Below are 72,089 nucleotides of genomic sequence, written 5' to 3' on the forward strand. Positions count from 1 at the left end.
TCATTTGATTCATTTACCAGCTCCATTGAAGGTCATAAAGTGGCGATGTTAAGTTTAGTTTCGAAATACGTATGAATCAGTGCATTGTTCGAGGATTTACCGCTCACATGCAGGTGGATATGTTCTATGTGATCGGATGAGTTATTACTGTAAGAAATCTATGGCCAAAGTAAGGCATGTGTATTATGAAAAGATGTTTCCTTAGTTGCACATATCATATCACTATTATTACACAAAGATATATCATATCATTATTGAATTCATATGCAACTCTCGATATACCAATGATTGTAGATTCAATCGGGATATATGAGTAAAAAAACATTCTACTGTACGCTAACAATAACTTATTGGTTCTTGCAGGCACTATTAGTGATACCTATTTGATCGTGGGTCGATGCTACTAGGTGCTTTTACCATGATCCGATGTGCGCAATAAGACTTGAGTTTTGACTTTTTTGATCAGAAGGTTGATAAAAAGAATGTGGCTAATTAAGGTAAGATCAAATAAGAATAAATATTGTTCTGAATAACATGATGTTGTGAATCCACGACTAACTGTATCCTTAAACCATTGAGAGTCACACAAGTATTTAATTATATATTCCTGCTAAGATAGTCGAATTCAAGTAGTTTAATTTGACTATTTTAATTTGATGGAGATCAAAAAAGTTGTTCATAAAGGAGTTTATAAGTATATTCTATTATTTAAAATTGTGGAAGTTAGCTTAACCACTAATTAAGTAAATAGAGTTGTTCACAAAACTAGCAGCTGCAAAAAATAATCAGTAGAAAATTTTGGTCTTCGAATTTTTTTTCATTATATGAAAAAGATCTGTACCTTCGATATATATCGTTGTCTGATCGTCAATCAAGATTATAATAAGTTCGAAATTATTTATTTAGTGAATTTAGAATATGTTAATTAAATAATAAATTTGTTGTATTGACTACAAAGTATAAGATTCTTATGAAATATTCTAAAAGAGTCTGAACTATATANAATATAATATTCATCTCCAACTCATCTACTTCAAATCTTACTCTAAAAAAATATTATCTAAATATTAAAATAATATAATAAATATTATACTATTATTTAAATATATCTAATTATTAAATTAATATAATAATAATATCATATTATTATATAAATAATATTTACAATTATTAATATAAATATTTATAATAAAAAAAACAAAAAAAAAATTTTTTTTAAAAATTTAAACTCCTCTGCCCCTGCGCCTGCGCCAAATTGGCGCAGACGAAAATGGAGCTGCGCTATTTTGCAAATAGCGCAGCTCCATTGGAGATGCCCAAGCATCAAAATAGCGTGAAATGTTATTTTAATGATTGGGTTGGAGATTCTCTAATAATAGAAATATAGAATCCTAATATGAGAAGAATCCTGGTGGGATTGAAATATTGTATTCATTAAATATATGATCTCAAAATGTTAGAAAAAAGATACAATTAATACAACAAGAAAATCAATTCACTATTTTCTATCATATTCTCTTTCTTACCTACGATACTTGACCACCACCATATCCAAGGCTCACGACTGAGCAACACCACGACACCACTGTGGCGGCGTCGCTTCCTCATCGGAATTTTCAATTTCTGATGATTGATCAATTTATTCTCAACTTATAACTGAAAATTCAGACGATTGATCGATTTATTCCCAACACATAATTTCTTGTGGCTTTCTAAAGAAATCACACAAGAAACAAAGTTTCTGATCATGGATGTGATTAGAAGGGTGAAAAAGTTCTTAAGGATTTACAAGATCATGGTTTAATTCGATGGTGTTTAAAAAAGAGTTAGAGCGTAGGTATGAGATAAAGAACTCGATGGACAATCTTGGTCCTGTTGAAAATAACCAACTCTACCAATCTTGGACTAGTTTAGTGTCCATGGATTTTACAAACTTTTTTTTGAAGGTAAAACTCGTAAATTTATTGATTAAAATCAACCATTACAAGCTTAACCAACCAAAAAAGAAACTTACCATTCACCCAAACAGATGGTGAAAGGGAAGACAAAGCAAAACAAGCAATATTATGAGCAACTTTATTCGACGAGCGACAAACATAAATGCACTCGGAGATCACAGGTTTAATCAAACGCTCTTTAATATCAGATGCACAAAGTCCAATATACCCAATGTCATCCTGATTGTTAGTGACTGCTTGCACTGTCAATAGAGAATCAGATACTACTTGGACATCAGTAAATCCTTTTTCATAGAGTAGGGGAATTCCTTCCCGGATTGCCAGTAGTTTTCCGTGTGCAACTGAGAGGGGTTGATTGATCTGTTTATCAAATGCTAGCAACAAGCGGCCTTGGTTATCTCGTACTACACCACCGATGCTAAATTGTTGTCTCTCCTCATTCACAGATGCATCCACAGTAAGCTTTAGTGCACAAGAGCTAGGCGGCGTCCATATCCTCTCTGGATTTCCCCTTGATAATGCTTCAGCTATTTTCTCTTTAGCACGGGCTTTGCGGAAATCAGGTAGTATCACTGAGCTTCAAGAAACGTTCGCTGCTAGCGATTCCTTTTTATCATTATGGAGAAAATTTTGCTTCTCTCGCCAAACTACCCACGTGTGAAGTGCCAATCCTCAAAATATGACTTAAGTAAATGCCCTTTCAGCCAAAGACACATCTCCAAGGTGCAAAATTGATTGGCACCTCGTAGAACTGGAGCAAAGGAAGTGTTCTTCCACAAATGTTTGATTGCAGCACAGAAGAACAGAGCATGAAGAGTTGAATCCATATGGTAGTTGCACAAACTACAGGATTCATTAACCGGGGCATGATGTCGAGATAAATTCTGATTAGTCGGAATACAATCAAGTGAGATGCTCCACCAAAATATTCGGATTTTCGGTGGAACAGATAAGTTCCAGATAAACGACCACCACTCTTCGTTGGGATGTGCCGACTGATGTTCCAGGGTTGAGAATAACCCATGCTGAAGACGGAACCCATCTCTCACTGTATACTGGCCTTTAGCGTCATGTCTCCAGAATAGGGAGTCACTCACCCCAGCAACAAGAAGTGGGATCTTGAGGATACATATGAATTAAAGCTAGAATTTATTAGTTCAGCATCTCAATCCCCATTCCTGATAAGAGCACTTGTCGTATCCTCCCGTTCCCAAGGGACGAGAGCATCATGAATTTTGGTGTTCATGCATGGTATCCATTTGTACCCGAAGATTTTGATTGATTTACCATCACCAACTTTCCATAGCAAACCATTCACAAGGACTTCTCTGCTCCATAGAATCAATCTCTAGATATAAGAGAGATTACTACCCAAACTCGCTTGCAGCACTGTCCCATGTTTAAAGTACCTGCTTTTCAGCACTCGACCAGCTAAAGACTCAGGATTAAAGATGAGGCACCATAATTGTTTAGCTAGCAGAGCTCTGTTAAATTTAGTTAGTCTCCTGAAACCAAGTTTGCCCCTACCTTTAGGATGGCATAGAGAATCCCAGGTACGCCAATGCATTTTCCTTTTACCATTATCAATGCCCCACCAAAAATTCGCACATTCCCGTTCAATATCTTCACAGATCCTGGTGGGTATCTTGAAACAAGACATAGCAAATGTGGGAACAGCATGAAGAATCGATTTAATGAGAACCTCCTTCCCTCCTGTAGAAAAATACTTGTTAACCCACCCTTGAATTCGCTGGACTACTCTGACTGCCAGGTATTTAAATTGGAATCTCTTACTTCTCAGAGATACTATAGGTATACCCAGGTATAATTCATGCTGTTGCACAACATGAATAGTCAAGATATTCTTTATCGTATCCATAAGCATATGATGAGTATTGGGACTGAAGGATAAAGCCGACTTATCATAGTTGATGAGTTACTCCGATGCCTTTTCATAAAGGGACAAACATTCCTTTACCCTTGCTCCTTATTCCATTGTCGCTCTAAAGGATACTAGACTGTCATCTGCAAAGAATAGGTCAGATACTGACAGACTAGTAGGTGCAATCTTTACTCCTTTGAATAAATCTCTGGATTCAAATGCATTAAATAGAGAGGAGAGGTCATGGGCACACAATACAAAGAGATAAGGACAAATAAGGTTGGTCTCCTTGTCTCAGTCCGCGACTCGGGTTAATAGGACCAACCACTGCCTGGTTTATTCTGAAATAATATGAGACAGATTTGACATAATTCATCACTTTCTGAACCCAGCTATTCTCAAAGCTCAATCTTATCATCATTAGCTGCAGAAACTCACATTCCACGCGATCATAGGTTTTACTCATGTCAAGTTTAAGAGTTGCATATCCACCACGACCACTTTTCCTACTTCTCAGCCAATGTAGTTATATTTCAAGCATAGAAGAGTATGGACTACATAAATTACTTGATGCCAAATCCTTTCAAACCTCAAACCATATTTTTTTTGTCCAACATAACATATTTACATATACATAAGCGTGTAAGAAAATGCCATATTAGCCATCTCCAGGTTCTTATGAGGTTAGACACGTATCCAACATCTATTGGTGAACCGGATCCTAAATCAGTGCTACTACCTGGTCCGGTAACAGATGAGTCATATGAGTTTATAAACTCAATAAGTTGGGTTCAATATATATATATATATAACAATATGCATCATTTCAAAATATTCATAATAATCTGAAGAATGCAATATGAACCTTTAAGAACATTTTTCATATAACGATAAAACCTGATTCGTAGACATACCATCGTATAATCAATCATTCTTTGTTATGTGGCATTGATAAACAAGAATTCATGTTCGTTCACTCATTTCATGTTTATATTGGCCAATTTGTAGAGCATATACTACCGTAGTATTGTGACACAACTGTCACCGTGGTATATATANGGAGAGGCTAGAAGCAGTCACACAGCTCATTAGGGAGGAAACCCACTTGTTAGAGAAGTCACGCTCCACTAGAACACTGTGAAGGAAGTTACACCGGACAATCTCTTTCTTACTGAATTGAAAGCAAATGCCAATAAAAGAAAAGAGAGCGAGGAACTGACGAGAATAAGCTTAAGTAACATATATATATATTATAGCTTAAGTAACATATATATATATATATATATATATATAATATATATGTATATATATATATATATATATATATAATATATATGTATATATATATATATATATATATAACATATATATATTATATATATATATGTATGTATATATATATAATATATATATGTTACTTATATATAATTATATATAAGTAACATATATATATATATATATATATATATAGAATTCGAATATTCCCTCGATTAAGCCTTGACTTGAATTATTTGTGGATGATTTATTTAAGAAAAATGGGAACCCTCGTTCCTTTCTCGTGAATTTGGTATTTTCGGATGAAGAAATGAGTTTTAACTCAGAATCCCTTGATTTTTAAGCTGTTAAAACATGATACACAGGGTTTCGAGCCACTTTTATATCTCAGGGACTCTTGGCTTGATGTCATATAATGAAAAAGACAAAAATTTGTATGAGACGGTCTCGCATGTCGTATTTTGTGAGATAGATCTCTTATTTAGGTCATCCATGAAAAAGTATTACTTTTTATGATAAGAGTATTACTTTTTATTATGAATATCGGTAGGATTGACCCGTCTCACAAATAAATATTCGTGAGATCGTTTCACAAGTGACCTACTCAATGAAAAAAATAACCTAAGAGCGTGGGTGTGAGCCTTGTTTTGTCCCAAATTGGATAACATAAAAATTATAGATCTATGTTTTGGTTTTCATTTGATTTTGACCTTACCCAAATTGGACATAGGAAAAGAAAGTTATGTTCATCCTATCAAATTGTGCATATGTAGGAAAATACAACACACACAAACGATTTGGACAGAACTAAAAACATAAAAGTTGTAGCCCTAAAAATTAGATTTCTAATAAAATTGGTCTCATTTCATTTGAACGAAGACACAAATCATATCTCCAAAACCCGTCACTAATATCGCACTTTTCATTTTATTTCCTTCTCTCCATTTCTAAATCATCTCCATTCCCATATTATAAACTCGTAAATGAATTTCTTATTGTTAGAATTTTCATATTTTCATTCATACCATCAAATAAACACAATCCAACGATAAATTCAATATAGGCAGCGGTCGTGGGTAAGGTATTCCTTAAAGTCAAGCGATATCACACTACCCTTATTAAGGGAGAGTTTACAATCTCTAAAAAATAATTATATCATTAGATTTTCCTTTGCAAGTTTTTAAATGAAAATCTAATAATCAAACACACACTAAATATAACTAACGCCATGAGTAAATGGTATGTCAAATTCACTTCAAATATTTGATTTCAAATGAAACAAAATCAAACCAGATGTCAGAAGAAAATACAAGTTGTGCAAACAAATTAATTTATGTTCACAAATTTTGATGAAAAAAAAAAGTAAAAATTTTTTTTTTTTTAAAAAAACAATTTACTTTAGGTTGAGTCAAAGGCTACACTTGTAGCAGGCAACCACGAACCACCTTGAATGAAGGACTGCACGTTATATTTATTGGCCTCGGCTGGACTAAGACTGGGCTTATACCCGGCCCATTTGACCCGGTCTCTAGTGCTCGCTCCAGGTCCTGTATTTTGATACTCCGCGTAGAAGATAGTTTTCGGTGGGTCGGAGTTTTGAACCCATCTAGCCCAGCCCAATGGATTCAAGAACCCACCAATATTAGTCTGCATAACAACCGTAGTGGCGTAAGCTTTCCAAGGCCTGCCTAAGTAGGTCTGGGCGGTAAGTTTGTCGAATGGGCTCATTGTACACCGTTGGATCGAAATTCCGGTGTTCTGATTCGGGTCAACTTTGCCTTGTGCAGTAATCGTGACAAATTGGTTAGGATTGGGTTGTCTAGGAAAGATGCTGCAGTTCTGGAGCACCACCGCGGAGTTTCCGAATATGAAGTCCACTGTGCCTATTATGTCGCATTGGCGGTAGAATTGTCGGTTCGAGTGCGGGTAGAGGGTGTCTTGGAACGCGTCGAACTTGCATCTGTAGAATACAGATTGGTCGGAGCCGGAACGGAAGGCCACGGCCTGGTGTTTGCTGGGTCCGGCTGTGTTCTTGAAACCGATGTCTCGTGCGATGAATCCTTGTCCCGCGACACCTGTGAAACAATATAAAATCAATTGAATGGATCAAACATTATATGTTCAACTCTGCCTACGTTTGACAACTTCACATTGGTCTCTTTTTTATGGACAAATTGATCGATGTCTTTATTTGTCATTACTTAATATTTAAATGACATTACATAATGCCACATTAGATCTTTTAGTGTGACGGAAAACACAACACCTGATACTGTGTACGTTTTACACATTAACCACGGATTGGGATCTTTTAGTGTGACGGATATTTTAGTTTCATCTCGTTTTATTTAACAAATTTTTAATTTTATAATTAAAAAAAATTTGCTTATTTTAAAAATCGATTGAACATATGTGGACACGGGAGGGAGTAATTCAAAGTTTTAACTTACCAACAGTAGCCGTGGAAAATGTCGGAGTGCCGTCGACGAAATTCTTGCTGCCGGAAATAATGGAAACGTCCTTGCCGTCTCCGTACATCATCACATTCGTGTAAGATTTATCCAACACCACATTCTCCAAATATGTCCCCGCCTTCACATATATAACGAATCTCGTTTTGCTCTTCTTCGGTATTCTCGCCACCGCAGCATTCAGGGTGGTCACATCGCCGCTGCCGTCCTTCGCCACCGTCACATTCGGTTTCGGATTGCTCTGCTGTAACAGCCGCCTGTCACCAGCAGAAACCCACGCCGGAAAGATCGATTCCTCGGCTGCCCCCAGCAGACGCCTCCTGTGGAATGGGATCTTAAAAGTCCCGAGCAATGACTGCAGTTTCGAGATTATGGCCAAACTGTTGCTGGAATATTCCGTGGAATTCTTCATCAGAAGCTTGATGTCTTCCACAAAAGTGGCGTTGGACTCATACAGAGCGTCGAAACACGTTTCTTGGTCCGTGATCACGGTGCTCAGCCACGTTTTTAAATTGTCGATGCTCGAATCGTCGGCGATTAGCTTATTCCCGCCGTTCTGCGTTGAGGATATGCAGTCGTCGAGCGTATCAGCAGCGTCGTCTAACACCGTCGCGCATATATTCAACGCCTCTTTTACCAACTGTTTATCCGTCCTGTTCGCGTACTCATCTGTAAAAGTTGACACTTTCCTCAGAGAATTCTTGATCACCGTTAACGAAAACAGAAAAATCCTCTCCGGGTCGGTCGAGTCTGAGGAACCCAAGCTCGAGTAACAAGAATCTGGGTACTGAGTCACACTGCACACAGCTACAATCGCCGCAGCCGGAGAAGTCGGAACATCGTCGGAACCACTCTTGTTTTTGCTATGAATCACAGTTCCGGCAACAACTCCGATGATCAAACCGATCAACAGAACGGCTGAAATGGAGATAATAATCAATCGCTTGCGGGTCTTTTTCCTGAAAGCTTGTTGCTCTAGCTCATCCACTTTCCCATAGCCCTTGAATGAATTGATTGTGTCCATTAATGATGATCGATCAATGAACAAAATAAACTCTTTTCTACTCACAGAGTTTTGATTTCAGATGCCTTTGTCTTTTCCCTGTGGAATGCGAATCTTTTTGGTCTTTTGGGAGTAAGAATGTAGAATATATAGTGTTTTTAGACGTGTTTTTTGCGGTGTGATTTGGTGACATTCATATTCATGGANAATAATATACTATACAATGTTCACATTCAAGAAACGGTGATTTTACTTCTTCCACACTATTTAATAATCAAATAATAGTTGTAAGATGAATCTGACTTTACAAATTNAAAGTGTGGACTTAAAAACTTTCATTCCCTTAACTAGGTCAGATTAGTAATGATTTCCCTTCCTCGCCAAGTTTTTTCCCAGCAATATTTACTACTTTTTATTAGACATTTATTACCTTCTATTAATTAATTTATTTTATGTGTATATATTTTTTTCAAAAAAATATTAATATGATACCAAAATGAAATAATTAATTCAAGATTTGACTTTCTACCACATCATAGTTATGCCAAGCCTAGCTACTCCACTGATCCTAAAATATATTTAATGGGTTTTTTTTAAAAAAAATTAATACAAACAATTATGTTTTAAAAATTGATAATTTAAAATTTTTTTTTCACAAAAATAAGAATATGTTTGAGGTAATGCCACAAATCATGCCGAGTTTAATGTGAAGTCTCCAGTGTGAAATGCAATTTGGCTTCAATTGTTTAATTCTTTTGACCAATTCATTCTCTAATTTACGTACAACTTTTGTATTATTATTTTATTATTACAACTATGTTAGCACGAACAATATGTATTGTCCAAATCAAAATCTGTGGTACTTCATGCATCGTAATTTGTACGCACATCACTTTAGTGGGGCGCACACAGCGTTGAAACTCGAAAAGGATCCAGTAATATGACACCAATTCTACGCGTACAGGAACAGCCAGCCGTTTGTCAACTTCAAGATCCTTTAACCATCGTCTTTTCCCAAATAATATTTGATACTCCGGAAGTCATGGATGATCCGAGACAGTAAATGAATAGCTCGAATCATGGTAAGTTTGCAAAAGGAGCTGATAAATAGCCGGATATGTGAGTGCTCGAGACGTCATTTACCCGAACAACCAGAAGCCCGAGCTCTCGGGTGATAGCTCTAGTTTATTTTCGTTACTCATTTTCAGTTTATTTAATTTTAGTTTTCCTTAACTTTTATCATATGTTTCATCTTTTATTTTCAATTTCTAGTAATAAAAATTTCAATTCATAAAAGCGTAATTGTTTTTTTTACATTTTAATATATATGGTTCTTATTTGTAATAAGTTCTTACTTATAATCATTATAATCGATGATCAAATAAAAATGTTCTCTCAACTTCTATTAAGTGTCAACTGCTATTTTTTTCCCGTTACAATATTTCATATACTAATTCAACATGAAACTTAAATTTAAATTAGTCATTTAAACAAGACCCGAAATTAATGTTTTGGGTTGATTTGTTTTTAAAATTTTCATTGTTTAGTTTTGTTTGAAAGTTTATAAAACCGAAAATATGGTTTTGTTTGAATTTTTTTTTTTTTTTAAATTGAACCAAATCGTAGTTAAACACACTAATGTCACACACCAATCAATACCTGAATATATTTATCCAAGTTATATTTTATGTCTCGCGTTTAAGTAGTCAATAAATTTAACTTATTTTGGAATCCCAAAAAAATAATGACATGAATGCCAATAATTTCAATATATGACGATAGTTATTAGCAAATATGGATTATATATTCGTTTTTACATACCGGCTTGCATGTTAGAAACTAGGTGTGAAAAAGTGGCAAGTGGCAACAATCATCAAATATCAATACATTTCGGTGGGATATTATATATTGGCAAAAACTTGTGTGAGACGGTCTCACGGGTCATATTTTGTGAGACGGATCTCTTATTTGGATCATTCATGAAAAAGTATTACTTTTTATGCTAAGAGTATTACTTTTTATTGTGAATATCGGTAAGTTTAACACGTCCCACAAATAAAGATTCGTGAGACTGTCTCACAAAAGACCTACTCTTATATATATTACATTGGGATCATATAAATTTTTAAGTTTTATATAATAAATATGTATATAATATGAAAAAATGTTTTTAGAGAAAATTAATTTTTTTTGTCCCGTAACTTGTACATTTTCCAGTTTTGATCGTTCTCTTATCAGCTTATTTGAAGTTTTAATACACCAACTCATATTTTTTTTCAATTTCAATCAATTTTTGTTGGAGCCTAGTCGACCATGACCAGAAAATGCTCATTTAGGAACCCATGCGTTGACATGAGCTAATAAATTGGGTATTTTAGGTGTTAGAGGAACAATCGCATATGTGGCATAATATTAACTTGCACCTAGAGATAAAAAAAATTAGTGTATATTTCAATTCATTATTATTATTTATTTAATTATATCGAGAGATATAAAGAAAATTAGTGTCTTTGAACTAATATAATTGTCTATGTTAGATAGATTAATTGAAACGTTACATTTGGATTGTGGTACAATTTACAAATTTTGAATTATACTGTTATCATTGGTTATAATTTTTAGTAAAATGATAAAAATTTCGATCTAAAGTTAAATTTAAGTATATTGAATGTAAAATTCACTATTATTTTATATAGGAAAGGACAATTCTTTCCACTAGGCATAAATCGAATCTAGGGATGTCAAAATCAAACACGACCTACCAACCTGACACGGTTCAACCCGAAAAAAATCAAGTTAGGGTTTTTGGTTTTTGGTTTCGGGCCTGATTGGGTTGGGTTCGGGTCAACCTGGATTAATAAATATTGTCTACATTTTTATATATTATATGTCTAAAAAAATATTTATTGTATATTTAGATCATAAATTTTCATAATTTAATATTTATTTTGAACATTTTTAATTTTTTAAACAATTGTTTATTTGATTTAGTAAATATACTTTATATTTCTACGATTAGACTTTCAAATTTAAATCATATATATGAAGAAGATTTTGTTATTATGTGTTTAAATTAAAATATTTTTTTTGAATTTTATTTAATTTTCTTTAAAAAAAAGTTAAAAAAAATTAAAAATCGGGTTGATCGGTTCGAGTTGAGAGTTTTCGAATTGAGCAATTTTTTAATAGTACTATTGCTTAACCCGACCCAACTCACCCGAATTGACGTCCCTGACCGAATCCATGCCCATTGGACCTTGTCTTTATGTTCATGTTTTCACGTTATTTATTTATTTTAAAAATAGCTTTTCTATTTATTTAAGTTATTTTTTGATTGATTGTTTCGTTCCGATGAATCGGTCTTCTAGTTCTCGGACATGGGGACCATAATAATAATAATAATAATAATAAGGATTTAAAAGTGGCAATATTTATTGACACTTTAATTAGGGTCAATAAATATCTTTCTTTTTTCCTTGTTTCAAATAAATAAATAAATCAGAGTCAATGACGACTTATTCAGATTATTCATAAAATACCTAATTTAATTGCTTTGATCTTTCGGTATAATTATTTTTTTATTTCTCAAACAACATCCATATTATATCCCATGGATGAGCTCACTACCCCTGGTCCATCCCTAACCCAAATGGAAGACAGGTCCATCAAAGACCCAGTTATTCTTATATAAATATCAGGTTTGAGCGTATGATTTTTCATTCACTATATTGTTCTCAGCAGCATATATCCCAGTCTCTGACTTGAGCGTCGGAGGGGCTAAGCCGAGACACTCTCCCGGCCCCCTTCTAACGATCTTATTCGTGATTTCAGGCTCAGTGCAATTTCGAAACCTGCGTCTGGATTAGTGACACGTGCTGGAAGCGGATCCTAAATTTTCCGTGAGTATCACATATTATTACATGTATAATCACCTTAAACATATTGACATGGTAATTACAGTCATAAGTGTACGTCATCAATAATATAAACATTAGACACAAAAATAATGGTAGAAATTTAATTGTCCCTCCATAATTTTTCATTTTCTTTTTAACATAATATTCTTCCTTTTCTTAACGTCTTCGAGGTAGCTAGTAATTTTTTTATATGTCTCTAATCTTTCAACTATAATAGACAGTGTGTCATTATGTTGTTCTACACTATTGTCTAGTTTAAACAAGAATTTGTGTTTGACATTATTTTGCTCTTCAAATTCTTGGAGATATTGTTCAGGTATTTCATCCAAGTATTGAAAAATGTTATTTTTAATTTATGTGAAAATCGAAGAGGAGCTGTTGAAGTTGATGCAATGGATGTAATTGTCTCCTTCAGCTGTTTTTGTTATCGCTCTCAAACAATTGTGTCATGCGTCATACCATGGGGTCGATTTGTTTTCAATTTTAGAAATAACAATAGTACTCGATAAGTTTTCTGAACTCGATAGAATTGGGCTTTCTAGATACAAAACGATGTCACACCATAGATTACTCTCTCTTTACAATTCCTGCATCATCTTTCAAGACAGAAAATTTGATCAACAAATATTACTTCGATAAGAATCTAAAAATGTATAAAAAAACGATTACCAAAAGAAGGAACAAATTATACTGACAATGATCCAGCCATAACTTGTTCTCTGACAAATTAAATAAAGATCGAGTTACATACATGTGCTTAGTTCTTGAGTGTAAAACCTAATATTATCACACCATAACACTGGAGTAGCAACATGAGGAATTCAAAGTTCAGAGAGAAGAGCTTGAATCTATATCATTTCTGTAGTGGCATTGGCTGAGATTCGAAATTCATCTTCGGTGCTATATCGAGAGAACGCAGTTTGTTTTTTTGAACTCCAAGAGATTGGAGCATCTCCAATGAACCAACAAACCAGATGTAGAACGACGGCCATCTGGATCACTACCCCAATGTGCATCATAATAACCATGAAGACTAAGCGAGAAGACCCAGACAAGTGTATGCCAATTGCCAAATGAAGCGGATTTTGGGCAAACTTTATTCACACTATAGGAGATATCCGATCTTGTGATTGTTAACTACTGTAATGCTCCAACAGTGCTCCTATATAATGTAACAACTTCTTTATAAGATAAGCGCAAGCCAGAAGCCATCGGAGTAGGTAAAGGCTTTGTTTGAGTCGTCTTAGTTCTTGCAAGTGTTCTTTGCATATTTTGTTTGTGTAAGCATAAGGGATTGGGATGACAACCAAGATACTTCAATCCCAAGAAAATATGAAACAGTGCCAAATCACACAAGGAGAACTGATTTTTTAGATATTGAATTAATGCCTTAAGATGATGAACGAACATCATTCCCTGTTAACAAAATATCATCAACATCGATAAGAAGATAAATTACAGAAATATTTGTATGCTTAACAAATAAGGATGGGTCAGCTTTGGATGCCACAAATCCAATATGTTGAAGTGTATTTCAAAGATTCTCAGACCAAGAACGAGGAGCTTGTTTCAGTCCTTAGACCCCTTTATTGAGCTTACAGACCTACTGATTTCCACTCTTTGTAACCTCAAACCCTGGAGGTTGCTGCATCGAAATTGTTTCACGAAAATTGCCATTAAGGAATGCATTATTCATATCTAAGTGATGCACATTCCAGGCTTGATACTAGGTAACAGTGAGCACAACTCGAATAATAGTTGGCTTGACAAAAGGGCTAAATGTTTCATTGTAGTCTAGACCAGTAGCTTCAGAGCATCCCTTGGCTACTAATCGAGCTTTATGTCGTGCTGTATTGCTACTGACCCATCAGAATTTGTTTTGACCTTAAAGATTCATTTGCAAACAATAATGGTGTGTTGGGAGGAATATCAACCAGAAGCCAAGTGTCATTTTTTATCAGAGCATTGTATTCAGCTTCCATGACAACACACCATTCCTTTCGTTGTTTGGCTTCATTAAAAGGTTCCCAAACAGTAGAATTAATGGCTACAAAAAACCTTAGGCCCCCCTGCCTTTGAGCGAGTGACCATTGGATGGAGGTTCAAAATGGATGAAGAACATTTGTTCCCGAAACTGGAGTTGGAGAACTAGTGGGACTATGATTGAGATGGGGTGGATTTGAACTAGTAAGTGAAGGAGAGGCAGTAGCCTTGGATGATGAGGAGGAACTAGAAGCTATATCAAAAGGTGAAGCTGCGGTATTACGTGGTGAAATAGAAGCCTAAGCAAAATAAAAAAAAGTGATGAACTGGTCATATCAGGTTGAAAAGAGGTTGATTGGTTACACACAAAAGGGAAGAAAGTTTCATCAAACCTAACACGTTGTGAGATATAAAGACCTCCATCTTGGCTCAAACATTTATAACCTTTATCTTTCTCATTGTAGCTAAGAAAAGTACAAGGTGTGGAACAAAACTGAAGTTTAAATTGATTGTAGGGACGAAGACACCAAAAACACCGACAACCAAAAAGTCCTTTGAATGGTGAGTCATTGTAAAGAACAGGAGTAGGAAGATCAATATTAAAAAGATTGTTGTGACAAATGCAAATGCCCAAAATTTAGATGCTTGGGCCAGGAAGAAAATTCTTATTTCAATGATGTGTCTATGTTTTCTTTCAACGACACCATTTTGTTGGGATGTATATGTGCAGTATAAATGATGGATAATTCCATGAGTTTGTAGCAAGGATGAGAGAGATTTAAACTCCCCACCCCAATCAGTTTGAAGCACCTCGATCTTTTTATCAAATTAAACCTCTACTTGACGTTTAAACAACTGAAAAGCATGAACAAATTCAGATTTTTGTTTAAGAAAAAAGATTCAAGTGAATTTGATATATTCATCTACAAAGAGAACACAAAATCGATAGCCATTTGTAGATGTCATATGCACAGGTCCCCACACATCGGAGTAAATTATTTCAAGAGGCTTTGTGAATAATATTTGAGAAGATGGAAAAGGTAATTTATGATTCTTTCCTCACTCACAAACTGGACAAAAACTCAGATATCATTCTTGAAACAGAAACATTACAACCAAGCAATGCTTGCTTAGGAATTGAAGTTGATGGATGACCTATATGGGAAATCAACATACCTGTTCCATTACCCATGTAGACCTTACCACCACCACAGTACTCCGCTTCAAGGGAGAGATTTGAAAGCTCATTTGTGACATGGTTCGAGGCTCCAGAATCGAGAAACCACCACTCTTCATTCAATGTTTTTGGAGTTCCTCTGGCCATTGTTGCTAATGGTGGTTGAGGGAAATTTCTGTTTTGAAATAGGGAGATTCCATTTATCTTTGAAAAGGAACAAATTCTTTGTTAAATCGGTTATGGCTCTTGGCTGCTTCATGACCTTGACCTCCACAAATTTGACACACTAGATGATTGTTCCATCCTTTCCTTCCTCCTCCTTGAGTGTTACTACCTTGACCACGGCCACATTGTTATGAATGCTGATAAGCATTATCAGCTTCCAATTTCTTTGGATGAGAAAGTGCAACATTGCTATGGTAGAACTCGATTCTGTTTTCATCAGCAAGCAACAGAGCTTCAACCTTAAAAATGAACAGTTTATCAACTCTAGAAGTAACATGGACCACGACATAGTCATATTCAAGTCCAACACCACTTAAGATATTAAGAATCTGGTCACCTTCTGCCATAGAGTGACTGCATGCATGCATCTAGTATATCAACATATCCTTTCATGTTACTGAGGTATTATTTTATACACATACCGCCCTTCTTCAAGGTCTGAAATTGAAGCTTGTATTGCATTACTCGAGCCTTCGAGCGTAAGGTAAACAGAGGAGAGACTTGGAACCAAATTTGTGATAATTCATCTGGCTTTGAACACCTTTAGTCATGGAGGCTAAGAGGAATAAAAAAATAAGTTGATCTTGATGACACCAAGTAACATAACCCGGATTTATAGCTTCCATGGCATCCCCTGCGGATAGAGTTTGAGAAGGAACTGGTAAAAAATTTGTATCATTCTCAAAATAATTTCAGTGATTTACTCTCTTTTTTGCTTTATTTGAAACAATGGGACGTAAAAAAAAAATTTAAGCTTAACAATATCCTTTTGTATTTGACTTTGAATATTCTTTGAGAGCAATATACCAACATGCATTGTTGACAAGACCATTTGTTATAATAAAAACGTTAAATTTTTTTAACGTTTTTGTCGAAGGTTTGAAGTATTATTGTCAAGAGCATAGTAATGTAATTCTAATATTTAAAGGAGAATGGTCATATTTATTTTAATTTTATTTTATGATTAAAGAAATCATAATTATATAGTTTTTTTATGTCTTCTGTTGCTGAAAATGAGTGAACTAACCTTAGCATATTCCATCATTTGAAGCTAATGTAAAAGCCAATGAGGAGAAAAAGAAACGACTGCATGTTCTCGGAGAAGGCATCCTATTTTAAGATGGATCGTTAAAAAATGATTTTAAACATTACAAAATTGAAATTCTACTGAAGCAAAAGACCATTACTCAACTTGCTCTAATATTTTTTTATAGACCATATTTTTTGTTTGAGTATAATCTGTCTTACGAATATTATCAAGTTGAATCAACACCGTCATTGTTTCAATTGAAGTGTCTCTAGATAATTAATTATTTTTCCTATTCAGTCTATCAACATGATCATTCTTACATATAAAAATAGCTCAGAGTTGTCGTGAACATGGAATAGTGAAAATTCTTTTCAAGATCTGGGAAAAAAAATTATGAATCAAATTTTGTTATAAACATTTTTCATCATCAATATCATATCTTATGATCATATATATTCTCTGGAATGTTGACATTTTCAACAAAGTCGGTATGCTCAATGCCCTTTCCAATTCGAAGTAAGAATTCAAAAAATTCAAGATCTGTTTTCGCTCTCATGTTTTCATAGTTGTTGCATGTAGGTACTAAACTATCATTTATCGTTTCGTGCACAGTTGCTCTCGAGATCACTGGAAATACTTGCATAAAATCCGCGACGAACACTACTACTTTTTCCACCAAAATTTTTTTTGAATCGCTGTCGAGTCTTGGCTTTAATTGTTGTTATTTTTGTCATTGGTGTTTCATCCCATATAATGACATCGCATGCCTTAATAATCTGCAAGACCAGTCTGTTCTGAGATTGTACAATAGCTCTCTACGTGTAAATTAATTGGAATCTTGAGCCTTGAATAGGAGGTTCGACCTCCAGGTAAAAAGAATTTCTTTTATTCATTACTTATATAAATTTGAGATACAATCCGGACAATAAAATTTTTTTATTTGGCAATTAAATCAACACACCAGTACTCGCTAGCCATAATTTTATAGTAGCAAAGCTTAAAATCATCCATGGAGGAAAAAGGCCTATAATCCAAGGGCAAACGGGAATCCAGTAGAATTCAACCAAGCCCCACCGGCAATGAACCTCTCCGCCGTGTAACTTTCGGCCTCAGTCGCACTGGTGATAACTTTAAACCCTTTCCATTTCACCCTCCCACTCGTCCCCGCTCCAGCTCCCGTATTCTTATACTCGCCGTAAAACAATGTATCAAGCCCGAAATCGCCATCCCACTCATGCCACCCGGCCGCCTGGATCACATCAGATATCTGCGATTGCATGATCACAGTCCTCGAGTACATTTTCCATGGCCTTCCAAGAAATGTAGGGAACTTGTCTTGAACGGGCTGTAGGTCTGAGGTGGCACCAATCTTACAATTTTGAATGACGATCCCCGTGTTCTGGTTCGGGTCGGTTCGACCCTGAGCAGTGACCATGTTTTTTTGTCCGGAATCAGGGAGACGAGAGCGGATGTCGGAGTTCTGGATCACGACAGCAGCGTTGCCGAAGATGAAATCTACTGTGCCTGTTATTAGACACTGGACGAAGAATTGACGGTTGGAGTGGACGTAAAGGGTGTCTTGATAGGCTAGAATATCACAATTGTGAAAGGCTGAGAGATCTGAACCCACTCGGAGAGCTACTGCCTGGTGCTTCGACGGCCCGGCGGTGTTCTGAAAGGTTATATCTCGTGCCAAAAACTTTTCCCCCACCGCAGCTGCAATCAATCAACATCAGAAAAAGGCCACAAATTTCGCTCAAATTATTTCCAAATTCAAACTTCACGCGTACAAAGCTGAAATTTTATTCTTACGTTCTTATTGTCCAACTACGTTGATTATTTTTTCACAAAGTCAGAAGTAATAAGAGTATTATATTGTGACGATCTCACGTATCTTTATCTTTGAGACGGGTCAATCTTACCGATATTTATAATAAAAAGTAATACTCTTAGCATAAAAATTAATACTTCTTCGTGGATGACCCAAATAAGAGATCTGTCTCATAAACTACGACTCGTGAGATCGTCACACACAAATTTTTATAAGTATAAATTTTAGTTTACTTTACAAAGAAACAGCCCTCCTGGCCATGGAACCTGATGTAGCCGAAACGTATAATAACACAATGTCTTGTATAAAAAACAAAGAAAATCAAATCGGAATCAAATTTCGATAAAAAAAACTAAAATTTTTTTTTAGCAAAAACGAAATTTTAACCTCCTAAATAAAAATAATATTATTAGCATAAAAATAGATGACTCAAATAAGAGATCTGTCTCATAAAAAATGATTCGTGAGATCATCTCATACAAATTTTTACTTTGGTCACTTCATAAAAAAACCCAATTACCATCTAATTCTTTGACAAGAGCACATGGCTAACCATATAAAAGACAAGAGGTATATATCCTAATCTGGCACCAACCTAATATGAACAGAATAAATAGTGGCAGACATGAGTCGCACTCGACAGTTGGCTAATGAGTACGAATTACCGAGAACTGTGTCATTTCAATACTCTCTCCAATTTTGTGCTCAATCAACGCCACAAGGCATTATCTGGTCAAATATTAATTTTTTTTTGCAAAAAATAATTTAAGTGCACGGGTAATGTATGGTCACCAAACATATACATGTGAAAATGTTTTATGTTCATTTTATATGTGACATTTATATACGTACTTATTGGTGGTATAATTAAAGAGCAAATGATCAATATATCATCGTCTCAATAATTAAATGTTTGTTCAGTTCTCTCTTCCTAGCCAAAAAGAATGATTCTGCATTCACTATGCTCACGTTAGTTTTTTCGGATGAAATTCGATACAAAATATTGAAGATCTGGAACAAATATATGATTTTTCATTACTAAATGTTTTAGATCTGATACTAATATGTGATTTTTGAGTATCAAAAAATATGTAACAATTTTGTATTTTACGAATAAAAATTTTATACAAAAACTTCAAAATCGGTATTAATATATGATTTTTTTTAGTTTTGCAAATTTTGGAATTAATAACACATGTTTTCTCGGATGAAAATTGATACAAAAAAATTAAATATGCAGTATTAATATATGTATTTTAGTATAATATCTTTCAGATCGAATATTAATATATGATGTTTGAGCAAATGTTATACTCAAATTTTTATCTTTTGTATCAGATCTAAAACAAATTGTTCTGTAATATTATATATATATATATGTTTCATATTTTTAATGTTTTATATCAAATTTCATCTTAAAAATAATTGTAGGCTCAAGAAGTACATAATTCATAAACATATATATTTTTTTTAATCAAGAATTGTATGAAAATTTTCAGTCTATCAAAAAACTAAATGTAAATTTAACTAGGTTGTAATTAACGTAAGACATTTAGATAAATAATAATTTGCTTACCGACTGTAGCAGATTTGAAAGTGGTGCTTCCATCAACGACATTCCTGCTTCCGGTGATAATGGTGGAAGTCCTTCCATCTCCCATGAACATTATGTTTGTTTTCTTCTTCGGCACCTCCACATTTTCCCTGTACACTCCAGCTTTGATCCTAATCACGTACCTCTTGCTACTCTTCTCCGGCGCCGCGTCAACCGCCGCCGTAACGGTCTTGTAGTCTCCACTTCCATCCGCGGCCACCACCACGTTCGGCGTTACTGAAGAAGACTGCAGCAACCTCCTGTCACCGGCGGACAACCAATCCGGCCAAGAGTTGCTACGTCTCTCCGGGGTTGAAAGCTTCCTACCGCCGCTTAGTTTCCTCTCGTTCTGAATGTCCGTGTGGGTCATGTTTGTGATCATGGCGAGTAAATTGCTGCAGAGTTTCTCCACGCGCAGCACTTTACCACCGACCAGCACGTCCCTCTGGTGTCTCTCGTCCTTTCCGTGCGAGAAACCGTCCAGGCAGGTTTCCTAATGATCGGAAACCCAAGAGAAATTAGAAAACAAGAACTACTCGAATTGAGCTTGGTTTCCGTAGCTTCACTACAGGTAGTCGCATCAAAAGTTACCTGATTGGTCATGGCAGAAGAAAGCAGGGTTCGGAGATCATCCGCGTGTTTTTCAAGCGATTTCTTCCTAGGGTACTCCTCCAATTGCCTGAGAGCGGCCCGTAGCTCATCCACCGTTTCATCAATAGTAACCAAACAGTCATGCAACGCCGTTTTTTCCCGCTCCGTCAAGTTACTTGCCCCATGAGCAATAAATTTCTTTATAGCAGCGTAGTTTCGCCGCGCGTTATCGATGGTAATGTTCAATGACAAAAGAATGAAGTCTTTAGTGTTACTAATCGATATCTCGTTGCCGTTTAGAGAATCTGCCATGGAAGAGTAACACAGTTCAGGGTACAATGTGTTGCTGCAAGAAGATTTCGCTATGGCGTGAGCCGGAGAGAGGTCAATGCTTAGAAAATTTTGACCAGCAGAATCTTCTCTTCTTGATTTTTCTGCTCCGGCGACTTCTCCGATAACAAGGGAAACGATTAGGATTGAAGATAACAAAAAAACGACATATTTCTCACCGTAAAAAAATGGATTCCCGGTAAAGAATTGTTGGCTGCTCGAGGTCATTGTTTCGATTTAGTGAAGCATAAAGGCAGCAAGTATGGATTTCTTCCACTACTAGTTATATATACGTGCATATATATATATATATATATATATATATATATGCACACATATACATTGTATATATAGTAACAGGCTTGCGTAGTTGCGTACGTGAAATTATGTATGCCATGTGAAATAATGGAGACCATTTCTTTTTCTTTTTCTTTTTCCTCGACTTTAGGCCTTTTTTACCGTGTTATTTTTTATACGAAATTAATGTGGAAGGAGTGAAACAAACATTATGCAATTATTAATGACAAAAACTTGTGTGAGACGGTCTCATGGGCTGTATTTTGTGAGACGGATCTCTTATTTGAGTTATCAATGAAAAAGTATGACTTTTTATGCTAAGAGTATTATTTTTTATTGTGAATATTGGTAGAGTTGACTCGTCTCAAAAATAAAAATTCATAAAATCATCTCACAAAAAACCTATTCATTGTTAACAGATATTTCATTGAACTCGTTGAATATAGATTGCTTAAATTCAATGAAGTACAACTTTTGTGATATATACTTAGTGTCACCCTGTGAGCGGCACGTGGTGGGTAGGAGTATAATATATTTTTTTAATTATTTGATTTATATTCAATGATAATATCATAATATAATTTTTTTAAAATAATTTTTTTTTATATTTAAATAAAAATAATATCATATTTATAAAAATTAATGAAAAATCATACGATCAGTTGAATTGATCATATTTATTTGAGAATCATATTACAATCTCAAAATTTACCGAGTGACTAAAATGTAATTTGTATTGTTTACATTAAAAAAACAAAAGTGTAATATACATTATATGTAAGGACAATTTCGGAAGGAGATTATTTATATATATACAAATGAAATATACACAAGTGCAGCATGTAGTATTATTATTATCATTATTTTTAAATTGAATAATACTAAATAATTGACACAAAATTGTTTTTAATTTATAAAAACGGTTCGATTTAAAATGAAAATATATATATATCCTTGCTGATAACTATGTCTCACTTACTTTATATTTTCTACATGAAACCAGCTTCTGTCATATGATTAATTTATATCTTCCTGTGTCGCGTTACTTCCATGATACATTCTGTCGTACTCGGTGTCTTCCTTCACATGGTTCTTAATTAATGGATCTTCTAAAAATAGTATATATTCTAGATATTATTTAATAATTGTGATAATTGTATTTTTTGATGGTGCGATAATTGTATTTTGGTTATATATATTTACTTTTTTACGACTTTGGATATTTATATTTTCATATTTTAGTTTTAATTCGCTATCTTTAAATATTTTTTTTCAATTTCAGTATTTTTTCTGATGTTCACAATGGGACGATTACATATCAGTATCTCAAATGAAAAATTATTAAAATTATCAATATGTGAAATACATTACTAATATAGAAATTTGACAGCGTAGAAATGAAAAAATGAAATTGTTTCTTAATAATTTGTGGTCTCCCACCTAGATTTGCTTAATTTAACCATTTATTCTATGCTTATATTTTTATTTTTACCTATATTTTGTCTGGTAAAAGGTCCTCCTCAATCCTTATCAAGGTTTTCTTTCAAACAGGAATTCAAATTAGTCCAAGGAAGGATGAAATAGGAATTTTGAAAGTATGAAACTTAAATTTAAGGGGAAACAAACTTTGAATAAAAATTTAATTTGTAAGATCGGGAGAGATTGATTCTAGGCCGGTGCATGTTTTTTTCACCAAAAATATAATTTTTGATATTTATATAACTCAAATATATATTTTAAATCATATAATAATTAAATCATCATGTTTCGATTACTCTATCAATATAAATAATTTACAATAATTAAATCATTATGTTTCGATTATTCTACCGACATAATTAATTGATATCATACAAAATCTAACAACTAGAGTGAAAATTGATACCGTGAAAACTCTGGTTATATAACAATTGTAAGATTATCATTTGCAGGTAATTCAAATCTATTGAATCCGACAAGGACAGAAATTGTTCCCATATGTACACGTGAATAGATACAGATATTATTATCTTAAAAGAATATAAATATTTATTTATTATTTAAAATATCTTTTCAGATTTATTTTATTTTTGTTTAAAGTGTCTTTTCATTTCATCGATCGCGTTGCACACATTTAATAAGTTTTTTCCCATTAAACAATTTAAAAATTATGGGCCACACCAATTAATTCAATTCTTGAAGGAAAACAAAATCGTTTTTGGAATCATTCCAAAACGTGCACACAGAGGGAGGAAAAAGTCCATAGATAAAGAAATAAAATGGTAATAATTAAATTATGAAAGCTTATTTCATCACCGACGAATTAATGCCTCGGCTTACATGTTCTAATTTAGTTATTGATGATGCTTTGGTAAATTGGGTGACTGGAGTTGGTAATTTATCAGTTCGGATTATGTTATTTTCTAGTAAATGCGGGTGACCGAGCAAAAGAGCTCCCGAGATGGGTAATTTGTACATCGGAAGAGCAAAGAACGTTAGTGGGGTGCCTTACTTGTGGATCCTGCAAAGTCGATATCTGTCTCGAGATGTTAGGGTAGTGGTCATAATGTAAGGGCACAGAAAGTGTCCCTGATCTATCATCTGGGCCTTCTTACTCTGCCCAACTTGTATGAGTATATTTGGTTTAATCATCTTTCCTAGTTGTTACATACCCAAAGATGATTTATATAAGATTACTTTTTTTACCCAGGATGGTTCCCCCCGGTAGCCCCAAGCCCCCGATCTTTTACTATGCCCGAATCCGAGGATGATCGTGGCTCTTTCGGGACATCACCACTATCTCCTTAAATAGTCGGATCAGAGTTCTACTTGTTGTCCCGAATGGTCAGATTAGATCTGAGAGGGCGATCAATTATATTTTGAATTTAGGTGGGCTAGGGCTGATGGAAACATGACATAAGCCTTACCAGTTGAAAATACAGAAATCTGAAAGACATATCTTATCCGACCCAACTTTTCGTCTTCTCAGGTGACCGGTTCAACTTCCAAGGTAAATCCTGATCGTTCGCTCATTCTACGCTCAACGCCCGCGATTAACCCTCATGACCCTTTAAGTATTTGACCTCCCTCATCATTTCTCACTTTAGAAAAATGTGATCTTCCGTGCATATCGATATCCATCTCAGCTTCTCAGACGCACTGCTCTTGTTCGATGAGCTCTTTCTGTTTTCCGACTACCCCCACCATCTTTTCTCTACTCCTTGTAAGTTTTTCTCCTTGTTTTTTCCAAAATTTCTGACTCTACATGTTCAACATCCAGAGCAAATATGTGTGGCTCATCTGGGTATGAGTCCGCGACGGTGCTTTCTGACTCTGCCCTAGCTTCTCCTCCTCTCTGTTCTACTGCCACCTTCAAAAAAAACCCTCCCCGTCCCTTCTGTCACAATCTTAAGACAAAACTCCAAAAAATCCGAACAATCTAAAATCTCCCACCCGCCTACCGGACCTTCAAGTGGCTGGGGAAAGGGCAAGTGAAAACTCGAAATGGATCCTGAAATTGGGGTTGAGAATCTGGGTGCTTCCTAGTTTTCTACCATAGACAGCACCTCGTGACACGGCTCTGATGATGATCTCCGAGTTCTTGGAACCATCACTTCTACCTTCACTCTTATTATTCTCGGTCCCTTGGACCGTGCTGATCAGCCCCCCAATGGCTTCTATACTTTCTTCCGGGACCAAGTTAAAAGCGATCTCCGATTCCCCATCCCCCTTTCAATAACGAAGTGACCTGTTTTCTCAAATATATTTTAAATCATACAATAATTAAATCATCACGTTTCGATTATTCTATCAATATAAATAACTTACAACAATTAAATCATTATGATTCGATTATTCTACCGACATAATTAATTGATATCATACAAAATCTAACAACTCGAGTGAAAATTGATAACGTGACTCTGGTTATATAACAATTGTAAGATTATCATTTGCAGGTAATTCAAATCTATTGAATCCGACAAGGACAGAGATTGTTCCCATAGGTACACGTGAATAGATACATATATTATTATCTTAAAAGAATATCAAAATTTATTTATTATTTAAAATATCTTTTAGATTTATTTTATTTTTTTTAAAGTGTCTTTTCATTTCATCGATCGCGTTGCACTCATGAGTTTTTTCCCATTAAACAATTTAAAAATTATGGGCCACACCAGTTACTATTTTTTTAAAAAAGAAGAATATTAATTCAATTTTTGAAGGAAAACAAAATTGTTTTTGGAAATCAGTCCAAAACGTGCACAAAGAGAGGAAAAAGTCCATATAGATAAAGAAATAAAAGGGTAATAATTAAATTATGAAAGCTTATTTCATCACCGACGAATTAATGCCTCGGCTTACATGTTCTAATTTAGGTATTGATGATGCTTAGATAAATTGGATGACTGGTATTGGTAATTTATCAGGTCATATTACGTTATTTTCTAGCAAACACGTGTGACCGAGCAAACGAGTTCCTGAGATGGGTAATTTGTACGCGGAAGAGCAAAGAACATTAGTAGGGTGCCAGAATGGTTTTCAGCGTAGCCACTCCGACGTTCAAGTCAGTCGAGTATCCATACAAAGAAAAGTATTGTATAGAGAATATATAGCCAGTGCTTGTGAAAATGTTATGTGCATCTCCCCTTTTAATGATAGAGTAGACCTAAATATTAATAAGAAGAAAGTAATGATGACAATGTTTTCAGTGATCGGCCACGTCTCATGATCAGACAGCTAGTTGCCCACGCCACTGACACTATTACGACTAACAACCCACACTGCTCTTAGTCTTGTCAAATCATCCCTACGTACGTTGATTGATATACAAATGATTTCTCGGTATGGTGATCCATACTTGTAGACCCAGAGTCGATATCTGTCTCGAGATGGTCCCTGATCTATCATCTTGGTCGTCTTACTTTGCCCAACTTGTATGAATATATGTTGGTCTAATCCTCTTCCCTAGTTGTTGCATACCCAATGATGATCTATTTAAGATTACTTTCTTTACCCAGGCTGGTTCCCCCCTCCCCAGTAGCCCTAAGCCCCCGATCTCTTATTTTGCCTGAGTCCGATGATGATCGTGGCTCTTTCGGGCCATCACCACTCCCTCCTTAAATAGTCGGGTCAGAGTCCTATTTGTTGTCCCGAATGGTCAGATTGGATCTAAGAGGGCGATCAATTATATTTTGAATTTAGGTGGGCGAGGGCTGATGGAAACATGACATAAGCCTTACCAGTTGAAAATATAGAAATCTGAAAGACATCGCTTCTCCTATCTGACCCAACTTTTCGTCTTCTCAGGTGACCGGTTCAACTTCAAAGGTAAATCCTGATTGTTCGCTCATTCTACGCTCAACGCCCTCGATTAACCCTCGCGACCCTTTAAGTATTTGACCTCCCTCATCATTTCTCACTTTAGAAAACTGTGATCTTACGTGCATACCGATATCCATCTCAGCTTCTCAGATGCACTGCTCTTGTCCGACGAGCTCTTTATGTTTTTCCGATTACACCCACCATCTTTTCTCTATTCCTTGTAAGTTTTTTGCTCTTTGTTTTTTCCAAAATTTCTGACTCTACATGTTCTACTTCCAGAGCAAATATGTGTGGCTCATCTGGGTATGAGTCCACGACAGTGCTCTCTAACTCTGCCTTAGCTTCTCCTCCCTGTTCTACTGCCACCTCCAAAAAACCCCTCCCCGTCCCTTCTGTCACAATCTTGAGCCAAAACCCCAAAAAATCCGAACAATCTAAAATCTCCCACCTCGCCTACCGGACCTTCAAGTGCTCGAGGGAAGGGCAAGTGAAAACTCGAAATGGATCCTGAAATTGGGGCTGAGAATCTGGGTGCTTCCTAGTTTTCTACCATAGCCAGCACCTTGTGACACGGCTCTGATGATGATCTCCGAGTTCTTGGATCCATCACTTCTACCTTCTATTATTCTTTTTAATAATATGGAAAAAAATATTTTAAGTCTCCGGAAGTAACCGTGTCCTTCGTACCGACGAACCCGAGACACATGGTCCCTCACACGAAACTCACAGATCATAAAACTTTCTAAGCTTTGCGGGGTGGTCTGAACTTTTAGGCTAGACTGATATGGTCCGGACATTCAGAATAAAAAATGTCTTCAAAATTTGTAAAAACTTTCTAAAATAATTTAATTTTATTTTTGGATGGGTAATTGACCGACAACCTTTCGGAAATTAACATATGTTTTGTTTTGTGGTTAGGCCTACATCATATTTTATTTTGTATATCATCTCCGGCCATCGTTTTACTTCCCTCACTTTTTTTTAATCAATTCAATTTGTAGGCCTTTCAAAATTCCACCAATCACGCCACATTACCTTACATATTCAACTTAACTACATGTTGTAAACTAATATATTGTGTTGCCTCTAGCAAATATACATCACATGCCGTCAAAAATATGCGTCGCTTTTTTANAGTTTGTATCTTTATTTTACACAGCATAAAATTGCTTCCGTTGAACTTTGCTATCTCGTACATGTCCGTCATTATGTCTACGACAATTTATTAGACTGTACAAATTAATCCCACCTTAAATAAAAAATCTCAAAAAAATCTTTTCTGATTTGGAAGATCAGTCTAGGCTGCAACCACAGAGCATACTCAGAATTTTAATAAATTTTAAACCAAGGCTCTGATACCACTTGTTGGTCCCACTTGCGGTAATTTGAGATAATAAAATCCGAAAATAAAGAATAAACTGGACACCAAGATTTACGTGGAAAACTCCTAAAAATTATTAAAGTAAAAACCACTTGTAAGACGAAAAAAAATTTTTGGAATCATATATTATTCTTAAAAATATTGTGTTTACCAGAGAATAATTGAACATTCGGAAAATATGTTTAATATCATCTTAATATAAGGAGAAATTATTTCAAATTTACACGATATTTTAATTAAATTTTGGTGACCTAATTAAAAAATACAACATAAAGTTAAAAGCACATAGTTCGTATAATTTTAGGCATAAATGAAATGTAATGATAAAGACAACACAACGAAAGAAAACAAAAAAACAAAAAAGTGAGAATTAATTCAATTCGAGAATTCATTTGTCTACATTCTTTGCACTTGGAAGTCTTTCTTTATCTTTTTCTAAAGATTCTTTTTATGTGGTAAATGGGTGATTGCTAGTACTTACAGATTAGTACAAGCATGATGTTATGTCTCACATTTATTTGAATTGTTATTATTTTTATTTGTATATATAGACTTCAATAATATTTCGAGTTAGTTTTTGATATTTTAGATTGCTCACATTCATATATACAAAGTTTAAAAATGTAATCCAACCAATGTGAAAACGAAAACCGTCTCTAAAATACAACGACATCGAATAAGATATAGTGCATCACAATAATCTCTTGATATCACCGAACAGTAATATACAGAAGCTTTCAAGTATATATACGAACCAGAAAAAGGGAGCAAAATTAGCTAGTGCAGATGAATTCAGATAGAGGGATAATTTGTAGTGTATTCATCGGTTGCGGAGAAGGAACATAACCTTTTGTGATAAGTCAGAGGGCACAATATTTGGTCCAAATGCAGGACGCAAAGTTTGGTTCGAATAGGTGCAAACTTTCCGACATAATTTTCAAAAAATAATAAACAATAATAAATATAATTTTTAAAAATAAATTGTCCCAAAAAGACAATACGGTCAATAGACCTAACCTCTCCTTACCACACCTCTCCTTAACATCACCACATGTTGCAGGTCTTTTCTACTTGAATGTTTGTAGGCATGAGCCGGAGCATATTCCAAGTTCTCAAATTAATACTTATAATTTAGTTTTTCATTGGACCAATGTCTTGGGATCTTTAATTCACAAGGTTAGATTACGTTATAAACATTTTAATTTGTTGGTTTTAAACTCATTCCTTTTATTAATTTGTACATTTGAGCTGGATTTATTCTTTTAATAAACAGATCGGCCAAATTTTCCGTTGACTTTCACATATTCATTAGAAATAACATCATTTTAGATTAATTGTTTTATTGTATTATTGTCTTATTGTATTATGTCTTCGCCGAATATGTTGACACTTACCATTGTACATACTACTTTTTGTACTTCCTACTGATGATAGACTATCACAGTGAATAATAATCGAAGACACTGGTTTATTCCAACAAGGAATGCCTTTTAAGAAATTTCTTAGTCACTCGACTTCTTCTTAAGCTTTATCCAAAGAAATGACTCGGATTCCATCTTGGATCGAGCAAGCTATAAATGTTTGCCTAGAAGATTGTCACAACACCGCACATCTGCCTATCGTGAACACATATCCGCTAATGAACTTAGAGTCTTTTGTGTCAAATATCCCATTTGCGTCACAGTATCATTCCCAAACGACCAGATATTTTGTATATAACAATCCATAATTCAATTTGTATTTTAAATTTCAAAGCGCTCTCGTTAAGGCTTTTAAATGAATCCTACTTGGATTACTTGTGAACATACTTAACTCGTTTATTGTATATGCAATGTCTCGACGAGTTCAGTTAGTTAAATACATTATACTGCCTATTATCCTAGCATATTCCAGTAGTGAAACAGGTTCTCTTCGATTTTTGGCCAAATGAACGTCTAAATCTATATGTGTTCTAGCTGGAAGAGTGTTTATAGCATTAAATCTTTCAAGAACATTTTCAATATAATGAGTTTGTGATCATACAATTCCATCAGGTGTTATGAAAATTTTAATCCCTAATATAATATCACATAACTCCAAAATTTTCATGTCAAAAAGTTTTTTCAACATTTTCTTAGTATTCACGATCAACTCATAATTATTTACTATAATTAATATCTCATCTACATAAAGACATACAATTAGAAAGGCATTTGTAGTATCTTTAATGCAGACACACTAGTCACATTTGTTGATTTTAAAACCATTTGACATCATGTAGTGTCAAATTTTTCATGCCATTGTTTAAGTGCTTATTTGAGTCTGTACAATGGCTTGACAAGTTCACACATTTTTCTCTTGTCCGGGTACGACAAACCCCTTGAATTGTTTCATATATATTTCCTCTTCCAATTCTCCATTCAAGAAAGTTGTTTTTACATCCATTTGATGAATCTCAAGATTATACAATGCAATGTGATGACTATGAAACACCAATAGATGTAATCCTAGTAACTTGAGAGTATGTGTCAAAGAAATCATATCCTTCTTTTTTTTTGAACATTTATCTACCAATCGAATTTTGTATTTATCTACAGATCCATCTTCTTCGTATGTCCTTTTAAAAATTCACTTTTATCCTAAAAGTTTACAACCCAGAGGGAGATCAATCAACTCCTAAATATAATTATGTCTGATGTAATCTATTTCATTTTTCATTGTTTCTTTTCAGAAAGAGGCTTCTAGATTGGATAAGGCTTCTTAAATAGTTCTTAGTTCATTATGTAACATATACGTTAGAAATCAGGACCAAATGACTTATCAACTCTCACTAGTCTTACTACACCTTGTTTCCTCTTTAATTTGAGTGGAAACAATTGTAGTTTCATGAGATCTTTTATTTGAACTTATTTCTTTCCTTTCTTTACAAGGAAAACTATTCTCAAATAATACACATTCCTTGATTCAATGATTTTCCCTTCATTTATATCAGAAATTGTTGACTTGTACACTAAGAAGCGATATGCACTACTATTATATGCATAACTAATAAAAATCCACTCAGCTGTTTTAGGACCAATTTTAATTAGTGATGTATCTTATTAAGATTGTGATTTACAAATAAAATCGCTTCCCCTCACAGGTTTTGAGGTAAGCCATAATTTATTAACATGTTCTTCCTTTCATTAAGAGTACGATATTTTACGTTCTGCAAATCCATTGAATTGAGGTGAGTATGAAACTGTATTTTTATGAATTATGCAAAAATTTGAGTAAAATTCTTCAATGAAGTGATGTACTCTCCAGCTCGATCACTTCGAATCATCATGACTTTTGAATTGAGTTGATTTTCGACCTCATTCTTATACTTTTTGAAAGCTTCTAAGGCTTCATCTTTGCTTTCAATAAATATACATAACATAACGTTGTACAGTCATCAATAAACATTATGAAGTACTTTTTCTCGCCTCGAATTTGGACAAGTTTTAAATTGCATACATCAGCGTAGATTAACTCAAGTGGCATAGTACTTCTTGTCACATGATGGAATGGAGCTTTCGCCATCTTTACTTCAACATAGATATCATATTTATCTTGTGGATTTCTTTTAAACGTATGTATTATATTTATATTTGCAAGTTTTTGTAAGGTGTTGAAGTTAACAAGTATTAATATTTCATGTCATAAATTAGGACTCACAATCAAGTAAACAAAATTAATAATTTTATTCTTCACTTCTTGACGGATAACATTCATTATATTCATCTTAAAGATACCACTATCTCGGTACCCTTTGCCTATAAATACGTTATTTTTTGTTAGAACAAACTTGGCTGATTCAAACACAAGCCTAAATTCGACTTTACTCAATAGGGATCCAGATATTTAATTCTGACGAATTTCTGGCATATGCAATACGTTCTTGTGCGTTATTTATTTGCCAGAAGTCATCTTTAGCACCACTTTTACAAGTCCTACGACATCGGAAGTGTAGAGTTTCCCATAAATAGTTTCCTTTCATTGATGGAATTGTAGGATGAAAACGTGTTTTTTTGGCCCGAATGTGGCTAGTGGACCCCGTATCTATCCACCATTCTCTTGGATTATCCATCAAATTGGTTTCAAATACAACAACAGATAGATCAGGTTCCAAAAAGTCTTATCAGTACATAATTTTCTTCGACGATGTTGGATTGCTTTTGTTTATGTTTTTTTTTTCTCTCTTTGAAATACGACAGTCTTTGGCCATATAGTTTGGTTTGTCACAGTTGTAGCAATCTCCTTTGAATTTCTTGGTCTTCCCTTGTCTCTTATCATTGTAGGGACACTTTCTCTTGTGACTAATGTTTAATTCCACTAGATTGACTTTGGATTCGGCCTCTATTACCTTTATTTTTTTGGTTGTCTTCCTCAATTCGAAGTCTCACGATCAAGTCCTTGAGTTTTAACTCCTTGCACTTGATTTTCAGATAGTTCTTGAAGTCTTTCCACAGAGACAACAATTTTTCAATGATCGTTGCGACTTCGAAATGTTCATTCACTTCCATTCCTTCATCTAGTAAGTCATGAAGAGTGATGTGAATTTCTCACGTAGCTCATTATTGTTTTGGTGTCAACCATCTTGAAGTCCAAAAACTTTCCAACAACGAACTTTTTAATTACCGCGTCTGTATTGTATTTATTTTCCAAAAAGTCCCAGAATTCCTTGGTAGTCTTGATAGAACAATAGACGATGTATTGTGTGTCATTGAGTCCGTTCAATATGTAATTGATGCTGAGGAAATCAATATAGTTCCAAGCATCAACAACATTTCTTCGTTGGGTGTCAATCTCTCCTTATGTGACAACATGGGGATCCTCTTTCATGAATCGAGAGAGGCATAGTGTTGTGAGATATAAGAGAATTTTATGCTGCCAACGTTGAAGTCAGCACCAGAAAATTTGGACGGATTTTCACCGTGAGCGGGTGAGCAAGAGCAGTAGCCAATTGAGTGAATGACACGGTCGACATATCCAGAATGTATACAAATTTCATGTTGCGATTGTTATTTGTCCTGATTTATGATTCTGGAACAAGACAACAACACAATACTGTAAAGTCGAGTCAAGAATGAATAATTCATTCGCAAGACAAAATCGTCCGTATAACAGTGCTTTACGATGATAACAATCATCCCAATGATACAATGACTTGAAATCGAGAGAGTGCAGCACAACAATTTCTCGATATCGATAATATGCAGAAGTTTTCAAGTATATGTACGAACGAAAAAAAACAGCAAAATTAGGAAATGCAGATGAATGCAGATAGAGCTATCATTTGTAGCGTATTCATCGGGTGCGGAGAAAGAACACAACCTTCTAGATCTGAACGCAACCTTTTGTGATAAGCCAGGGGAAACGATGTTTGGTCCGAATGCAGATTGGTCCGAACGCAACCTTCTATGATAAGCCAAAGGACGCAAAATTTATTCGAATGTGTGCAAATTCCAGATAATTTTCGAAAAATAATAAATAATAATAAATATTATTTTTAAATAAATTTTGTCCAAATAAATAATACGGTCAAGAGACCTTACCACACCGAGCCGAGACGGGAGGCCACACACGCTCGTGTGTGTTTATTTTACCGAGATCGGACCTATTAGCGTCTTCCTTTCAAAAAAATTCTGGGGTCCTTAGATTTGGTTTGGTTTCCAACGTCAGCCAATTTCATATCCCATTTCACTCAATATTCCAACAAAAACTAAGTATGATTTGTCTGAAAAATATTTCTATCATAATTTTCATTAACGGGTATGCAATGAGAACTTGGAAGCTTTTCACAAATCTTGGTATATGATAGATTTACATGAAACCACCCACTTGACTAACTTCGTCACAAACGAGTAGCATATGAAAAATGGTTGCACATTAAAAAAATATACTTAAATTGAAAGAAAATTACACTAAATTCAAACATTAACTACTACAAGTATCAACCAGATATACTTGCTATATCGTACTTTACAAAGATTTCTTAATTAATTTGGCCCTCTGATATAACAAGTTAGGAATTAAACTTGCCGTAATAAAATAATTACCGGGAACCAATGATATTTTCAACGTACAACACACGCCAATTCTTGATATGAGAATCCACAGCCTCTTCGATTTCCCTTTGTTTCCTGTCCTTCTCCTCTATACTCCTCTTTAAATCACTCGTCAATTCCTCCTTCTGTTATTTATAATTAATTTTTTTAGGAAAAAAAAGGGATATTGAAAGAATATATATTATACTGTCATTCATGAATAAATTTACAAAGAGTTTGTAATTTCAAAAAAAAATGTTACTATGGACAGATTAAACATACGGGTATAGTCTCGGAGACGGGTAGTTTTAAGCCATGCACCGCTGCCCTGGTTGGTGGTTTGCCGACCATGCTTCGCCGCAGATCCCGTCGAAAGTACTCGGGAAGTACTTCCCCTTGATTTTTCCGCAGCATTCCAGCGAGTCTTCCATTCATTTTGAGACTCAATTTCGATTAGTTAAGAATTCGAATGACCTTTTGGTTTCTAAGTTGCACGATTTATTAAGGTTTCACGAGGGCCACTGGAATGTTGGAGAAGCAGCTGCGTGGCCTTTCCAACAAGTAACGTGGCGTCTTCTCAACGGGGGATGATCCCACTTTTTCATAAATCAGTCTATTCTCTTCTATATATTATTAAATAATTCAATCGAGTTTTAAATATTAAATTATGACCAATATTATAATAATCATGAAAGTCGAAAATTAAATATTTTTTATTCGAATTTAGTTCGAATCAAACATTATCTTTTATCAAATATTATTTTGATAAAATAATCATTCTAAGTACAAACACATATAAAATTCAAAAATTCAAATCCTTGAAATGGGTGGACGAAACAAAAAAATTAAATAAAATAGAGTGCAAAAATTTAATATTATGCTTCATATATTAACTCATGGCTTAATTTTCTAGGTTATATCTCGTAATAAATACTTTAGATATTTTTTTAAAAAAGTAAAATATTAAATGGAAATAAAAAATAAGAATTTATTAGTTTTAAAAATAAAAAAAATAATTTTTTTTATCAGTCCCTTCCTACTTTTATTTTCTATCATTCAAAGGTTTAATTATATACGTAGTAAACATCTAAAAAATAGTTCCGATAATAATTTTAACTCAATAGAAAAATAAGTCATCTTAAAAATATTATTGGTTTAAAAAAATTGTTAGGACTTTAAAAAAAAATTGTTAGGAAAATAAAATTCATAATTATTTAAAATTTTCACCAATTTAAGATATACAACTAGAATTATTTTTTTCTGAAAAATCCTAATTTTTAAATTTAACCAAATAAAATATCAAGCAAATTACAAAAATCAATATTAAAAATTGTGTATGAATCGAATAAAATAATTTGGATTCGTGTTCGGCTTAAATTCGATAATTTCTAATACGAATCAAATATTTTTCGATCCAACTCGATTCGTTTACACCTCTAATTTTAATTAATCGACATCCTTGTTCATCTAAGATTTAGCTCAAATTTTACAAAAAAATGAAATAAAAATTAGAGTTGTAAATCATTGCACTGAGATCGGAAATGAGTTTAAGAGTGTGAATAAACACTTTAGAATATTTTGAGATTAAAAAGAGCTACATAACATCGAGAAATTATACTGAGTTTGGTTTTAAATCGAGTGGAAAAAATTCAACACAGTCCTCTAAAAACCGATTAAATATTTTATAAATGATTTGAAAATAATGCAAATTGAATGTATAAAAATAGTTCGGTAGAATCATTATATCAAACAATTTATATGCAACATTTTGGTATTTGAAATAACAAATAAAATGTTTCAACAATGCCTATCAAAACAACAACAATAAATAAATGTGATAGAGTAAAGATATATAAATTTGTTTATACATGTTTGAAGGTTAACAACCTCTGTGTCACCTCTTCTTCCACTATGGAAAGTATTTACTAGAATACTTTGATTAATACGACTCCTTATATAAACTCAATTGGACTTAGGACTTATCAATTTCCTAATTTAAACTCCTAGAACACTTTATATGTAGGTCACAACCTCACAATCTGCATAATATTTAATGTATCTTATACCAAGAATACAAATATAATATTTATTATCTTTGTGTAAACACCATCACTCATCTATTATGTGAAATACGTTTCTTTTTTGTACGAGTGAGCTCTCTTCAAATTATGTATTCTTCAATAATTGAACATGACAGAGTGTGCTACAAACTTGATTTGATGTAGAAGATTTATCTTAGAAAGAATATTTCTCTTTTTGTTCCTCACATCTCACTCTTTTTGGTTTGCTCTCATTCTAGATTTTTTTCTCATATATTTTGTTCATGCTTTTAATCTCAATCAAAATCTCATGTTCGATTTTCTAAAATGTTATATTTATTACCTCCAAGAATGATATGAACATCATAAACAACAATAAGATCGTTTGGAAATGTTCTGTATTGTTTCTGACATTTAAACGGTCATACTCACGTTGTTCGACACTTTATGATATTGAGCCGATTCTATTATGGATGCGGCTCGAGATGTCTGGCTAGAATAATTCTAGCTATACTAAATCGAGCTGGTATCTTATCTTGATTATAACTCTTGATTAGTTGAATTTTGGGTAAAGTGATTAACGTAAAATTATAGTACTTTTTCTTAGCTTTCCATAGAATTAAAAATAACTCGATTTCGAGTTCTTATGATAAATATATGCTTGAAACACTAGACTATATTCAAGTTAGAACTTGTTTTTCATTCAGTGCAGAATCAGTGCAAAACCAGTAACTTCATCGTGGTTTTTCACCATTTAAATTCAGATCTGGGCGTCAACTTTGGAAGATGATTTGGAGATCATTATGTTATATTTGTAAAACATACTAAATCATTTCTTGTAAATAATCGAGCTGAGAGATATGACCAAAATATTATAACTGCGTATGTCAAGATGGATGGTGTGTCTATGCATCTAGATGAACATTGCAACGTCCAGTTAACATAGATAAATTCAGAATTTGTCTAGTCGGCCTGAAATATTACTTGTATATAATTATTGGATCAATTGTTTGTGATATATGCTCAAAATAATCTGATGCTGAAGATTTCCATCTTGACTAATTTGATTTTCAGTTTCTCAAAACTACCAACTTATATCTATCAAACAAAATTAAGTAAATATATTAGAAACATAATAAAAAAAATTTTATCATTAAAATCAAGGTTACTAGTGATTGTCAATCAAACCATATTTTTTTAAGTATCACAGAACTTAGATAATAACAAGAATGCTTTTTATCTAATATATTTATCCTATTTTAAGAGAATAAAAAAGACAGTTTTTTTTTAAAACACATCAAGCACAATTTTTTTTTTCTCTTTGAGATTAAAATTAAATATCTTCCTTAAAATTATAATTAGCTATCCCATGTACTTTTGAAAGCTTGAAAATTGACAAAAATAGAAAGATAACTAAAACAATGCAAAATAATGACATAAATATTAATTTTTCAACTCAATCTAAATATATGATATTTATGAAATATTCAACAGATAGATACATAAATTGAGTAATTGAGTTTTAATAAGAATAGATAATTTAAATCCAAAATTTTCAAGCGATACAAAATAAAGATAAATTTGTCAACTGAAATATTCATTAAACATTGAAAAGATTCTCTTATTAGTCACTATGCACAATCACAAATGTAAGGAAATTGCAAAGCATGGCAACACAAAAAGAAACTCTTGGCCAAAATCTATAACTGTTAGTCAAAATACAACTTTATTTTCTTATACCCGTGGCATCGTAGAGCGCACTTATATGATTGCTAATAGGTTGGGCTATCAAACTAATGAGTCCAAAGAGGCGTACGTCTATGTGTTTGTGATATCTCATATAATTTAAAGATCAATCTTACTGTGAAGATTAACCCTGCCTCTATTTACTGAAATGGGTGGCTAGGATTACAGCGGTTCATTAGTGAAATATCTAATGGCTATTATGTTTTAATCTCTTAGGCCCACATTTAATTAAAAGGGGATGAGTTAACTGTTGTACATACAGAAGACTTAAGAAGACTCTAAAACAGAAAAGAAGTTCTTATCTCTCTGCTATCACGAGTGGTTTCCTTTTTTCATTTTTTTGAGAGATATAGCTTGCAAATTTCATTCCAAAATCCTACTGAAAAAGTTGAGTGATTTTGTACTCTTTCTGTGAGATTCTGAATGTTGTAAACTCATCTTTGATAATAGATTCAATTGGGGTTGTAACCCTGAACCTTGGATATAGGTTTATTCAAATCCGAACCAAGTAAAATCTCGTGTCATCTTGTTCTTGATTACTTGTTATCTCTACTTTCTTGTCCGTTATTCTGAAGATTTCTTAAAAAACTGGTATCAGAGCAAGGTTGCTTTAGAGTCGCTGAATCTTGCGTCTTTGTTCAAAAAGTGTTTGTAAATTTGCCTGTGAGAATTCTTGCGTTGATTCGTTGAAAAAAGTCTACTGGCCAGGGACAATCTTCAATATGTCGACATCAAGATATGAGGTGGAAAATTTTGATGGCAGAAATGACTTCAATCTGTGGAGAGAAAAAATGATCGCTCATTTGGGAAATTTAGGGCTAGACGAGGCTCTAAAAGGTGAATCGAAGATGCCAGACACCGTTGCAAACAAAGGTGAGATTTTAAAGAAAGCTAGAAATATTATTGTTCTGAGTTTAAGCGATCAAATCCTTAGAAAAGTTTTGAAAGAAAAATCTGCATGTGATATGTGGAATAAACTTGAGCAATTGTACATGACTAAGGCCCTAACAAACAGAATCTACTTGAAACAACGATTCTATAGTTTCAAGATGGATGAGAACAAGTCCATAGATGAAAATATTGATGAATTCACTAAGTTGCTCTCAGACTTGAAAAATATGGAAGTAAGAATTGATGAAGAAGATCAGGCTATATTGAATTGATGAAGAAGATCAGGCTATATTTTTACTGAATTCCTTGCCAAGAGCATATGATCAATTAAGAGACACTCTTAAATATGGAAGGGAGAACCCTTGAAGAGGTCACGGGCGCTGCCTACTCGAAAGAATTAGACATAAGAGCAGCTGGGAGACATTTTAAACCTGTTGGTGAAGGTTTAAATGTGAAAGGAAGGTCCCTTAAAAGAAGAGTAAATTTTAACAAGGGCAGAAACCAGCCCAGATCAAATTCAAGAGCAAAGAAAATGTGCTGGATTTGCAAGAAAGAAGGACACTTCAGAAGGAATTGTCCCCCAGAGAAAGGCTAATCAAAAATCTGATTCGACCCTGTTTTCGACACAGCAAATCTGTCGGATGGGTATGATGATGCAGAAGTTCTTACCATTTCCATTGATGATCCAAAGGAAGAATGGATAATGGATTCTGGTTGCACTTATCATATGTCCCCTCGAAAAGACTGGTTTATTGACTTCAAATATGTTGATTCTGGACAAGTTTTAATGAGAAACAATGAATCCTACAGAATTCATGGTGTTGGGTCAATAAAGTTAAAAATGTGGGATGGATATGTGAAGATGATCACTGATGTCAGATTCATATCTGACCTAAAGAGAAATCTAATATTCTTGGGTACTTTGGATAAAAAGGGGTTCAGTTACAAGGTCAAAAATGGTGTTCTAAAGGTTGTACAAGGATCCCTAATTGTTATGAAAGGAATTCTCAAACAAGGGCTGTATCTATTGCTAGCCACTACCATCACTGGAGAAGCTAGCGTAACTACATCAAACAAGGATTAAAATGAGCTTTGGCACAAAAGGCTTGGATACATGAGTCTTAAAGGACTCCATGAATTAAGCAAACAAGGCATATTGGAACCGAAACAGATAAATAATTTTGAGTTTTGTGAAAATTGTGTACTTGGCAAGGCCCACAAACTCAAGTTTAACACTGCCATTCACAGGACCAAATCAACACTGGATTACATTCATTCTGATTTGTGGGGCTCACCTAAGGTACCTCTTTCACTTTCAAAATCTCAATACTTTATTTCTTTAATTGATGATTATTCTAGAAAAGTATGGATATATTTTCTAAGAACAAAGGATGAAACATTTAACAAATTTGTTGAATAGAAAAACTTGATTGAAAATCAAACAGGAAAAAAAGTAAAGCGATTGAGAACTGATAATGGGTTAGAGTTTTGTAGTCAAGAGTTTGATGAATTTTGTGAAAAATCTGGAATCGCTAGACATCGTACATGCACAAGCACACCACAACAAAACGTCCTAGCAAAACGGATGAATCGAACTATTATGAATAAGGTTAGATGCATGTTAAGTGAATGTGGTTTGCCAAATAGATTTTGGGCAGAAGCTGCCTCAACAGCGTGTCATCTTATAAATAGATCTCCATCCTCTGCTATAGATTTCATGGTTCCCGAACATAAATGGTCGAATATAAAACCTGAATATGATCATCTTAGAATATTTGGGTGTGTGGTTTATGTTCATGTTAATCAAGGTAAGTTGAATCATAGGGCAAAGAAATGTATCTTTCTTGGATATCCCAGTGGTGTTAAAGGATACAAAGTGTGGTTACTTGATGACAAAAAATCTGTAATTAGTAGGGATATAAATTTTAATGAAAATAAAGTTTATAAAACTAACATGAATTTTCCAGAAACCGCCAGTTCTAAACAAGCTGAGCAAAATGTACAGTCTCAGGTGAAGCTTCAAAGTTTTAATGACAGGTTTGAAGCTGAAGTTACAGGAAAACAAGATCAAGGTGAAGAAGAAGACCTTCAACCCGAAAACGTTCATGGAATGCCCCAAGAGGATGAAGAACTGAATGAAGAAGGACTAAATGATGAATCTGAAGTCAATCAACATCTTGATAATTATATTCTTTCAAGAGACCGTGCAAAGAGACAAATAAGACCACCATCAAGGTTTACAAATGCGGATCTTATTGCCTTCGCATTAAATTTGGTTGATGTGTTAGAACTTGAAGAACCAACTAGCTATAATGAGGCAAAAAGAAGCAAAGATTGGCCGAAATGGAAGAGAGCTATGGAAGAAGAATTTCAGTCACTTGTTAAGAATCAAACATGGATTCTTGTTGATAGAGAAAAAGGAAAAAGGATCATTGGTAGCAAATGGGTGTTTAAATGCAAACCGAGGATTCCAGGGGTAGAAAATGCCAGATTTAAAGCAAGGTTAGTGGCAAGAGGATTTTCTCAAGTAGAAGGTATAGACTATCACGAAGTCTATTCTCATGTTGTAAAACACACCTCAATTAGGATTTTGTTGGCAATTACTGCAATCCAAAATTTTGAGTTGGAGCAATTAGATGTCAAGACTGCCTTCTTATATGGTAATCTTGAAGAAAAAAATCCTAATGACTCAACCAGAGGGGTTTGTGAAAGAAGAAAAAGCTGGAAAAGTCTGTCTGCTTCAAAAATCTCTCTATGGGCTTAAACAATCTCCGAGGCAATGGTATCGTCATTTCGATGATTTTATGCAGCAAAAAGAATTTCATAGGTCCAAATATGACAGCTGCAGTTATTATTCCGAGCTACCAAATCATGGTTTCATATATTTACTGATTTATGTAAACAAGATGCTCATTGCATGTAAAGAAATGAGGGAAATAGAGAAACTCAAAAGGCTCCTCAATTTTGAATTTGATATGAAGGATCTTGGCCCAGCAAAACGAATTTTAGGAATGGAAATTGTCAGAGACAGAAACTTGGGGATCTTATCTCTATCTTAGGAAGGATACATTAATAAAATTGTAGATATTTTCGGCTTGGAAGATGCTAAAAGTTTCGGCACACCAATTGGTGCACACTTTATGCTTGCTTCAATTAAAGATGATGAAGCTGAAATGGAAGCTGTATATATGAAATCAGTACCTTACTCAAATGCAGTATGAAGTGTGATGTACTCTATGGTGTCAACTAGACCGGACATTGCCTATGGTTTGGGCCTAGTTAGCAGATTCATGAGTAAGCCCAGTAGAGAGCACTGGCAGGCTGTCAAGTGGCTGCTAAGATATCTCAAAGGAACTTCTAAGATGAAACTGGTATACTCTAGCCAGGCACAATCAACTTGTGATATCATTGGGTACTGTGACTCAGACTTCGCTGCTGATCTTGACAAAAGAAGGTCACTTTCTGGATATGTTTTTACCTTTGGAGGGAATGTGGTGAGTTGGAATTCAAGACTACAACATGTGGTAGCATTGTCAACAACAGAAGCTGAGTATATCTCTCTTACAGAAGCTGTCAAAGAATCTCTATGGATTAAAGGATTTGTTGGAGAAATCGGATTTGAGAAGAAATATGCAACAATTTTCTGTGACTCACAAAGTGCTATTCATTTATCAAAAAAAGATGTGTTTCATGAAAGAACGAAGCACGTTGACGTGAGACTACATTTTGTGAGGGATATCAACTCAAGACAACTTGTAAGTGTAAGAAAGATTGACACAAAAGTTAACCCCGCAGACATGCTCACCAAGATCATTCCAGTAAGCAAAATCAAAGATGCATTGAGTTTGCTCAAAATTCAGGAGTAGCGGTCCTGGATGCAAAATGGAACTCTTATTGAATCCATGATACAAGCATATTAGAGTCAATGTGGAGATTTGTGAAGATTAATCCTGCCTCTATATGATGAAATGGGTGGCTAGGATTACTGCGGTTCATTAGTGAAATATCTAATGGCTATTATATTTTAATATCTTGGGCCCACATTTAATTAAAAGGGGATGAGTTAGCTGTTGTACATACAGAAGACTTAAGAAGACTCTAAAACAGAAAAGAAGTTCTTATCTCTCTGCTATCAAGAGTGGTTTCCTTTTTTCATTCTTTTGAGAGATATAGCTTGCTAATTTCATTCCAAAATCCTGCTGAAAAAGTTGAGGGATTTTGTACTCTTTCTGTGAGATTTTGAATGTTGTAAACTCATCTTTGATAGTGGATTCAATTGGGGTTGTAACCCTGAACCTTGGATGTAGGATTATTCAAATCCGAATCAAGTAAAATCTCGTGTGATCTTGTTCTTGATTACTTGTTATCTCTACTTTCTTGTCCGTTATTCTGAAGATTTCTTAACACTTACTCTTTGCCTATCATCGGTCCTATCTTTAGAAGACATATTAATACCCATTAAGATCTGACGTCACTTTTTTATGACCTAACTAGCCAACCAGATCAAATGACGCAATGTCAGCAGTTTGACACACTAGAACTTCCCAATATTACTCTCGCTCATGCATGCTTAACCCAACATTTTTCCTTTAAGAAGTATAGAAATATGTTTCTTAGAAGACCAAAATCGAGTAGAAGAAACTCAACATAACCTTTTAAAAACCATTAAACGTTTATTGATTTGAAAATAATGCAAGTTGAACGTATAAAACAATTTGATTGAAGGTATTTTATCAAACATTTTGTATGCAATATTTTGGTATTTAAAAAGAACATATAAAATTCATCAACAATGCTTATCAAAACAACAACAATAAATAATTGCAATAAAGTAAGATGGACAAATTTGTTTATAGATATTCAGACATTAAAAACTCCTATGTCACCATTTATTCTACTAAGGAAGATATATACCGGAAGACTTTGATTGGTACATATCTTTGTACAAACCTACTTCAATTTAGAATCTATCCATCGTCAAATCGAAACTCCTAGAACACTCTAGATTATAGGTCGCAGTCTCACAACCCATATAATGTTTGATGTATCTTATACCAAGACTACAAACATAATATTTAACATCTTTATGTAAAGACTATCACTAATCTATTTTTTGAAACACATCATTCTTTTGTGTGAGTGAGCTCTCCTTTAATGATCTATTCTTCAATACTTGAACATGGAAGAGTGTTATGAAAATTTGATTTGATGGAGATGATTTATCTTTTAAAACTTATCTCACTTTTTGTTCCTCATATCTCACTTTTTGCGGCTTACTATCATTCTAGTTCTTTTTGTATAATCTACCCATGCTTTTAATCACCATCAAAAGCTCTTGTTTGTTCTTCTCAAATGTTGCATTTATGGCATCCAATAATGATATGAATGTTAAAAACAAGAATATGACCGTTTTGAAATGTTCTGTACGGTTTTTGAAATTTAATTGGCCATATTCAAGTTGCTGACCACTGTTTGATATCAAGCTAGATTTATGCTAGATGCGGCTGGAGATGTCTAGCTAGACCAAGTCGAGTTGGTCTATTTATATGATTTTAATTTTTGATTCGTCGATTTTTAAACAAAGTGATGAACATAAAAGTTGTAGTCATTTCTCTTAACTTTTCATAGATTAAGAGTCACTCAATTTTGAGTTTTTATGAGAAAGATATGCTCGAATACTGTAATATATGCAAGCTAGAACTTATTCTTCATTCAATGCAAGATCAACAATTTTATCGCGGTTTTTCACCATTTTGATATTATATATTGGCGTCGACTTTGGAAAATAATTTGTAGATCATATTACCTTCGTAATCATAATGAAAAATTCAATTTCGATAATATAGCTCAGATATATGACCAAAATACCAGAACCGCTCATGTAAAGTCGGATGTTGTATTCGTGTCATCTAGCTGGACATTACGAGATCCGGTTAGCATAGATAACATCCGAACTCGTCGAGTCAGATTGAAATATGACTTGTAGAGAATTAAGTTTGATTTCCAACCATTTTGACCGCTTGACATTTGGATAACTGGTTTGTGAGATATTCACAAAAAAATTAGCTAGACATTATTTCCAGCTTGACTAATTTGAGTTCCAGCTTCTCGAAACTTCTAATTGACATATATTTATACATTTGAGTAAATATGTTAAAAACACAATAATAAATTTTGTTATCATCAAACTCAAGATTACGAGCGATTTTCAATCCAACACATTGTATTTTCCATATATGTGAATTTATAACGAATTATTATACATCATTCAAATCAAACAGTGTCAATCCTGTAACGTGAAAGAATACTTTGTTATTACAAAATATATGATAATTTTATATTACTGGTTTTTTCTAAATCAAATCAACTCATTATCCATTATTACACTTTACATAAAATTTAAAATTTAATGTTGGAATGTAAAATGTTTCGTTTAAAAATAGAAGAAATTACAAACTGATGTTTCCTTTGTCCCCAAAGAAATAAGAATCATATTCAAATAATACTTGGATTTTAGAAGCCCATCTATTAGCTGGGCCTAGGTTCCGAGTCGGGCCTGTCAAATGGCCCATCCAAATGCCACTTTTACTTCACACTGACATGGCCAGCGGTTAAAGCTGAGTCGTCCTTGCTATACAAATTTCACCGTTTAACGCTCTAAACCTTGGACCCCGCCGCAGCATAATCTTGGAAGTTGGAAACTATGCTCTCGCGACGGGCCTTGACGCAGTCACATTCTGAAACGATCAAGAATACCCCACCTTCTTGATTTTGCATCCCCGGTTTTCTTGAAATTGATCTTTCCGAAGATATATAGAAGAAATCAGTCGATATCATTGATTTCAGGTTGTTCAAAGATGAGGGCTAAACTTGTGGTGTTTCCGATCAGGGGAAGAAGCTGGTGTTTCAGCCGAACGATTGACCCTTCAACGCCCGGCGCTCAGTCTCCCAACACTCCTTCCACGTTCAGAGAACTCTACAGCGTGCTTTTTTCCTCGAACTCATCTTCTGTAAACGTTCAAGCCTCCAAGGCGTCGTCTAAAGTTGAACTTGTGGTTGATTTTGTCGCGAACAAGGTGACAACTTTTTCATCAATGTATGCATTTTCTCTTGCTTATTGCTGTTAAATCTGGGTCAGGCCCCCCCGTTAAGTTTTTGTAGTATTTATTTTCCATGGCATTGATCAGCAGGGCAGTCACCCCACCCATGAATCGACAACATTTTTTTCTGCTCTCAAATGAGAATGTCTTTTCCTATTTATTCCTGAGTAGTGCCTGAAGGTGGTGCTGATTATGGAGTCTGAACGAGTATTCAAAAATATTTTGTTTAGATTTGTGTAGGAGTTTGTGTGTGTGTACATATATATGATATTGCTGCTATGGGATCGATGTTGTGTATGTATTTAAGTAATTTTATGTGTTTTCTTTAGATGAATGTTGCTTGGATTAATCTGGAGAAGGCACCTCAAGGGACTATAAAGAACAAGATTCATGGGTATTTACATATTCCTCATGTTTATGACATTTTTGTTTGATATTTAACAGTTTGCGTGAAGATTATCAACATCTTCTTTTGAGATAATTATAAAATAATAGTGAAGAAAACAAATGTGCTGGACTTGTATTGTTTCCACGTGTTGATTGATGGTGCTTATGCCTAGATTTGGATTAATGCTGCTGTCACGTGTGAAGCCATCAGAAATCTTCTTCAAATCTATTCCAAAGGAGATTGACAGTGTGGAAATCACATACCCATCAAGGTGCTGTTATCTCTTGTATTATACTATGTTCATACTAAATGAACCAATATATATTGCAAATCAAGTAACGAATGAAAATTCGAATAATACCCATCCATAAATGAAGTTATTGTTAGATTGTGTTGGCTTGATGGATTATAAGTTGTTAGTATGACTAAATTTTCTTGTTTTTTTGAAATACTTATTTATTAGATTTGGCCATATGTGAAACACTCTATAGTAAAATATAAAAGGAGGTTTAACTTGGCTCATTTTTGAATCTAGCGAGTTGTTAATCACTTAGTAGATTATTGAATGCCTGATGTTGAAGAGAATTACGGAAGTTCCGAAACTTTCGGATGTAAATTGATGAAAAAAATTCTTGAATTGAAATAAATGAAAATGTCTTGGTTTGGAATAAATGATTCCAAATAACAATATGGGCAGGATGGATGTTTGTTTTGTTTCCTCAGGGCAGGTCTTTAAATTATTTTTTTAACTTTGAAATATCACAGTTTGAATTCGCGACTTGTCCGCCGAAGATTACGGCACATAGCCTTCAGGTGATATTTTATTACTTCATTTCATTGATATTCCTTGTATCATCTGTGTAATATCTACTATTTGTTACTGAGTCTGAACTTCATGGTCTATCTGTGCTTGCATCAACTACTTTGATCACATTTATTGGGATGAAGTGGCCACGTAGGGAGGTTAGTTTAACAAGGGCAGTCCACGCTTTTAATTTTCATCAGCTCACTGTGACACCTCGACAAATTTCAATATCGGCTAATATTGTCTCACTCATAGCTCGGGAAAAGGTGTAAGAGAGCTGCTATAGCATGCCTAGGTCAGTGGCGTACGGTTTTATGATAATAAATTTGGACCTAAATGAAATTTATGATCAAATTCTTCTACGACTGAATCGGGTCATATCATGGTTTAAGATAAGCTTGACAGCATCTGAAAAGATCGAGTATTATTTTTTGATACCTTTTTAGATTATATTATATTTTATTTTTATGCATCAATCCCCTTTAATGTAAGCTTGTAATGGTATTCCACACTTTGTTTAAGATTAAATAATATTTGTTTATTTATGGACCAATCCTTATATAATGTAATGTGATCCATTCCCAGGGGATCAGTTATTCATAAGCAGTACTTTTACAAATCGGCCATCTTGCTGCCTCTGACATCAGTTTTCATGGTATGCACATAATTTTTTCGTCAAAGGATTCCGAATCTTCATATTCTCACATATGCATTCTTTAAGTTTGGATTACTCCATTTTCTTTTATCGGATACTTGGACTTGACTCACTAAAATATTATGCAGGTTCTTCCTTTGCCTAACGTCCCATTCTTTTGGATCTTGTTCCGGACTTACTCCCATTGGAGAGCTTCACAGGTTAAAAACAAACTTCTAAAAATCAATAGGTTGTTTGAGTTTGACGAAGTATTTTAGAGGAAGATTTGAAATGACTCCGGGATGGATTTGAAATCAGTCGTTATGATTTAAAAAATAATTATTTGAGATTTGAAATCTATTGTTAAGTAGATTTACTCGAACAAAACAAACCATTGAATTTGTTATTATGCATTTGAGATATCTGCCTTCAAATCTATCAATCAAAATGCAACATAAACCTGGAATTTGAATATAAATGGAAAAGAACTAACCTGGAATGTATTTCATTTTTACTCGCATGAATTCAGGGAAGTGAGAAGCTTCTGCATTTGGTCACCGATTCCGTTGAGAAGGTCAAAGTGAGGGAGAGTTCAACACCAATTTCCGTCGAAGAAAGCAAAGATTCAATTGTTTCTTCATGGGTAATTAAGATTCCCAACTCATTAGTGTTAACTTTATTTGTTCTACGTATTTTCGTCGGCTAGTTACGTTATTTAAATAGGGTTGTCTGGTAGAGCTCACTGAGCTATTCTAATCTTGAACTTCATGATCTATCATGATTCATGTATACTTTTACATACTTGCCCCAGTTATTTTACTTCCATCATATTTGATACTTTGCCTGAAGCACCTATTGTATTGTGTGATCAGGTTTTTCAACCATCGGCAGAGCTTGAAAAGCTTCTTGATCATAAAGATGGCGCCGGTGAAGGTCTAGATGACAGTACCATATCAAAAATTTGCCACAGATTTTATTTAAACACTGCAGATGTTGTCAAATATCGAAATTTGATGTAGCTTCTTTAAGAATCAACCCACTTTCTGATTCATATACATTTTTGACAATTTGGTGGTGAGGAATTGCCCATTGAATAAGTAACTTTGCATATTTGATTTCTTTTGTTAAAACTCAAATCTTGTGGGATTGGGAGTCTTTTCTTTTTATTTTTTCATGTCTCTATTCCAGCAGGACCAATGAAAAAGATTTAAGGTTTATAATTTAATAGCGATGTTGACAAATGTACTAAATTAATCAACTAAGTTATTATGTACTTAATAATAGGTATCCAGTATCATAAAAGTTACATGTCCCTATCAATATTTTTTTATCGTGGGCCTGGGACTGGGCTGAAAAATGATTCAACTACTGGGCCCATTTGTGGATATTGGGCTGGCACGTATGACCTAGCACCAATAACTAATTGGCAGCTGCAGAGCGCGTCCGACCGCCTTTCGGATATATCTAACCTCTTCTTCAGAAAGGTTAGTTTTCCTCGAGAAAGGGTAGTTTTCCACTGAAAGGGAAAGGAATCATTGACGATGGCACCGGAGCCTGAAGATGAGATCAAGGACGAGAAGAACCCTAGGCCACTCGATGAGGATGATATTGCCCTCCTCAAAACTTATGTATTTTTTATGTCTCTCTATTTTTTTTTGTTTGACCCTTAATTTGAGCTGTTTTCCCCCCTTTTTTTGGAACTTGTTACATGGGAATTGGGCGGATTAAGAGTTCTAATCTGTGGGGGTGATGGATTCAGTTGCAGGGTCGGGTTCTTATTCTGCCCAAGTGATGACAATTAGATCTTGGATTTTAATGATGTGTGGAATTTAGTCGTCCTAATTTTTGAACAAGGATAAACTGAATTGTGGATTCGAAAATCTGCAGTTCGGTTGCGAATGACATATCGTTGTGTAGCATAAAGTTTCCGTAGTTCATTTACTGTGGATTTGAGCCAAGAAAAATTAGGTCCGTAGTGGAACTACGATTTGAACGGGGATCAGGTGCTTGGCGAGTACATGTGGGAGGAAGGCGGTTGGGCACCCTACTGGTTCTCCTCCCTCTCGCTGCCATTTGTTGTCTCTAACTAGTCTTTATTGTCCGCTGAATTTTATATGCTCCGCTCCCTTTTAGGACCTAGGATGCTCAGCGAGATCCAAAAATGTAAAAAGACAAAGCATTACTTCTTTGGAACCGAAGGGAGCATGTAGGGTCTGAGAAACAGCCAGTCTTTGGCATAAAAGTTTCTTTATATTTGGTTTCTGGTTCTGATTGTTTGAATTTGTATCCGCGGGTTCTTCTTGTGAAAATATTATGCGTTCTCTGTTTAGCCAAACGCCAAGTTTGGTTTAAATGGCCACTTAATTGAACAACTAATGTCATAATGTTAGATGGAAATTCGTGTTTGAGAGTTGATCTTTAGGGATTGTGAAATATGCTTCAATTGTAATAATCAGCTGATGGATGCAGGGCTTGGGACCTTATTCTACAAGCATAAAGAAAGCTGAAAAGGAAATCAAGGACATGGCAAAGAAGATTAATGATTTATGCGGTATGTCAAGTGTACTGCGTAAATTTCTCTTCAACAAAGAAAAACACTTATTTTATTAGTTCAGCAATAATTAGCCTGAATTCCGAGAAAATACTGTAGAAACATACTGCTAATTTAATTTTATGGATTGATAAATGATATCGTTATTTTATCTAACATGGTAGGTGTGCTGCATTCATGTTCCTACATGTCTTTCTACGTTAAAATTTTAAATATTGACTATTTTAGGTATCAAGGAATCTGACACTGGTTTAGCTGCTCCCAGCCAATGGGATCTTGTGTCTGATAAGCAAATGATGCAGGAGGAACAACCTCTTCAGGTGTTTTTTACAATACTCTCTAAATTTATTTTCTCTCCATCTTATTCTTATCACACAAATATATCAATGGTTTTTTCGACTAGGTTGCAAGATGCACAAAGATAATTAGTCCAAATACTGATGATGCAAAGTATGTTATAAATGTCAAGCAAATTGCAAAAGTAAGTTGGTTTCTCTTTCTTCTTGACAGCTTTATAAGAACATGTGAACATGGTTACTCCACATCATTAAACTTTCGGACACGAAAAAAGCAAGTAGTGCTATTCAGGGATACATGCACATGTACACACGCATATGACATGACTGTCAGTAGATTTCATACAATTTGGATATCTTTGATTTGGCAGTATATTTTTTTAAACTCTTGGGCATGTTACACATGTCGCAGTTTGTTGTTGGCTTGGGCGATAAGGTTTCACCTACTGATATTGAAGAAGGGATGCGTGTCGGGTAAGCTTTTTTGTCTTGATTTATCATCGAGCCAGCAAAAAATTTTTGTTTTCCAAATGGTATAGATATGATGATTTAGCTGTAACTGTGCACTTATTTTTTGTCTTATCCTACTAAATGTTACTTTTTATGTTTTAATTAATTGTACTTATCCTAAAGGAATGAATATGTTGAGCAACTTGGAAATTAATTTTAAATTTTTTCTTTATATAAATCTATAATGTACAAAAGAGAATCTGTTTGGGTAGCCCCGCGCTTCATTTATTTGCCTGATTCAACATGAAGCATTTTATCAAGTAACCTGTTTATCTGTTTTCCATTATCGAATAATATCAGATTGCACAAGCTGTGTAAATCATGATATAGGAGGCTTTAGCTTCTTGTTGCAAATATTTATCTGTTCTTATCATGATATGTAGTTTGATATTTTGTTGTTGTTGCAGCGTTGACAGAAATAAATACCAAATTCAGATTCCTTTGCCCCCAAAAATTGACCCAAGTGTTACAATGATGACAGTTGAAGAAAAGCCTGATGTTACGTATAATGATGTTGGAGGATGTAAAGAGCAGATTGAAAAGATGCGAGAGGTTTATTATATTTGTGTCTTCGCATGCTAATGCGCAATTTGTTGCTCTGTTTTTCATTCCCCCTGGCTCTTTTCAATTTTTTTTTAATTTTCCAATATTTTAACTGGAATTTCTACTTATCCATTATGGATTCTGCTAGGTGGTTGAGCTACCCATGCTTCATCCTGAAAAATTTGTTAAGCTGGGGATTGATCCTCCAAAAGGTGTTCTGTGCTATGGTCCTCCTGGTACAGGTAAAACTCTGCTAGCCAGAGCCGTGGCTAACAGAACCGATGCATGTTTTATTCGTGTAATTGGGAGTGAGCTTGTCCAGAAATATGTTGGTGAGGGGGCTCGGATGGTTCGTGAACTCTTTCAGGTTCAATTCTCCTCTGTGTACTAGTTTTCAACTAGTCCTGTCGTAACGTGAATCTGCTGAAAATTCACTTTCTTTACACTGGCAGATGGCTCGCTCTAAAAAAGCTTGCATCGTGTTTTTTGATGAAGTGGATGCCATCGGGGGTGCACGGTTCGATGATGGAGTCGGTGGAGATAATGAGGTTCAGCGCACCATGCTTGAAATTGTGAATCAGCTCGATGGATTTGATGCCCGTGGCAATATTAAAGTTCTAATGGCGACCAACAGGTGAGTTTTCCTTTTGTTTTTTGCACCTTTTTTCTGTACAAATCTTTATTGATGATATTTGCTTTAGGCACAAAAGATGATTCATCATGTAGAACAAGTTCTTATTTGGAGGCTCATCTTGCACATGTTATTTTTTTATCAGTTAAATGACCTAATTTCTAGGTGGTTACTCACACGTGATGTTTTTTTCCCAGTTGAATGCATGAATCAGTATATCCATGAACAACACGTTTTTAGTTTTACCTCGTCAAATTATTTGTTCCATGTTATTTCTCTTTTACTTTTGCTACTATATATGTTGGGAGTTGGGACACTACCGGTTCAAAGTCTATGAATTGATTGCTTACAGACCCCTTGTACATATTTTCTTTACACTGTGTCCATGGTTGACTTGTTTAAGGAGGATTTTTTTGTATGCATTATACCCGGTTTGTAGAGGGTGAGTTTTTTAGTTATCAAACTCAGAATTGTACTTTTCCTCGTTTTTTTGAATTTTTTTAAAAATATTTGCTGATAAAACCTTTATTACCAAAGCTTTGTGGTTGCTAACAAAGTTGTGTGTGATATTAATGGTTCGCTTCTACTGTCTAGACCTGATACACTTGATCCAGCGCTATTACGTCCCGGGCGGCTAGATCGCAAAGTAGAGTTTGGACTGCCTGATCTGGAAAGTAGGACTCAAATATTCAAGATTCATACCCGCACAATGAACTGTGAGAGGGACATTCGGTTTGAACTTCTTGCACGACTTTGCCCAAATTCCACTGGTAATTTACCTGTTTTGCTATGTAATTAGATGTGATGATGATGCATAAAGTTTCGTCTTCACTCGTTCTTTTAATTTCTGTTATCATATACCCTTGGTTAAGACTGGGAAATACTAGAAAAAAAGCAACTCCATATCTAACTCCATATTTTACCTTGAAAATCTTCCTTATTGTCTATTACTTTAATTATCAGGAGCCGACATTAGAAGTGTGTGCACTGAAGCGGGAATGTATGCTATTAGAGCAAGAAGGAAGACGGTCACAGAAAAGGATTTCTTGGATGCTGTCAACAAAGTCATCAAAGGCTATCAGAAATTTAGCGCCACACCAAAGTACATGGTTTACAATTGAGTGCTTTATCAGCGTCAAATTTTAGGATGGTGTCAAATGCAGCAGCAGGAATTGGGACTTTATCTTCTCTTTCGTTCTTGTTTCATATGCTGGAACTTTTTGCATTGCAGACCAATTGTATTCATGGCTGTGGTTACATCTATTTTACTTAAACTTTCTGAGCCCTTGAGTGTTGTGCTATTCTGTAATGAATATCTTTACTTTGATCATAAGTTTGGCATATAACATTTTATAACTTATTTTCCACTTGATTGAATCTATAGCATGGAGCTGTGAAATCAGATTCATGCTATTATTATCATTATTATTTTGACCGAAGGTTCATGCTATTTTGAGAAAGAATGGCAGTTAAGCTGATATATTCTCACAAGTTAGGTATCTGTTTAACAGATCTAATTGGCCACTAACTATTAATTTTGGCAGTTTTTGTAGACAAGACACGATAATTGCAGGGAAACTCTTGTTTGCATGGTAGGAGTTTTGAGAAATTATTGTCTGAAACGTTACAACAATGCTCGAATACGAATGAATATTTGTTAATCACACAGATCCAAAGAAAATCTGTCAAATCACTCTCGACTACGATACAAGGAGGATGTGACCAAAAAAAGAAAAAAAAATGCGATCCGAAGAGTGGGTTGATTTGATAAAGCCGAACAATCTTCAATTTCAAGCTCAGCGTGTAGATGCCGGATATTGAACTGGAACTTGAATATTCGCAGAAGCTAAGAATTATTGTCATCGCTATCTTCACCTCTTTCATCCCGAACTGCATCTTCTTTTCCTGTAGTCCTTCTACTCATGTTTGCTCGTTGTACTAACCGTACCAATGCCTGAACAACTTCTGATATTGGTGGTCTGAACTCTGGCTCCGGCTGGACAAAGGTAAATGAACACAGTTAGGTAATAATCAAGCTCAAGTTAATTGATCTCTTTTTACACGTGACGAATACCTGAACACAAAGGGCGATTACATCCGCAAAACGTGAGAGAGATTTGACAGGATAAAGCCCTCTTAGAAGGGGATCAACCATATTGGACAGGGCGTCAATATCATGAAGCTGAGGTGTTGCCCATCGAACTAAAGATTGCTCTGATCTTGCCCTTGAGCTACGCACAAACAAAAAGGGCATTAGTTCCTATTACATAGTATCATGCAAAGATGAAACATATACCTGTCAAAAGGTTTACGACCACTGAGAAGTTCCAACATCACAACCCCAAAACTGTATATGTCACTCTTTAAGGTATATTTGCCACACAAGGCAACCTCTGGTGCACCGTAGCCAGATGCCTGCAAATGGTAAGTGTTGAATATGGTGGTGATGATGAAACATTTTCTTCAATCATTATTTATGTCAGATAAATAATAAGATGAAAAAAGACCGTAACAAGACGTTCAAAGAGATACCTGATCTGGTTCTTGGACAAGGGTAGCTAAACCACAATCAGAAAGGTGAGGATTGAACTCCAAGTCGAGTATGATGTTTGCCGATTTAAAATTTTTATGGATAACTGAAGGTGAGCAAACTTCGTGTAGGTACCTACAGATGACAGCAAGGTGAACCCGTATCCAAAATCATGCTAAACTTTATGGGAAAAAAGAAAAACTTAATTGATTTCTGTTTAACTGGTGGAAATCAATATGTTGTTTTCCTGAACTACTTATAAAACTTACTCCAATGCTCGCGCAGTCCCTAACGCAATCTTGACTCGAGTATTCCATGTTAATGGCTTGCTATATTCATCAGAGAGGTGCAGAAATTCATATAGGGATCCATTTTTATGGAACTCGTAAACTAGCAGGTGCTGTCCGTGCTCTGAGCAATATCCTACCAACTCGGTTATATTTGGATGATGCAAATGTGAGATATCTGATACGATGTTCAGAAATTCTTCAGAATTGGACAGAGCAGATGAATTTATTTTCTTCACAGCAAGAGCCTATATGTTACCAAACACCATGCATAGCAGATTATTAGACAGCGAAAATCACTTGAATAGGGAAACAACAAAAGCTCCAAGTATCCAATTTGTATGTGATTTTATGTCAACTCTAATAAACCAAAATGTAAGTAGTTCCAGATAAAAAAAACAAAAAACAAATGGACAATCAGAAACTCCACAGTTATTAAATTCACAAGTAGATTTAGCCACAACACGGTTACGAAAGACACGTACCTTTCCATCATTAGATTGAGCCCGATAAACACGCCCAACGGTTCCCTCACCAAGAAGGTTTTCCACACTGAAACTGTTTGTAACTACCTGTAAGTCCGCTATTGAATACGGTTTAGCATTTAATGGAACCGTAGGAACTTTCTTTGGCGGACTAATAGGCTTCAATGAGACAATATCTTCCTCAGTCTTGTGAAGATCAACAGGAGGAGGTTTGAGATTTATCATGGGAAGAGTTTCGAAATATTTTGTGTTGGTTTTTGCCGAATTTTCAACATACTTCACATCTGCAGTAAAAACAAGTAAAACACACAAAATTAATAAGGTTGCATGACAGCATAAATATTTCATAATACATACGAAAATAAGACTTATAACTACCTCGCACTTCTTGTGAAAGAGGAGCGAACGGTTGATTGTTGAGCTTTTCAATGTCAGTGGTTGACTTTCTGGATCGTCTTTTCATAATAACGAATATTACTATTGCTGCTACAACAAAAATGGATATTATAATTCCAGCCACAGCTCCAGCTCCTACACCAGATTTATGTCCGCCAGTTCCACTACCACCCCCATTAGATGAGTCACTATTCCCTCCAGATTTGTGATTTGGGTTGGGTATGCTGGCAGGAGGAGTGCCTGGTGGAGGCGGAGGCGCAGGTCCAGAGTCAAATGAGTTGCCATTTGATCTGTTAATTGCATCACATCAAAATGGCAAGCCTTTCAAGATCTCTATACGGGAAAACATAATGCTTGTTAATGTATATATATCATGAGATGCTTACTGCAGATTTATGCTTTTCAATTGTTGTGGGATCCACCCACTGAAATGGTTGTTTTCTATATTTCTGGAAAAGAGAAGTATAGATCAATATAAACTGAATAGCGGCCCATAAATAGTGTATATGTGAATGTCGAGTGAGCAAGAGCGTGAGTGGGGAAGCAAATTTGAAATAGCACTCACAGATTCGTAAGTGGAAGATTAGCAAGCACATCGATGGTTCCCGTAAACTGATTATTTTGCAAATACCTGATTGCTTAAACTGGTCATTAAGAATTCATTTGAGAGAATCAAATAAAATAAATTTAGTTTATTCCCTCACATATTAGATATACTCGTCAGCGACTGCATACTTTGAGGAAGATTGCCAGTCAGGGCATTAAAAGAGAAATCCCTGAAGCATGAGTGTCAATTAAATAGGTGGCACTTCAACCAAAATAAAAAAGAAAGATTGTAGCCTAAGTCAAGGAGAAAGCAGAAGCATGAAAATTTAGCTTATTGAACAAGGTACGGGTTGCATGATGAGATGAATCTTACAATGTTGACAGATTGGTAAGTGAGCTGAACATGAGATTCACTTCGGCCTGAATGTGATTGTGACTCACGTCACTGAAGTTAAAAAGAAACGTCAAATATTTGCAAGTATGAAGAACATTAAAAAATTATCGAGGTTTTTGGGAGGTTTTCAGTTCGAGGGATGACTAACAGGTATTTTAGATAAGTCATCAGTGACATGGAATAGGGAAGGCCATCAGTGAAGCCATTACCAGCAAGGTTTCTGCAACATAAGGGAACAGTGAGAGATGAGAAAAACAAGAAAATTTGAAATGTCATCTCCTATATAATGTTAAATGAAGCATACAGTCTTTCCACGTTCGGAGGAAGTTGATAAGGAATCTGGTTTCCAAGATTATTGTTACTTATATCACTGCAAAATGCACAGGTCATATCATTAAAAAAAACTCGACACAAGAAATAGACCAAACAAACTCGAAAGCTATTAACTTACAAATCAGTAACAGAAGTCAATTTATCTAGCTGGTATCCCATATTTCCAGAGAGTCCTAACCCGGATATCTTTCTGACAAATACATGCCAGAGTCTGGTCAGCATTTAAGGTAATGAGCAAACATGATAAAGAATTTTCAAGTGTTGGTATGAAATCACATTTTAGTCACTCTTGAGCCTGCGCAGGTAATACCCATCCAGGAATCTCCGCAAGGATCCCCAGCATTCGAGCTCCATTTGGTAAGTTGCGGTGGTGAATTCAAACTGATGTACAACGCATTGAGAATAGAAGCTGTCTCCAGATGATGAAAAGTCAATAACACATATGCAATAACAAGGTAATAACTTGTTTATATGCCCGAATAGCAACTAGCATGCTGCATGCAACACATGATTAAAAAGTAAGCAGAAAAATCATAAGAAAGAAATGAATTCTCACACAAGTCGAATTTAGGTAGTTCCCAATCGTTTGATCATTCATAAAAAATTGTTTTGCCTCCTATCACTACTGTCCAAACAAAACTATAACATAGAAGCATCAATCAAGACATCATATTGCAAAATGACTAAATCAAATCTGTAAAACTTTACCTAATCAAACTCAACTGATCTAAAAAGAAGTATAAATATACTCGATTCTAGAAATAAATTGACCAAAAAGATTTAATTTGCACCTAGCTAGTTTAAACGACTGACAACACAGAAGCAGAAGATGCCCAAATGCAAATAGACAATTTGGCGGTTGTAGATTCACCTAAACCGAATAAAGATTTCTTCTTTTGCACCACAAGAGCTAAAATTTGAAGCCCTACCCCACCAAATTATATCCAACACATCTAAATATATTAGATAACTTTGTTAATCCAAATCTAATGCAAGCAAGGTGCCATTCAAATAAGTCAAGAGCCCACAACATGCACAAAGTTATATTCTAAAAGAAACGCTGACCATCAGATGGATCTGTTTCTGCATCTGCACAACTCAGAATGCTAACAAGCAGCACCACCGCTGTCAACGTTTTCATCCCTTTCTTGCTTCTATATCAACCCCAACTCTTTTAAAAGGAAAAATAAAAGCCAAAAGCCCGGATCAAAAAGGCTTTGTCTTTATCAATATGAAGACAAACGACCCTTTTCTTCACCTCTCATTTAAGGTTTTCTTAAAACATTTTCTCTGTCAATCTCATCGGCAATAATAATATTAAGGAGAAGAAGAATTCTTTAAGAATCTTGTGCCCATTTCTGAATATTTTGTGTGTACCCGTTCTCACAAAAAGTTGGCAGCACGATCTACTAGAATAATACAAAAGCCACCGAATTCTTGTTTCTTCTCTTCTCTCTCTCTTTCCTACACGTCTTGAAATAATATTTACAACACAGGTGTCTCGCAAGGTGCTGCTTTCCCATTGATTGATTATTTTATATAGTGCTATTTATAGCCTATAACATTGAGTTTCTTATGAAATAAAATATTTAAAAACAAACCATAATCCTAATAAAAATACATTTCCACATGAATTCTTGACCAAAATACAATAAATTTGATGGGCATTTAAATTTCCTTCCTTTTTGTCACAATAAACTAGATCTTGTTTGTTGTTCTTCGAGCCGTTGTGGAAGACACTCACGGGCTCACATTGGAAAGGTATCTTCTTGTACATCCTATGTAAATTTTTGTAGTCACGTGAAGTTTTGCACGCTATTTCACATTTTTTTTTTCTGAAAATTTTATTTTATAGAATTCATCAATTACAAGAAAAGACAGTAAGTTATCTCATATATTTAAATCAAATTCAAACTAAATATAGAAGATACAAGCAAAATGTTCTTAATTTAGGTTTAGTTCCATTTTAATTAATTTCTGTTGAGTTGAGTACATCAAGCCAGCTGCATTGTATATTTTCCCTTGCTTATACTTCACTATTTTTTGACCATTTCATTATAATTATCTTCCTTGAAAGATATCAAAAACAAATATTTGAAGCGAAATAATGGAGCTGAGTTTTTTCATCATGTTAGGACGCTAAATGGGTCGGATCGACTCGTACTTGGGATTGTCCGATTCGACAAAAATTAAGTTGAGTCTAACTGGGTTTAGACTTAAATATTTGTCTTGATTAAAATCTATCCATTGTTAGAAAATTGATATTTTTTGGAAAACAATTTTTTTTTTAAAAAAATATTTAATATTTAATGGTGGAGGACGTGGTGGGGATTTATAGAAATATACAAAGCTATTTTAGAAAAGTAAAATGTTAAAATAAGATTTTGAAAAAAAAAATTAGTGTCACCTAAGCTTTTTTTAAAATAGTTTATAAGCTATCAAACAACTTATTTGATAAGTTGTGCGACCAAATAGTTGTCAAAAAAATTTAAAGAGCTTATAAACTCTTTTGTAGAACTTATAAGCTCAACCAAATATCCTCTAAACTTTTTTAAAATATAATATAAGCTCTCATATCTTATAAGTTATTTTTTGAATTTATAAAATGTGTGTTCTTATTTTAAAAATAACTTATTGAAGTGTTTGGATAAAATAAGATAATTGATCTTAAAGATGATATATTTGGTATTATAAAATATTTTTATTATGATACTAAAATTGCATAATTTTCTGAAATTGATACACATGATTATACAATTTATAAGATGTGAAATTAATTGTTATACAAATATGACAACTAATGCAAAACTTAAACAACGTTAACTGCTCAAGTTAATATTTCAATCAAATTGAGTAAAATGAGTTGCTAAATACTAAGTACGAAAACAACTCAAAGTACTAAGTGAATAAGATATACGCAAGTGCAACATATCAGTTTAAGTGAGCATAAAAGTAGTGTAAGTAATAACAAATAATACACTTAAGTTGTCTGATAATTAAAAAAGACGAGAATTTGTTTATAAAAGTTCGAAGGCTAAACTTATACGTCTCTCTTTCTTCTATTTCTAGAAAGATTTCAACCCTACTGAGTTGAAACTCCTAGTAACTATGTCTTAACTCAATCTATTCAGAAATAGGTTTTTGACAGTTACAATAATTCTCACTAATAAGCTAAGTTCGTGCATACAAATGATAAGTGAGAACGATGTGTGCACAAGATGATCACTAATCGATCTGATAGAATTTTATGCGCAAATCAGCATATAATAAATATGTTTGAGATATGTTGAGTACTTTGAGAATGCTTGACATTGATCAATATAACAGTCCTCTTATTCAATTCTAATGCATCATCTTTTATAAGTGTAGGTCCCCAACGTTAATAAATAGAGATGATATTTACAAATATATTGGATACCCGATAATTATGTAGAAGGTGCCTCATGTCATTGTCGTGTTTCCGAAATAGTAATGACCAATTTAAATTTCTTGAACACTAGCTTAAAAGTGTAATCAACATATCCTTTATTTTGTCCTTGCTGATAACAACCAAATCTTTTAAAGAGATAACTAATAGTTTTCTTCAGAGAATTTTGTTAGATCAGTTTAATTAGACAGCATGGTTTGTCTGTCTATCTCATCTTGTATCAGCTTAGTTGATCAGCACATGTTCGATTTAGCTTCACGGCCTTTCAACGATAGTTTTTTCAGTTCAGTTCAATAAGCTTTATGGATGATCTGCATTTTTAACTAAGTCAGATCAGTTTAATTTGTAATAACCAAAACTTATATTCAAATTTTATCTTAACAATTTATCCCTTTTTGATGATCTTAAAATTAAGTTGTTCTGCAAGTATTAGCAGAAACTGAACTTTTTATAGATTAAAACGATAATGTACAGTAAGGATTAATAACAAAACAAACAAAGACAAAAATAAATCATCTCCCGTGGAACGATTGATGAGAAGTGTGGCTTGGTTTGCATCCATTACTTGAATTGTTATGATGACCACCATTAGAACTTCCATCAAATGGTTTTTTGTGCTGAGACGAGGAGGTAGAGGGGGTTAGTTTTTCTAGTTCTTTGAGCTTTTCTCTTTTTTTGACATCGCCCTTCCCTCTTTGAAGGTAGTAAATGACTTCAGAAAGTTGTTCACCAAGTGTTTCAATGTGAACTGTCAGCACAACTTCTTGTTTCTTAATTTTTCAGAATAAATCAACATTGGATCTCTAATAAATTGCTTTAAAATAATATACTTGACTAAGATTTTGACTCAGAATTCATAGAACATCAGTGAATTGAGCATTTGTCTTGTTTTGAATAGTCAAGATCTAGTGAAGTGGTCATTCGATCCGTTCGTAGTCCAGCTATCTCATTATGAATATTTGACAAATATGAATGAATAATGTCGACATCATCGGTATTTTGAGAAGAATTTTCATATTCTATGAAGTTAATTTGTGGCGGCGATTGAATCAAAGAAGTTGGGGGTGGTTCAATATGCAATTCATTCTGTTCTGAGTAATAGTGTTGATCTGCCTGATGATCAGACCGATGTTCTGAACTGATATGCTCAACATGTTGAACATCATCTTTAGCTTGAAGCTTCTCTGGGGATGGATGAGAATGAGCTTGAAACATATTTTATATTAAATCATTGATATATGTCATCAGATGAGGAAAGAAATATTTTGTTGTTCTAATTCTGTTTCTGTGTGCTTTGGTGGAACTAAAGAGGAAAGAACATGTGCATACTCTACTGTGCTAATTTTTTGGAGAGGAATAGTAGTGATATTGATTGATTTTGTTGTCGGAAGGGAAGAGACTTGAGTTAGTTGTTATGGAACAGGAAAGAACATGTGCATACTCTACTGTGCTAATTTTTTGGAGAGGAATAGTAGTGATATTGATTGATTTTGTTGTCGGAAGGGAAGAGACTTGAGTTAGTTGTTATGGAACAGTTGTTCTATCCAAAGATTGCAAAATCTCAGCTGTGGTAGAAAAAAAATTTCTGGAAGGTCTCAGAGAAGTGCAGAGGCACTTGTATTTCTTCTAATTGTTTGCCACCTGGTTGTTGAACTATTGAAACTTGAGTTGAAATAGGATTAGTCAATATTTCTTGCTGTGGAGGAATTGGGTCTTCTGACTGATCTAGCTGCTTGATTTGTTATTCTAAGACCATCTAGTCAGATGGGATATCTTCTGTTGACCTTGTTAGAGGAAGAGGCAACTTGAGATATTCTCTCATGGCCGTCACATTCATGAACAACTTAAGTGCATCCATTTCCAATTGACTTATCGCAAAAACATCATCATAAGCTATTGGACCATGTGGATTGAAGTTTTCCCTTGTTACAGTTAGTATCAATTGTAGACTGCTTTCTCTTAGGATCATTTCCCAAAACTCTTTCATCTTGATTGCTTCTGGAATCACATTTGTCTTATTCCATTCCATAATTTGATATTATTGTTATGACATTTCTCCAATTTTTTCCAACATCTTGATTTTTGAATAATGAATAAATGTGTTATAGTCTACATACTTGTCAAACTTCTTCGGTTGAATTTGTACTCTATTTTCTATTTGCATTCCAGTTTGTACTGCTGACAATGGCTTAGTTAGTTTCACTAGAATACCTTTGCCTTTTTCTTTTGGATCAATATGAGGTAATCCAGAGTTATTAGAGGTAATACTGGTTTCAAAGATCTTGAAACAAGGCAGTACCTTGTTGACTGAAACATATGGGATTGGAGTTGGTCTGATAGATTCATTGAAATATTTTACCAGTTTGGTATTCTTCGTTATTTTCTTCTTTTCAAGAGCTAGGAAGAAAACTTGGGTCAGTGGAAGTTGTTCTTGATCTGAGTCACTCGGCCTCTTCTGATGTAGAGACGTTAACCACCAAGTTGTGTTTAACTGTTGCTTTCTTTGGTGATTTTTCTTCTTATTTTCTTCAACAGATCATCATGATAAATGACGTTCTTTGATTTATAGACTTCAATAGTCTTTTTGTTAAGCACTTTATGGATGTGCAGAGTAGAGGATTGCTCCATCTCAGCTTTACATCTTTCGAGTATTCGACAAATCGGTACATCATTTGCTTGGTGTTGCTTGTCTGACGTGGAGATTAGTTATATTAGAATGTTGTAAAGAATGAGAGACCAATTGATCTTGATACTCGCGGTATTGACTACCATCATCTCAAGTTGCTCAACAGTGAAGGCATCAAATGATCTTGTTTTAGCTGTCAATGATTTTACCACAATGTCATTCAAAAGTTTATATTCAATCTTCATTCCCTTTTTCATTCCAAACAATTTGAGAGGCACACAAGATAAAGAAAACTTGATCTTCATTTCTTCGATCATTGATGAGGGCTGTCTGTTTAACTTAGTGATCCCTAATGTTGGCGGTCCGAAGGTTTCAATGAAAAAATTTTGATTGATTGAGATGATCTGGTCACCAATAGTGCATACCACTGCTTCATCTTCAATTTTTGCAGAAAAGAAAAATTGAGAAAGTCTCTCTTCAAAAATAAAGCTTCCACATCCAAAGAATCCCTTGAGTCCTGTTGATTCCAATGATCGGAACATGGCTACTATGCTATCATCTAGTAGCAAATAAACAAATCAATCTGAAGAGCGTCGTTGGTGAATGAAGAAATATTTGAGAGTTATTGTTGTGAGCAAGAATGTTGTGAATACAGAAGCTTGTCAGTGAAATTTTATGAATATATATATGGTCGCATATGAGACAAACATGTCAGTCCACGTGTCAACATGTTTGTGGAGAAAATTTGAAAAAACGAAAATACGAAAATCATACAATTAAGGTAGTAAATAAATGTGCCTTGCAATATTAAATGTGATACATAATAAATAATGAGAGTCAAATAAAATGGATAAGTTACCATTCTATCAAATTGCTATTGGGTAAATATCAACATATGAGGGCTATATGATAAGATCGAACCGATATTAAGCGGAGCTGTCAGTCAGCTGAAGCTTATAAATCCGATTGTTGCCTTATCAGCTTAATCTAAAAATTCCTCCTAATAACATGCAATATTATTTTAGCTCAACAAGTCCAAGAATATTTCTAAAATAAGAAAACTTATTCTTGGATAGTGGCTTGGTGAAAATGTTTGCCACTTGTTGATCTGTTGAGAAATGCTCGAATCTGATGTCTCTTTTTATCACATGATTTCTGATGAAGTGATATCTTATATCAATATCTTGGTCTTTAATTGCAACACAAGATTATATGTTATTGTTATGACACTTGTATTGTCATAGAATATTGGAGATTCATCAGTTTGAACATCATAATCTCTGAGATGTTATTGAATCCACAACAGTTGAGCACAACAACTACAAATAGTTAATTATTCTGCCTCAGCTGTTGAGGTAGCTATCAAGGTCTACTTCTTGCTAAACCAAGAGATCATCATGTCTCCTAAAAGTTGATAGGTTTTACTTGTGCTTTTCCTGTATATCTTACAACCACCATAATCTGCATCAGAGTAATCCTTTAAATTAAAACTAGAATTATTTGGCTACCAGAGTCCAACATTTTGAGTACTCTTAAGATATTTCAAGATACGTTTAACAACAATATAACGCGATTGTTTAGGATTTTCATGGAACGTAACACAAATACAAACAACAAATATGATGTTTGGTTTGCTAGCAAGTAAATGCAACAATGAACCAATCAATCCTTTGTAGAGCGACACATCAATTGATGGTCCACTCTCATCCTTGTCCATCTTGATTGATAAGCTCATGGGTGTTGATGCTGCTGAGCAGTTTTCCATTCCAAACCTTTTGAGAAGTTCTTTGGTGTATTTAGCTCGATTGATGAGAATTCCACTCTCAAGCTATCTAACTTGCAACATGAGAAAAAATGTCAGCTCATTCATTATAATCATATCAAACTTATTATGCATCACCTTAGAAAAATTTTCACATAGTTTGGGTTAGTTGACACAAATATAGTATCATCACCGTATAGTTGAACTAGTAAGGTATGGTATCCTTTAATGAATTTAATTTAAGTTTTATCAATCGTGTCAATTATAAAAGCACGATCAACAAAAAATTTAGATAGTGTCATACGAAGCTGTAGGAGCTTGCTTTAGACCATACAAAGCTTTATAAAATTTAACACATAATTAGACAATACATGATTCACAAATCTAGGAGGTTGTTCTACATATACATCTTCTTGTATCAAAACATTTAAGAAGGCAATCTTAACATACATGAAATGAGTATCTTAATAGCTTCTAATATGGCTATATATGCAAATGATTCATCAAAATATTTTTATTCTTCTTGCTTATATTCTTGTGCAACTAATCTAGCCTTACTTCTAATGAAAATAAAATTTTCATCTAATTTATTTATGAAAACACATCTGGTACCTATAACATATTGATATGATGGTCTAAGAAATAAGTGCCACACTTTATCTCTATCACATTGATTTAATTCTTCTCTCATAATATCTGTACAATTTGATTCAATTAGAGCTTCGTCCATCTTTTTAGGTTAAAATTAAAAAATAAAGACAACAAGAAGGAATTCATGAATAATTTGGTTCCTAGTTCTTAATCGAGCTGACAGATTACCTATTACCAACTCAAGTGGATAATTCTTACTTTACCAATAGCAAGCCAAGAGGATTTGGATCTATAATGGAAGGATCTTATCCTTGGATCGGATCAGGTTGTTCTGAAACAAGCTTACTTTGATTTTGAATTTGATCATCTTGACTTGTTATCCGTTCACCTTGATCTTCTGGTATTAGCTCGATGTGGTCATCATCTTGGTTGATGGGTTTACAATGTAGTTTATCTGTTCTTCTGATCTGAATCTCATCATCACTTTAAACTGAAGATTAGTACGTTTCATTTTATTTTTTAGAACATTTAAGTGTGCATCGTGTGCATTAAGAACGACAGAAGATTCATCAAATACTATATGAACTAATTCTTTCCCAACTAGAGTTCTAGTATTAAACACGCGATAGGCTTTATTAACATATGAGTATCTAAAAATATTCAATAAAGGTATTTAAATTATTTTATTATTATTATGAATAAAACACTCACAAGCAAATACCCAGAAGTATGATAGTTCATGTTGATTTCTTTTCCAGATCTGATAAGGTGTTTTTCCACGCCTTTTGTTGATCATCGATTTGTTTGACAGATAGTGTTTACAGCTTCAGCACAAAAACGATGGGATATCCCAGAGTCAGCTAACATGGTTCGAGCTGCATCCTTAATTCTTTTGTTCTACATCTCAACAAAACTGTTCCGCTAAGATGATCTGGCAGCTGAGAAATCATGTTTGATTTCATTGTCATCTAGATAAGTTGTAAGTGATATGTTGATGAACTCCGTCCTTCGATCACTTCTTATCCTGTCAATTGTTGAAGACTTTTCATTTTGCAGACACTTCAGAATCTTTACCATACGAGAACGGGTATGGTATTTGGACTTCAAGAAGATAACTCACATATATCTTTAATAATCATAAATGATCATTAAGGTGTATTGCATTCTTCCTAAGCTTATCACAAGAATATGACCAAACTAGTCCATATGGAGCAATTCCAAACATCAAGCTGAGGTAGTACGTTCTTTGTTCTTGAAAGTTGATTTAACTTGCTTTCTCATAGTACATGTTGAACAGATCTTGACCTTTGAGAAATCAATCTTGGGTAGTCCGGCCACTAAGTTGTTTTTACTCAAATTAGTGATGATCTTGAAATTCAAATGTTTTAACCTTTTGTGTTACAACCAATTTTTGTTAGAACTAAATGTAATAAAACATGTCGGATCGAATTGTTGTTCAACATACCAGTTTATTTTATATGTATTACCAGTCCTATTCCAATAAGCATAGTTTTAACATTTGGATTCTTAACAGTGCAAGCGTGTTTGTGAAATTATACGATATACCCATTATCACATAACTGACTTATACTAATCAAATTATAACATAAATTTTAAACTAAAAGTATCATTAATAATAATATTATCATGGATAATCTTATCCTTGCTGACAGTTTTATCTTTAAAAGCATCTTCAAAAGTGATATTTGGACATTAAAAATCAATGATTTCAGATAATAATTTGATATTTCCTGTCATAGGTCTTGAACATCCACTGTTCAAGTGTCATGTTGATTTCTTCAATAGCTCGATTTGTTTGCATACCAGCTCGATTTGGAATGGGAACCATAAGCATTCTTGATGGATATGTTTTTTAGTCATCTTGACTTGAACTCTAGGGTTCTACATATTCAAGCACACGATGAATTCTTTTGTTTTTCTGATAAACAAGCTGACCAGTCATAATTTCTGACTCTAAATGTCCATATTGTATTGGATCTGACAAAATCTATGAATTTAGATTTGCATTTCTCTTGACACAACTAAGTACTTGTTTCAGAAGAGCTACAATCATTATTGTCAAAGCCTAAACCTGATCTTTGACCAGCTTGCTTTTGACCTTCGTGCATCTTTCCAAGTGAAATAGAAGACTTTGTCCAAATGTTGAACAAATTGTTAAACATTTGATTTTCAATCATTATTATTTGGAATTCAAATTGCATATTTTCATTTGCAGTCATGAGCATAGTAACTTTGGTCTAAAGACTATCTAGCTCATCAAGCTATTAACAACTTGAGCTGCTACACTTGACAATCAGAAACTTGTTTTCTACTCTTACTTCCTCCAATATCTACTAAAGTCTTTTGTACTCCATAACCATCTTGTTAAGTGCGGTGGCTAAATAATCTCGTGTAAATTCATCAAAGGTAAAATCAGATTACATCATTAGTGTTGGATTCCATATCATCATATGCCATTAAGAACTTAACTGCTTCTTTGTCACTTTCACTAGAGGCATCATCCAAGCTAGTGTTCTCTAAGTCTGATTCATCCTACTTTCTCTTGCTCTCTTTTTCTATTAGCACTTTCTGTTATCTCTTCTTCTTGACATATTTCTTCTCTTCTTTGGTTATTCTTTTGTCAGGTGACTTCTTATCATCCTTCTTGGGTTTGGTACAATGAGCAAAGAAGTGGCATGTTATGGTACAATTAAAACACACTTGATCAGTAGAATTTGATTCTTTCTTATATTTTTTTTTTAACTTTGAAAATTATTATGACTCTTCCTCGTGAATTTTTCAAAATTTATGATGAATATGGACATGAAATCATTGCTAAGTTGTTCAGCAGATTTTGATGGAGATTCTATTTCATTTATTATTTTTTTTTGTAACAAGAGCTTTCGTTAGTTTTGAGATCAATGGTTCTTCCTCATTTCTTGTTTTTAGCTTGAACTCATATGCCTTCAGATAAGCAAACAGCTCGTGCAGCTCAATTTTGCTCAGCTTTTTGATTTCCTGCAAGGCAATAGTCTTGATTTCTCATTCTCTTGGTAGGGCTTTCATCACTTTAAGTGCATCCTTTCTGTTACTGTATTTCTTTCCAAGAGCAGTCAACTCGATCACTATGTTGTTGAATCTTTCGTCGAATTCATTTATTGTTTCTCCAACCTTCATTTAATATTATCGAACTTCTGAATTGTCACAACCAACTTGTTCTCCTTAGTCCGATCATTCCCTTTAGAAAGTTAGATTAGTTTTTCTCATATTTATTTAGTAGTTGAACATGTTTAATTTTATTAAACATATTTTTATCTAATGTTTTATAAAAGATGTCTTCAGTCATGTTATTCAGATTTTATTTCTTCTTTTCAATTGTATTCCATTATGACCGATGCTTCTCAACCATCTGTGGAGCACCTTTAGTTACTACAACTGTTGTATTAGCTTTTATTATCAGGCCTTCAGTAATGACATACCATATGTCATCATATTGAGCTACCAAGTGTGCCTACATGCGGATCTTTTAATCGTCATATTATTTTTATAAAACATAGGGATTTGGTTGAAACAAGCCATCAAAGTATATCAAACATTGGAATAAACATCTCTGATACCACTTATGAAAATAACAAGTTAAAGGAGGAGGAGAGAATAAAATGTTATTCAAATATTGCAAATAATGAAAAAATTAAATTATGTTAACAGCTCAAGTTAATATTCTATATTCCAATCAAACTAATTAAAATGGGTTACTAACATACTAAGTATGGAAACAACTCAAGGTATTAAGTGAATAAAGTATACGCAAGCGCAACATATCAGCTTAAGTGAACAAAAAATTAGTGGAAGTAATAACTGATAAGGAACTTAAGTTGACTGATAATAAAAAAAAGAGCTAGAATTTGTTTATGAAATTTCGAAGGCTAAGCTTCTAGGTTTCCCATTCTTCCTTCGATCGGCACAACTCTTATACAAACCCATTTCAGCTTGGTTCACCAACTCTATTGAACTGAAATTCTTAATAACTATCTCTTAACTCAATCTATTCAGAAACAGGTTTATGACATTTCAATGATTCTCATAACGAATTCTGTGTATACAAATGATAAGTGAGAAAAAAGTGTGCACAAGATGATCTTTAATCGATTTGATAGAACTTTGTATGTTAGCTTATAATAAATATGTTTGAGAGATGCTGAGTATTTTGCGAATACTTGATACTGATCAATGTAACAATCCTTTTCTTCAATTATGATATAACCACTTTTATGGGTGTTGGTCTCCAACATTAATAAATATAGACGGTACTCACAGATGTACTAGATACTCGACAATTATGCAGAAGGTGTCACATGTCCTTGTCGTATTTTCGAAAATAGTGATGACAAATTAAAATTCTTGGACGCTAGCTGAAAAGGGTAACCAACCGTTCTTTTATTTTTATTTTCTGATAACAACCAAATCTTTCACAGAGATAACTATCAATTGTCTTCAGAGAATTTCATCAGATCAGTTTAATTAGACAACACAGTTTGTCAGTCCGTCTCATCTTGAATTAACGTAGTTTGTCAACATATGTTTGATTTAGCTTGATGGTCTTTCAACGATAGTCTTTTCAGTTCAGTTCAATAATATTTCTGGATTATTTACATTTATGAATTTTAATTAAGTCAAATCAGTTTAGTTTGTAATCATCAAAACTTTAATTCAAATTTTATCTTAACAAAGTTGTTTTTTAAAAAAATTACCAAGTAACAATTCAGAGCTCTTAAGCTTTAAACACTTTATAATGTTCCGTCTAAATAAAATATGATAAAATATTTTGGTAATGTTTTAATAAACTTATTAATTTTGTTTATGTTCTTGCAATGACCAAATTTCCATCACTTTCTTATTTCAACTAGGGGTGTAAACGAATCGAATCGAGTTGAATATGATGAAAATTTGAAGGCTCGAATTCATCTCGAATTAGTTATATTCGAGTTCTTTCGTTGTTCGAAAATTTTAAAAATTTTGGCTCGAATTCGGTTTGAATTAAAGCTCGAGTTCCTATTCGGCTCGAAAGATTCAAACATGTTAGCAAACTATTACTCGAAAATAAGTACTCGAAAAGCTCGAAACTTATTCATTTAATATAAAATTATATTATATTAATAAAATATTAAGGTTACTGAGCGATTCATGAACTATCAAATAAAATAATTTGGCTCGAGTTCGATTCAAAAAAAGTTGAACATATTCGAGTTTGACTAGAATTCGATAAGCTCGAATACAAATCAAATATTTTTCGAGTCTGTTCGAAAAACTCATGAACCAACTCGATTTGTTTCATGTTTTTTGTCATCTCAGCAAACCTCCCACCTTCTCTTTCTTCAACATTTGTAGCCCTGTCCACATTCAGCAACAACTATTTTCTGTGTCTTTCCTTTTTTATCCACAAATTTATGATTTCTATGTGACTCGTTCACGAAGAATATAGGAGGAAAATGAGATTGTTGAGGCTGTGGCTGTGGTTGACAGGAGAATTGGGATTTTTGTTATTTTGAATTGGATTTTTGTTGTTGGAATTTAAAAGGTTAAAATTTGTTATTTCAATGCACAATTTAGATGACTGATAAACTATCATACAGTTATTGGGTGATAATTCATCATAGCACTTTGGTAAAACAAAACAAATTTTGTGAGATTGTCAGGTTACTTTTGTAAAACAGATTTTTGACATTCGCGAGAATATTATTTTCTATTGTATATAAGAATCAGGTCGACTTATCTCATAGTCTATTACGTGAAAATTGTCTACAGATCAGGGCTCCATGTGAACACTATAATATGACTATATAATGAACAAAACCATGGTGATTGTAAAAAAAAAAAAAAATGGTGTGAGGGCGCTTTTAATGACTTTTTACCCCTATAGCATGTAGTAATTATAATTTGACTTTTAGATGATAGTATTTCAAGTTTAATTAATATGTTACCCTACCCTACTCTATACATAATTTGAATAAAAAAAGTTAGTATGCTATTGTTTTTATTTTAGAAATAGTTTAAAACGACCGCAAAAAACTTTAAAAACAAACAAAAATTACAAATTGTTTCGGTGTAGTTTTCAACAATCAAAATTACAAATTGTTTCAATATAACTCTCAAGAGTAGGTCTCTTGTGAGACGGTCTCACGAATCTTTATCTGTGAGACGGGTCAACCTTACCGATATTCACAATAAAAAGTAATACTCTTAGCATAAAAAGTAATACTTTTTCATGGATGACCA

At 34.1% G+C, this 72,089-nt stretch overlaps 5 protein-coding genes and 1 long non-coding RNA gene across 7 annotated transcripts; 2 read left to right on the top strand and 4 right to left on the bottom strand.

The window, feature by feature from the left end:
- Nucleotides 1-6,344: 6,344 nt before the first annotated feature.
- LOC140986797 (pectinesterase 3) lies at nucleotides 6,345-8,753 on the bottom strand. The gene is made up of 2 exons (XM_073455155.1): nucleotides 7,566-8,753; nucleotides 6,345-7,190 (listed from the first exon to the last, which is right to left on the bottom strand). Exons 1-2 carry the CDS (start codon nucleotides 8,608-8,610, stop codon nucleotides 6,514-6,516), a joined length of 1,722 nt encoding a protein of 573 aa, XP_073311256.1. The 5' UTR covers nucleotides 8,611-8,753; the 3' UTR covers nucleotides 6,345-6,513.
- Nucleotides 8,754-17,766: 9,013 nt separating this feature from the next.
- Nucleotides 17,767-21,555, bottom strand: LOC140986307 (pectinesterase-like). The gene is made up of 3 exons (XM_073454468.1): nucleotides 20,938-21,555; nucleotides 20,329-20,839; nucleotides 17,767-18,637 (listed from the first exon to the last, which is right to left on the bottom strand). Exons 1-3 carry the CDS (start codon nucleotides 21,493-21,495, stop codon nucleotides 17,946-17,948), a joined length of 1,761 nt encoding a protein of 586 aa, XP_073310569.1. The 5' UTR covers nucleotides 21,496-21,555; the 3' UTR covers nucleotides 17,767-17,945.
- Nucleotides 21,556-34,158: 12,603 nt separating this feature from the next.
- On the bottom strand, nucleotides 34,159-34,882 carry LOC140986884 (uncharacterized). The gene is made up of 2 exons (XR_012176989.1): nucleotides 34,585-34,882; nucleotides 34,159-34,448 (listed from the first exon to the last, which is right to left on the bottom strand). It is a non-coding gene; the product is annotated as an uncharacterized lncRNA (long non-coding RNA).
- A 10,711-nt stretch (nucleotides 34,883-45,593) lies between these two features.
- On the top strand, nucleotides 45,594-49,529 carry LOC140986108 (uncharacterized protein C23H3.12c). Its single transcript, XM_073454109.1, has 8 exons — nucleotides 45,594-46,054; nucleotides 46,408-46,472; nucleotides 46,639-46,737; nucleotides 47,232-47,279; nucleotides 47,857-47,926; nucleotides 48,055-48,126; nucleotides 48,435-48,548; nucleotides 48,778-49,529. Exons 1-8 carry the CDS (start codon nucleotides 45,836-45,838, stop codon nucleotides 48,922-48,924), a joined length of 834 nt encoding a protein of 277 aa, XP_073310210.1. The 5' UTR covers nucleotides 45,594-45,835; the 3' UTR covers nucleotides 48,925-49,529.
- On the top strand, nucleotides 49,339-53,861 carry LOC140986107 (26S proteasome regulatory subunit 7A). Its single transcript, XM_073454108.1, has 10 exons — nucleotides 49,339-49,533; nucleotides 50,375-50,456; nucleotides 50,685-50,776; nucleotides 50,860-50,937; nucleotides 51,165-51,226; nucleotides 51,670-51,814; nucleotides 51,954-52,172; nucleotides 52,258-52,439; nucleotides 53,031-53,206; nucleotides 53,400-53,861. The coding sequence occupies exons 1-10, from the start codon at nucleotides 49,447-49,449 to the stop codon at nucleotides 53,555-53,557; spliced, it is 1,281 nt and encodes a 426-aa protein (XP_073310209.1). The 5' UTR covers nucleotides 49,339-49,446; the 3' UTR covers nucleotides 53,558-53,861.
- A 142-nt stretch (nucleotides 53,862-54,003) lies between these two features.
- On the bottom strand, nucleotides 54,004-58,917 carry LOC140986456 (protein STRUBBELIG-RECEPTOR FAMILY 6-like). 2 transcript variants are annotated; one of them, XM_073454712.1, is made up of 16 exons: nucleotides 58,473-58,917; nucleotides 57,684-57,816; nucleotides 57,526-57,597; nucleotides 57,379-57,444; nucleotides 57,223-57,294; nucleotides 57,054-57,125; nucleotides 56,839-56,910; nucleotides 56,700-56,765; nucleotides 56,521-56,583; nucleotides 56,114-56,424; nucleotides 55,739-56,022; nucleotides 55,236-55,501; nucleotides 54,969-55,101; nucleotides 54,733-54,851; nucleotides 54,511-54,667; nucleotides 54,004-54,432 (listed from the first exon to the last, which is right to left on the bottom strand). In XM_073454712.1, the coding sequence occupies exons 1-16, from the start codon at nucleotides 58,546-58,548 to the stop codon at nucleotides 54,283-54,285; spliced, it is 2,112 nt and encodes a 703-aa protein (XP_073310813.1). In that variant the 5' UTR covers nucleotides 58,549-58,917; the 3' UTR covers nucleotides 54,004-54,282. The 2 variants fall into 2 exon arrangements, with proteins under 2 accessions (XP_073310813.1, XP_073310814.1); XM_073454713.1 differs by having other exon boundaries at nucleotides 56,117-56,424; nucleotides 58,473-58,916.
- Between the last annotated feature and the right edge of the window lie 13,172 nt (nucleotides 58,918-72,089).

Source organism: Primulina huaijiensis, chromosome 10 (assembly GCF_012295235.1).
Source record: "Primulina huaijiensis isolate GDHJ02 chromosome 10, ASM1229523v2, whole genome shotgun sequence".
Classification (NCBI taxonomy): domain Eukaryota; kingdom Viridiplantae; phylum Streptophyta; class Magnoliopsida; order Lamiales; family Gesneriaceae; genus Primulina; species Primulina huaijiensis.

Bases quoted from the DNA above. Each gene is read 5' to 3' on its own strand.
- LOC140986108 (XM_073454109.1), top strand. From the start codon at position 45,836: ATGAGGGCTAAACTTGTGGTGTTTCCGATCAGGGGAAGAAGCTGGTGT. The intron at 48,127-48,434 runs GTTAAAAACAAA...GCATGAATTCAG, and splicing joins CCCATTGGAGAGCTTCACAG to GGAAGTGAGAAGCTTCTGCA. The intron at 48,549-48,777 runs GTAATTAAGATT...TTGTGTGATCAG, and splicing joins ATTCAATTGTTTCTTCATGG to GTTTTTCAACCATCGGCAGA.
- LOC140986456 (XM_073454712.1), bottom strand. From the start codon at position 58,548: ATGAAAACGTTGACAGCGGTGGTGCTGCTTGTTAGCATTCTGAGTTGT. The intron at 57,817-58,472 runs GTCAGCGTTTCT...ATCTGGAGACAG, and splicing joins AGAAACAGATCCATCTGATG to CTTCTATTCTCAATGCGTTG. The intron at 55,102-55,235 runs GTAAGTTTTATA...TGTCATCTGTAG, and splicing joins GGGACTGCGCGAGCATTGGA to GTACCTACACGAAGTTTGCT.
- LOC140986107 (XM_073454108.1), top strand. From the start codon at position 49,447: ATGGCACCGGAGCCTGAAGATGAGATCAAGGACGAGAAGAACCCTAGG. The intron at 49,534-50,374 runs GTATTTTTTATG...TGATGGATGCAG, and splicing joins TTGCCCTCCTCAAAACTTAT to GGCTTGGGACCTTATTCTAC. The intron at 50,938-51,164 runs GTAAGTTGGTTT...CACATGTCGCAG, and splicing joins ATGTCAAGCAAATTGCAAAA to TTTGTTGTTGGCTTGGGCGA.
- LOC140986797 (XM_073455155.1), bottom strand. From the start codon at position 8,610: ATGGACACAATCAATTCATTCAAGGGCTATGGGAAAGTGGATGAGCTA. The intron at 7,191-7,565 runs GTAAGTTAAAAC...ATTGTTTCACAG, and splicing joins ATTTTCCACGGCTACTGTTG to GTGTCGCGGGACAAGGATTC.
- LOC140986307 (XM_073454468.1), bottom strand. From the start codon at position 21,495: ATGACCTCGAGCAGCCAACAATTCTTTACCGGGAATCCATTTTTTTAC. The intron at 20,840-20,937 runs GTAACTTTTGAT...TCCGATCATTAG, and splicing joins CTTCTGCCATGACCAATCAG to GAAACCTGCCTGGACGGTTT. The intron at 18,638-20,328 runs GTAAGCAAATTA...GATTGATTGCAG, and splicing joins TTTCAAATCTGCTACAGTCG to CTGCGGTGGGGGAAAAGTTT.